Source organism: Schistocerca nitens, chromosome 10, assembly GCF_023898315.1.
Source record: "Schistocerca nitens isolate TAMUIC-IGC-003100 chromosome 10, iqSchNite1.1, whole genome shotgun sequence".
Classification (NCBI taxonomy): Eukaryota; Metazoa; Arthropoda; class Insecta; order Orthoptera; family Acrididae; genus Schistocerca; species Schistocerca nitens.
In genome coordinates this window covers 108963900-109035988 of record NC_064623.1, presented here as the reverse complement: position 1 = coordinate 109035988, position 72089 = coordinate 108963900, and the positions used below count along the sequence as shown (strand labels likewise).

Genomic DNA, 72089 nt, shown 5'->3' with positions numbered 1-72089 from the left:
GCAGTCCTTCAACCATTTCCATAGGTGCTCACAACAGTAGCACGAAAATAGCTTTGCCGTCTCTGAGATGCGCCAACGGCCTTGCCAGAATGGTAAAACTGGTACCCGTCAGATCAGCGAAGCTGAATCTGTGGGGCTGGAGTAGAACTTGGGTGCGCGAGCGTCCGGTCTGCCGAACGCTCTGCACTCAGCCCTTGTGAGGCAAACTGAGGGACTACTTGACTGAGAAGTAGCGGCTCCGGTCTCGGAAGCTGACATACGGCTGGGAGAGCGGTATGCTGTCCACATGCCCCTCCATATCGGCGTCCAGTGACGCCTGGAGTCTGAGGATGATGGCACGGCGGTCGGTCGGTACCGTTCGGCCTTCCGAGGCCTGTTCGGGTGGACTTACGCTTTCTTTTTCTCTCAGGCTGTGGGACCTAACAATCTGCTCTTTGGCAAAGTCTCTCATGTCAGTGGACCTCCCCATTTGGGGCTCGTATCATCGCCAGGATTATTGCCTACACGTCTCTGCTCTGGTTGTAGACTTTCCTTATCGCGTCACGTGACGGAACGCCGGCACGCTGCGTTTACTTTGTCGGTGGGCAGTGGTTATGTGAGGGATCTGAAGATGGCTGCTCACGTCCCTAAGCGGTAATTTCGTTCTGAAATTCTTCTGACTGATCCAGAAATAAACTCTTTACGAAACAAGCACACTCCCACGTCTCCAGTACGACTAAAATGTTCTTCTTTCCGAGATGTGTGTTGCATAACATTGCAGCGTTAATGCCGCTCCAACTTTCAGACCGTGACAGATTTCACAGCAGACTATCTATGTTTACATCTACACACATTGGAGACAACATGATGTAGGCTATATACTTCTGATAAAAGCTAGCCCACGTGCGCTAATAACAAGGGTCCCACAATAAATGCGCCAAGGAAATCAAATACTCGCTTGGCAGCAGCGCGACCTGAGAATAGCGCCGGCCAGAGTGTCCGAGCGGTTCTAGGCGCTACAGTCTGGAGCCTGGAGCCGAGCGGCCGCTACGGTCGCAGGTTCGAATCCTGCCTCGGGTATGGATGTGTGTGATGTCCTTAGGTTAGTTATGTTTCATTAGTTCTAAGTTCTAGGCGACTGATGACCTAAGAAGTTAAGTCGCATAGTGCTCAGAGCCATTTTTTGAGAATAGCGATAATGTGCCGCCGAAATTTATCGTGTGATAGAATAAAGACATTCTCAAGATACAGCTGTGGTGATAGTTTTTCTCATATCTACATATTACACAATGCACCGCACAGTGCATGGCGGACGGTACCTTGCATCGCTGCTAGCCATTCCGTTTCCTGTTCCACTCGTAAATGGAGCGACGGGAAATCGACTGTCTGTATTCCTCCATTCATGCCATCTCTGATCTTCTCAGCCCTTCCTCGAGATGTACGTTGGCGGCAGGGGGACAGTTTTGCAGTCTATCACAAATGCCGCTTCTCTACAAATTCTCAACAGATAACATTGGAAGCTGAATAAGTGAATTAAAATTTGTGCTGCAGCCCAGACTCGAACTCGGGGTCTTCTTGCATACTAGGCAGATTTGCTAACCATTACACCACCACAGCGTTATGCTCAACAGAGCTACAGGAACTACCGAAGTCAAATACCCTCCCCAACACAAACTCTAATTCACATGTCCCCTTATATTGTCACTATTTCCAGGGCTCTGCGACATTGGAACAGCACCCCAGCATTGGACGACATGGGTAAGTGCTGTACTACATGTGATCGTATGGATGTTAAATTAAATTTTCCCTGAGACATTTAAGTCTAGTAAGCAAGAAGACCCGGATTCGAGTCCCGGCCGCAGCACAAATTTCAATTCACTTCTTCAGCTTTCAACGTTATCGTAGAAAAATTAGAGACTTAAATGTCTCAGGGAAAATTTAATTCAAGATCTATTCTTAACAGAATTTTACTAAAAGAACGTCTCCCTCCCTCGAGGTATTTCCATTTGGATTCACGAAGCATTTCCCTGATACGGGTAACAGATCTAATAGCACGGCTCTGTGTTGCTTCGATTTCTTCCTCTGTCTCAACCTGGCGGGTATCCCAAACACTCGAGCAGTACTCGAGAATGGGCCGCACTAGTCTTCTATACGCAGCCTTATAGATGAGGTTCATTTTCGTGTTCTCCCAGGAAACCGAGATCGGCTTCCCTACTACCAACCTTACATTTTCATCCCATTTCATATCGACGTGACTGTACCTAACAGCACATAACTGATGCTGTATTCGCACACTAAGGAATTGTTTCTCCTACTCTTCTGCACCAACATACACTCCTGGAAATTGAAATAAGAACACCGTGAATTCATTGTCCCAGGAAGGGGAAACTTTATTGCCACATTCCTGGGGTCAGATACATCACATGATCACACTGACAGAACCACAGGCACATAGACACAGGCAACAGAGCATGGACAATGTTGGCACTAGTACAGTGTATATCCACCTTTCGCAGCAATGCAGGTTGCTATTCTCCCATGGAGACGATCGTAGAGATGCTGGATGTAGTCCTGTGGAACGGCTTGCCATGCCATTTCCACCTGGCGCCTCAGTTGGACCAGCGTTCGTGCCGGACGTGCAGACCGCGTGAGACGACGCTTCATCCAGTCCCAAACATGCTCAATGGGGGACAGATCCGGAGATCTTGCTGGCCAGGGTAGTTGACTTACACCTTCTAGAGCACGTTGGGTGGCACGGGATACATGCGGACGTGCATTGTCCTGTTGGAACAGCAAGTTCCCTTGCCGGTCTAGGAATGGTAGAACGATGGGTTCGATGACGGTTTGGATGTACCGTGCACTATTCAGTGTCCCCTCGACGATCACCAGTGCTGTACGGCCAGTGTAGGAGATCGCTCCCCACACCATGATGCCGGGTGTTGGCCCTGTGTGCCTCGGTCGTATGCAGTCCTGATTGTGGCGCTCACCTGCACGGCGCCAAACACGCATACGACCATCATTGGCACCAAGGCAGAAGCGACTCTCATCGCTGAAGACGACACGTCTCCATTCGTCCCTCCATTCACGCCTGTCGCGACACCACTGGAGGCGGGCTGCACGATGTTGGGGCGTGAGCGGAAGACGGCCTAACGGTGTGCGGGACCGTAGCCCAGCTTCACGGAGACGGTTGCGAATGGTCGTCGCCGATACCCCAGGAGCAACAGTGTCCCTAGTTTGCTGGGAAGTGGCGGTGCGGTCCCCTACGGCACTGCGTAGGATCCTACGGTCTTGGCGTGCATCCGTGCGTCGCTGCGGTCCGGTCCCAGGTCGACGGGCACGTGCACCTTCCGCCGACCACTGGCGACAACATCGATGTACTGTGGAGACCTCACGCCCCACGTGTTGAGCAATGCGGCGGTACGTCCACCCGGCCTCCCGCATGCCCACTATACGCCCTCGCTCAAAGTCCGTCAACTGCACATACGGTTCACGTCCACGCTGTCGCGGCATGCTACCAGTGTTAAAGACTGCGATGGAGCTCCGTATGCCACGGCAAACTGGCTGACACTGACGGCGGCGGTGCACAAATGCTGCGCAGCTAGCGCCATTCGACGGCCAACACCGCGGTTCCTGGTGTGTCCGCTGTGCCGTGCGTGTGATCATTGCTTGTACAGCCCTCTCGCAGTGTCCGGAGCAAGTATGGTGGGTCTGACACACCGGTGTCAATGTGTTCTTTTTTCCATTTCCAGGAGTGTATTTTTTCACATTTAGAGCAAGCCGCCATATCCACACCAAGTAGAGTGTCCGTCTCAGTTATTGTGTATCCTCCTAAAGTCACTGTTAGAAGTTGTATGTGAAACGGGGGCCTAGAAACGACGGAGGCTCCGTCCCCGCCGCAGCCGCAGTGGTCCACAGCCTCACGACTACCGCAGTCCACTTCACTCCTCCGGCACCCCACACCGAACCCAGGGTTATTGTGCGGTTCCGCTCCCGGTGAACCCCCCCCCCCCCCCCCCCTCCTAGGGAACACGTCTCACACCAGCACACGAAACAGTAACCCCTATGTTTGGGTGTAGAGTTAAGGTTGTGTAGGCGTACGTGGAGAACTTGATTGCGCAGCAATCACCGACATAGTGTAGCTGAGGCGGAGTAAGGGGAGCCAGCCCGCCATCGCCGAGGCAGATGGAAAACCTGCTAAAAACCATCCACAGTCTGGCCGTGCCTTTCTCCTACACCACGACGTCACCAGCCAACAGTCGTAGGTGGCTGCTCAGCCTGTCCGTCAGATTGTTATGTATACACAAAATGTTCAAGAATTGCTATTAAAAGCTTGTAGAGTTGTAGAGGGCATTTAGTAGATAAAGTCTGGTAACGTTTAGAGCTACCTCTACACAGATACTCCGAAAGTCACCGTACGGTGCGCGGCGGAGGGTACCCTACACCTCTGCCTGTCATTTCCTTTCCTGTTCTACTCGCAAACACAGCGAGGGAAAAACGACTGGCCGACCGCTGTGGCCGAGGCGTTCTAGGCGCTTCAGTCGGGAAACGCGCTGCTGGTACGGTCGCAGGTTCGAATCCTGCCTCGGGCATGGATGTGTGTGCTGTCCTTAGGTTAGGTTAGGTTTAAGTAGTTCTTAGTCTAGGGGACCGATAAACTCAGATGTTAAGTCCCATAGTGCTTAGAGCCATTTGAACCATTTGAAAAACGACTGTCTACAGACCTCTGTATGAGACCTAATTTCTCGAATCGCATCGTCGTGTCCTTACGGGCAGGGTTTCTTTGAGGAAGCAGAATCGTTCGGCAGTCAGCTTGAAATGCTGGTTCTCTAAATTTTCTGAACAGTGTTTCTCGAAAAGAACGTCGCCTTCCCTCCAGGGCTTCCCATTTTTCCGGTAGCATCTCCATAACAGTTATTTGTTCTTGTAACCTACCGCTAACAAATCTGCCAGCACACCTCTGAATTGCTTCGATGCCTCCCTTCAATCCGATCTGGTATGGATCCCAAACACTCGAACAGTACTCAAGAATAGGTCGCACTAGCGTCCTATATGCGGTCTCCCAATAAACCGAAGTTGACCATTCGCCTTCCCTATGACAGTTCTTACATGCTCGTTCCACCTCATATACCTTTGCAGCGTCACGTCCAGATAATTAAATGTCAACCAGGACACTAGCAATACTGTATCCGAACATTACAGGTCTGATCTTCCTACTCATCCGCATTAACTTGCATCGTTCCACATTTAGGGCTAGCTGTCATTCATCAAAGCAATTGGAAATTTTGCCCAAGTCGTCTTGTATCCTCCTACAGTTACTCAACTTCCACACCGTACCGTACACCACGGCACTGTCAGGAAACAACCGCAGGTTGTGCCAACCCTGTCCGCCAAATTATTTATGTGTATAGAGAACAGCGGTGGTCCTATTACTCATCCCAGTGGCACTCTTGACGATAGCGTAGTCTCCGATGAAATGGACCGATCTGCAAAGATGTACCGCTTGGATATAAAATTAGTTTGAAACCTCCCCCTTCACGGACCTCACACACACTGCTAAGAAGGTGACGTCGTCTGTACCTGTCGTGATTATGACGTCACACACCATTTCGTGCGAGAAGAACAACGGCTTCAGGAAGGTGGTACGTTCGCGAGCAGGACGAATGACTTGACACTCCACCGACGCACTGCAGTCTTGACGAAGTAAGGGGACGTGGTTCGTCACGCAGAAGAGAACCCTTCCGAGCGCTCGATGCATGGTCCATGCCATGGGCTCCTGTAGAGCACCCAGGTCAGGGCTCATCGTCTTCCCTTTGTGACTACCGTGCAATGGGAGATTCGAAAGCGGCCTGATCTTCAAACTTGTGTTATACGTATACGATACGTATCCGGACACGAATATTTGTCAAAACTTTACCCACTAAGTCCCCTCTACAACCTATAGAAGATTGTAGCAGAAATGTTTTCACAGTCTGTAGGGAACAAGATCGGTCCTCTCCCACTTCCCGTTGGCACACCTGACGGTAACCTTGTCTCTGACGAACATTTGCCGTCCGCGACAACGTACTTAAAAAGTCTTCATACAACTCACGTATCTGAAAAACTATGCTCCGACCTCCGCAAAGAGTCTGCAGTGCGACGCTATGTCATACGCTTTCCGGAAATCTAAGAATATGGAGTGTGCGTGTTGCCCTTCATACCTGTTCCCAGGATATCGTGCGAGTTTCGCACGGGCGGTGCTTTCTACATCCGTGCTGATTTCTGGACAGATGCTATTCTATCTTCAGCTGTATGGTCATGTTGTCAGTAGTTGCTCTTCAACCACTGAAGGTACTTAAATTCTGTCTCTGCAGCTACAGGAAAATGCGCGTTTTTTTCGACAACTACATTCGTTTTAGTGAAATACACTACTGGCCATTAAAATTGCTACACCAAGAAGAAATGCAGATGATAAACGGGTATTCATTGGACAAATATATTATACTACAGCTGCCATGTGATTACATTTTTACCCAATTTGGGTGCATAGATCCTGAGAAATCAGTACCCAAAACAACCGCCTCTGGCCGTAGTAACGGCCTTGATACGCCTGGGCATTGAGTCAAACAGAGCTTCGATGGCGTGTACAGGTACAGCTGCCCATGCAGCTTCAACACGATACCACAGTTTATCAAGAGTAGTGACTGCCGTATTGTGACGAGCCAGTTGCTCGGCCACCATTGAACAGACGTTTTCAATTGGTGAGAGATCTGGAGAATGTGCTGGCCAGTCGAACATTTTCTGTATCTAGAAAGGCCCGTACAGTACCTACAACATGCGGTCGTGCATTATCCTGCTGAAATGTAGGGTTTCGCAGGGATCGAATGAGCGGTAGAGCTGTGAAATGTGTTCATCTGTTCAAAGTGCCGTCAATGCGAACAAGAGGTGACCGAGATGTGTAACCAATGCCACCCTATACCATAACGCCCGGTGATACGCCAGTATGGCGATGACGAATACAGGCTTCCAATGTGCGTTCATCACGATGTCGCCAAACACGGGTGGGATCATCGTGATGCTGTAAACAGAACCTGGATTCATCCGAAAAGAAATGACGTTTCGCCGTTTGTGCACTCAGGTTCGTCGTCGAGTACACTATCGCAGGCGCTCCTGTCTGTGATGCAGCGTCAAGGGTAACCGCAGCCATGGTCTCCGAACTGATAGTCCATGCTGCTGCAAACGTCGTCGAACTGTTCGTGCAGATGGTTGTCGTCTTGCAAACGTCCCCATCTGTTGACTAAGGGATCGAGACGTGGCTGCACGATCCGTTACAGCCATGCGGATAAGATGCCTGTCATCTTGACTGTTAGTGATACGAGGTCGTTGGGATCCGTATTACCCTCCTGAACCCACCGATTCCATATTCTGCTAACAATCATTGGATCTCGACCGACGCGAGCAGCAATGTCGTGATACGATAAACCGCAATCGCGATGGGCTACAATCCGACCTTTATCAAAGTCGGAAACGTGATGGTACGCATTTCTCCTCCTTGCACGAGGCATCACAATAACGTTTCACCAGGCAACGCCGGTCAACTGCTGTTTGTGTATGAGAAATAGGTTGGAAACTTTCCTCATGTGAGGACGTTTTATGTGTCGCCACCCTTGTCTGAATGCTCTGAAAAGCTAATCATTTGCATATCACAGCATCTTCTTCCTGTCGGTTAAATTTCGCATCTGTAGCACGTCATCTTCGTGGTGTAGCAATTTTAATGGCCAGTTGTGTATTTTCAGTGGAGTGTAGGGAGAGATATTTATATATGGCATACTTTCTACGTCGAAAAATATTTGCTTACAAGAAACGTTGATTTTACTTACGGTATTTATTGTCTGTTTTTCTCCGTCCGAACAGGCCTTGTAAGGCCCAACGGTTCCAACCGGCCGCCGTGTCATCCTCAGACTACAGGCGTCACTGGATGTGCACGTGGAGGGGCATGTGGCCAGCATACCGCGCTCCCGGCTGTACGTCAGTTTACGAGACCGGAGCCGCTACTTCTGAATCAAGCAGCTCCCCAGTTTGCCTCTCAAGGGCTGAGTGCACCACGCTTGCCAACAGCGCTCGGCAGACCGGATGATCACCCATCCAAGTGCTGGACCAGCCCGACTGCGCTTCACTTCGGTGATCTGACGGGAACCGGTGTTACTACTGCGGCAAGGCCGTTGGCTACGGTATTTATTGCTTGGTTTCCGCTCACATCAGGAGTGCCGTCTGGATACACGTTGTCGAAGTATTAATTCCTTTGGCGACAGTGTTAGCAGTTTTAGAACTAATTTTCCTTTGAACTAAAAAGGTTCTTTCCCTGTCCGTCTTATATGTTTTATGGCGTTACATTACATTACTCCATATTTGCTTAATGTGTAAGAGAGACACATGAAGGTGCAGTGTTTGAGTTGAAGAAGCAAATCGTGAGTATATGGGATGGTGGTAGGGGGATAGGGATGAGTCATTGCGGGATAATGAATGCAAAAGTAGTCGAATGGAGAAACAAGAGGTGAAATGAAATGGGGAGAGGTAAAGTGTGAGAAAGTAAGGGATGGGAAAGGAAAAGCTTTCTTTCGTTACTTGATTTTCTCAATTATTTTACACTGAGTGATCAAGTGGGAATGGTTAATATTCAAGTATATGACAAGAATATCGATCATTCGAATCGAAAAAGTCCAATAAACAAGGGCTGTAAAATGCATTCTTTAAGACATCTTCTACTGCAAGCTCTTTGCTTTCCATATTTTTGGCAATACCGACAAAACATGATAAAAATGTTCAGTTAGCATTTACTCTGAAGTGCATGCCTTCAGAGCCATGAGTACTTGTTCATCTTCACTACTTTAAAACAAATCTCCTGTACTGAGCAAGTGTTCATAGCTGTTAACGAATGCATTTTAGAGCCCACATTTACTAGAATTTTATGCTTCAAGTAGTCACTTTTGTCATATATCTTAATATCGACCATTTCTCCTGGAACACGCTGTATAGTATTTGGTTAGCAATATTTGTGTGATCACCGTTTATTGTAGGTTAATGCTTTGTGTACATGGTAATTTTCTTGAAAAGGGAGCAGACGTCTGTTCTTATGTTCTTACTGATTTTTATGATGTTCACATATTTTTCTGTTGTAGTGGGTCCACCTATTTGGATGTACAGAATTATTATTTTGTTTTAATACCCAAACATTTCTGATCACAGTTATAGTATCCTCAGTGATTCTTGCTGAAATACATAAAACAAAGATTTTATTTAGGGTAAGAAATATATTACATCGGATTTTGTTGTTATTTAAATAGCTTATGCGCATTATCATTTACTTATATAGCGTGTGTTCTGTGGCCGCAAATCGAAATCCACCCCAAGTGTAAATTAATACGGCATGTGAGACCTGAGTTTCTCGTGGCGTATAAAACACTTTCAGTGGCCGCCGATATTTCGGTGGGAGAACCTCACCTCCCCCCCCCCCCCCCCCATTTTCAAGGCAAAGTGCAACGGACAAGCGACGTACATGCAAATTTAAAACCTCGGTTCTCGGAAAGATAACACACGGTTCAGGAAATACAACAGACACACTGAACACTAGTGCTACCAAAGATTACCAAAGTGATAGCTATCTATAGTGAGACTACGAACTCACAGGTGAGGTAGCATTGACACTGCCCCTCTGTTTTTTGACAAGGGAGAGAGTCGGATTTTAAACAGAGTTTAAACAGAAACCTCCATCCCTGTTAACGAGGTTTCTCGCTAATTTAATCTCAACTGCCTCCCTAATAATACCGTCCCAATAGCTGGACCTGCATGCCAATGTCTTGGTGTTATTATATAACATGGAGTGACCAGTATTCAAGCAATGTTCGGCAATAGCAGATCTACTTGGCTGCTGTGATCGTGTGTGCCGTTTATGCTCAGCACATCGGTCCTCCACGGTCCTGATAGTTTGACCAATATATGTCATGCCCCAGCTACGAGGAATGCGATATACACCCGCCTTACGCAGGCCAACATCATCCTTAACAGAACTCAAAAGCACTCTAATTTTACATGGAGGTCGGAAAACACATTTCACATCGTATTTCAAAATACGACCGATGTTGTTGGAAGTATTTCCTACATATGACAAAAAGATAGTAGACTCAGGTGTTGACTCAGACTTATCAATCACCCGATGTAAGGCGGGTGTATATCGCATTCCTTGTAGCTGCGGCATGGCATATATTGGTCAAACTATCAGGACGGATGTACTAAGCATAAACGGCACACACGATTACAGCAGCCAAATAGATCTGCTATTGTCGAACATTGTTTGGATACTGGTCACTCCATGTTATATAATAACACCAAGATACTGCCATGCACGTCCGGCTTTTGGGACAGTGTTATTAAGGAGGCAGTTGAGATTAAATTAGTGAGAAACCTCGTTAACACGGATGGAGGTTTTTGTTTAAACTCTGTTTGGAATCCGGCTCTCTCTCTTGTCAAAAAACAGAGGGACAGAGTCAATGCTACCTCACCTGCGAGTTCGTAATCTCACTACCGACATCTCTGACTTTGGTCATCTTTGGTGGCACTAGCGTTCATTGTGTGTGTTTATCTTTTCTGCTTCAGTCCGAGAACCGAGGTTTTGAATTTGCATGTACGTCACCTGTCCGCTGCAGTTTGCCTTGAAAATGGCGGGGTGTTCTTCCGCCGAAATATCGGCGATCGCAAAAAGTCTCAGCTGGCTGAATTCCCGGAAGTTATTTGAAAATATGGCATGTAAGCTGCAAACATAAGGGAGGTCAGGGAAACGACTGCACACACCCTTTAAAATACATATTCCGGTAAAATCGCGACATATGCCCCTTCTTAGCCTTACCATTGCTGTATTTGGCTTTCCTGCGTTGTCGCCGGTTTTAATTTGCATGCCAGAAGTGTTTTCGTTGTTGCTTGCATGTGCAGAATAATCTGTGGACATATGTAAAAATTTTATGTGAGGTTTAGGTACAGAGAACTATTTGGTGTGGTTTGTTACTCATGGATTATGTCTGGAATTTTAACAGCGTTTCCTCGTTTTCTCGTCAGTGGAATCTGCATCTGATGCTGTGACTTGGACAGACGTTTCACTGCACAATTTACGTTTCTGATGTCCTTTTAGCTGTCGTTTGTTTCACTGTTTGGTTTTTGATTTCAGGAAAAAGAAAAAGCCCACTGAGAATGCCACGACTATGATGAAACATGTTTCGTTATTAAAGCAAAACAATAATTGTGTATCTGCAAAAAGACGGACAAATGGTTAATTCGTTATTATTATTGTGCACGCACGGGAACAGAGCTTAAAATTGCAATACGGTATGTTTTCCATTGTGTTTGGCGTATGACATTCTTGTCAAGCTCGAGTGGAAATGTTGAGTGGTTCGTACTGTATTTAGATGATCTGATGTGCTCCTTATGTTTTGTATCAAATGTTCAGCCAGAGATTTTATCTCTCGAGGACGTTTATTGCGAGGGTCGTACAATGAGTAATGCCTCAATTTTTTTTAAAAACCATTTATATAGACAGGCCGGCCGAAGTGGCCGTGCGGTTAAAGGCGCTGCAGTCTGGAACCGCACGACCGCTACGGTCGCAGGTTCGAATCCTGCCTCGGGCATGGATGTTTGTGATGTCCTTAGGTTAGTTAGGTTTAACTAGTTCTAAGTTCTAGGGGACTAATGACCTCAGCAGTTGAGTCCCATAGTGCTCAGAGCCATTTATATAGACAGAGGAACGTCCTTGTTGGTGCTTCACATTTGATGTTTGTTCTGTGCGCCGATGAGGTTTCGAACCGTTGTGGCAGATGGCAGAGCCGTAGCACAGCGTCAAAATGGCGTCTACATACGACTCACGTTACAAGCAGCGTGCTATTATTGAATTCTCGTGTGCAGAAAAAGAAACCGTGGTGAACATCCATAAACGTTTATGTGCAGTGTATGACGATGCTGCAGTTGATAAGAGTACAGTTGAGCGATGGGTAAACTAAAGTTGCACCCTCAAGGAATGCAGAAGAGCTCCATAACCGGCCACTCTCGGGACGTCGTCACAGCCACTACTCCAGACATGTTGAATCGTGCGGATGCCATTATTCGCGCCGACCGGCGCATCACCACTCGACAAATAGCTCTACAGTTGTCGGTCAGCATTGAAAGGCCAGCCGCTGTGGCCGAGCGGTTCTAGTCACTTCAGTCCGGAACAGCGCTGCTGCTACGGTCGCAGGTTCGAATCCTGCTTCGGGCATGGATGTGTGTGACGTCCTTAGGCTTAAGTAGTTCTAAGTCTAGGGGACTGATGACCTCAGATGTTAAGTCTCATATTGCTTAGAGACATTTAAACCATTTTTGAGCATTGGAAGTGCGTCTGCAGTAAGCGAGACTGTCGGATATTCAAAGAGATGCTGACGCTGGGTTCTACGAATGCTCACAGCGGACCACAAGATCTGAGTTGTTGGAACGTTTTGAGACGGAGAGGCTTTTCTGTCGTAGATCCTTACGGGGAATGAAAGCTGGGTGCACCACTTCGCGCCGGAAACAAAAAGGCAGTCCTCATTTACGATAAACGAAGAAATTCAAGACAACCCCTTCTGCCGCAAAAGGCCTTGGTGAGAATCTCCTGGGATTGTGATTGCGTCATTCTCGTGGATGTGATGCCAAAAGGGTCAATCATCAATTCAGAGGCATGCGTGAAGACTCTGAATAAACTCAAGAACCGTTTCCGACGTGTTCGATCGGACAAGGATCCAGCAGAAATTTTGCTCCAACACGATAATGCACGCCCACACACAATTCTGAGAACGCGGGAATACATCGCTAAATTGGGTTGAACATCATTGCCTCATCCACCCTACAGTTCAGACCTGGCACAAATATCTTTGGGCCGCTTAAACATCGTCTACGGGACACACACATTGAAGATGACGAGAGTGTAAGTCATGCAGTGAAAACATGGCCACGCCTAGAGGACAAGAGCTTTTACCAGCAGGGAATACACGCTCTTCCACGACATTGACGTACGGCCTAGAAAAATAGGAGATGGACAAGACATGTTGATGTACACTACTGGCCATTAAAATTGCAACACCACGAAGATGACGTCCTACAAACGCGAAATTTAACCGACAAGGGGAAGATGCTGCGATATGCAAATGATTAGCTTTTCAGAGCATTCACACTAGGTTGGCGCCGGTGGCGACACCTACAGCGTGCTGACAGGAGGGAAGTTTCCAACCGATTTCTCATACACAAACAGCAGTTGACCGGCGTTGCCTGGTGAAACGTTGTTGTGATGCCTCGTGTAAGGAGGAGAAATGCGTACCATCATGTTTCCGAATTTGATAAAGGTCGGATTATAGCCTGTCGCGATTGCGGTTTATCGTATCGCGACAGTGCTGCTCGCGTTGGTCGAGATCCAATGACTGTTAGCAGAATATGGAATTGGTGGGTTCAGGAGGGTAATACGGAAAGCCGTGCTGGATCCCGACGACCTCGTATCACTAGCAGTCGAGATGAGAGGCATCTTATCCGCATGACTGTAACGGACAGTGCAGCCACGTCTCGATCCCTGAGTCAACAGATGGGGACGTTTGCAAGGCGACAACCATCTGCTCGAACAGTTCGACGACGTTTGCAGCAGCGTGGACTGTCAGCTCGGAGACCATGGCTGCGGTTACCCTTGACGCTGCATCACAGACAGGAGCGCCTGCGATGGTTTACTCAACGACGAACCTGGGTGCACGAAAAGCAAAACGTCATTTTTTCGTATGAATCCAGGTTCTGTTTACAGCGTCGTAATGGTCGCATCCGAATTGGCGACATCGCGGTGAACGCACATTGGAAGCGTGTATTCGTCATCGCCATAGCGGCGTATCACCCTGCGTGATGGTATGGGGTGCCATTGGTTACACGTCTCGGTCACCTCTTGTTCGCATTGACGGCACTTTGAACATTGGACGTTACATTTCAGATGTGTTACGACCCGTGGCTCTACCCTTCATTCGATCCCTGAGAAACCCTACATTTCAGCAGGATAATGCACGACCGCATGTTGCAGCTCCTTTCCGGATACAGAAAATGTTCGACTGCTGCCCTGGCCAGCACATTCTCCAGATGTCTCACCAATTGAAAACGTCTGGTCAATGGTGGCCGAGCAACTGGCTCGTCACAATACGCCAGTCACTACTCTTGATGAACTGTGGTACCGTGTTGAAGCTGCATGGGCAGTTATACCTGTACACGCCATCCAAGCTCTGTTTGACTCAATGCCCAGGCGTATCAAGGCCGTTATTACGGCCAGAGGTACTGATTTCTCAGGATCTATGCACCCAAATTGCGTGTAAATGTAATCACATGTCAGTTCTAGTATAATATATTTGTCCAATGAATACCCGTTTATCATCTGCATTTCTTCTTGGTGTAGCAATTTTAATGGCCAGTAGTATATATTGTTACCAAAGTACGACTCCTGAGAATAAATATGTTCTGAGGAAACAAAATGGAGGCATTACTTATTGAACGACCCTCGTATGTTGGACCAGACCGCGCCGCTGCGCTCGTGAGCCACCGCGGTCCCAGGCAACCCCGATGGGCGGCGGCTCTCCGCAGCTGACCGACCGGTCCGCGGACGATGCAGCGGCCGCCGCCTGCCATCCGGAGCGAAAGTGCTCAGCCCTGCTCAGCCGTGCTCTGGCCCGCTACGCCCTGCTGTGGCCGCGGCTTCTTGCCGCCGCCTGCAGAACTGCATCTCCTCCTGCCCTTCCCCTCCCCCTCCCCCTCCCCCCACGTTTCTCCGCTCTTTTGCCGTCGCGTGACGGGCCTCCTCTCTCTTTCTCTCTCTCCCTGGCCTGCCACTCCCCCGCACCTGCAGTAGCCGCCGTGTATATAAGGGGGGCGAGGCGAATCGGGCGCCCAGACGTGATCCAGGTCGGTCGCGGAGAGGGTCAACAGGAGGAGCAGGAGCTGCCACCAGCGGACACAGCCAGACTAGAGGCGCCCTTCCAGACAAGGTGAGTCCGCACACTGCCTGCGCTGGACAGCCAGGTACCCCCTATGGTGGCGATGCGGGACCTAGAGTCTCCAGAAGCACGGTCATGACCGCCCTTACTGGATATCACATACCCTGAAACTTCGAGAGACCGTCCAGAAACATCTTGTGAGGGGTCAAATTTAATAAAGGTATGGTGCGAAAATTGGCATTTGACCTTAAATAAAGTGTGAGGTCACCCACATGAGTGCTAAAAGCAATCCGTTAAACTTCGGTTACACTATAAATCAGTCAAATCCAAATGCCATAAATTCAACTAAGTACCTAGGAATTACAATTACGAACTACTTAAACTGGAAGGAACACGCAGAAAATGTTGTGCGGAAGGCGAACCATAGACTGCGTTTTATCGTCAGGACACTTGTAACAGAGCTACTAAGGAGACTACGCTTGTCGACCCTCTTTTAGAATACTGCTGCGCGGTGTGGGATCCTTACCAGATAGGATTGACAGAGTACAAAGAAAAAGTTCGAAGAAGGGCTGGACGTTTTGTATTATCGCGAAATACGGGAGAGAGTGTCACTGAAATGATACAGGATTTGGGATGGATATCATTAAAAAAAAAAGGTGTTTTTCGTTGCGGAGGAATCTTCTCACGAAATTTCTATCACCGTGTTTCTCCTCCGAATGTGAAAATATTTTGTTGACGCCGACCTATATAGGACGAAACGACCAAGATGATAAAGCACTCCGTCTTCAGGCCACAAGTGGCCCATCGGGACCATCCGACCGCCGTATCATCCTCAGCTGAGGATGCGGATAGGAGGGGCGTGTGGTCAGCACACCGCTCTCCCGGTCGCGACGATGGTTTTCTTTGACCGGAGCCGCTACTATTCGGTCGAGTAGCTCCTCAATTGGCATCACGAGGCTGAGTGCACTCCGAAAAATGGCGACAGCGAATGGCGGCTGGATGGTCATCCATCCAAGTGCTGGCCTCGCCCGACAGCGCTTAACTTCGGTGATCTCACGGGAACCGGTGTATCCACTGTGGCAAGGCCGTTGCCACACCAAGCTGATAGAATAAGGTTAATTTTAATTTCAAAAACCAACAGCCTTAGTACAAAGTTTACCTAGATTTACCTAGGTTTCAGTCGGGATAACGTTCCAGTACAGCACTCGTGGATGCCTCATCACAATCGTGAAGTGGGACCGAAGCACTTTCAGATGAGTTTTACAGTATGATGATAATTTATGGATTTGTAGTTTTAGCTTCACGATGTCCACTATTGACAATCGGTAGTTACTTTTATTCTGAAGAAGGTTGGGTTATCCCGACTGAAACCTAGGTAAATCAGTGTGAACTTTGCAACTGAGGCTGTTGATTTTATAAATTAAAATTAATATTTATACAGTTGCTGACAGGGCCGTGAAATGTTGAAGATCAAATAAAGGACGTCAGAGTTCGTACGGAAGGGTATAGGTGTTCGTTCTTTCAGCGCACTATACGAGATTGGAATAATACTGAGTTATGAAGGAGGTTCCATGAACCCTCTGCCGGGCACTTAAATGTGATTTGCAGAGTAGGATGCTGGAGTTGTTGTCCGATGACGTCCCATATGTGCTCGATTGGAGACAGATACGGTGGTCGAGCAGGCCAGGGCAACACGTCGACAATTGTACACCATGTTGGGTTGCAACAGTGGTATGTGTGTGTGAGTGTTATCCTGTTGGAAATCACTCCCTGGAATGCTGTTCATGAATAGCAGCACTCCATGTCAATCATCAGCCTGACGTACATACTTGCAGTCGGGATGAGTGAGATAACCACGGGAGTTCTCCTGGTGTCATACGAAATCGAACCGCAGACTTTAACTCCCGGTATAGGTCCAGTGTGCCTAGCACGCAGAGAGGTTGGTTGCAGGCTCTTAGCTGGCCTCCTTCTAATCAACACAGAGTAACCTGTCAGTACAGAACTACTGGTTCGCGAACCAATAGTTCTGTACCGACAGGCTACTCTGTAAATGCAATATACGATCTGAAGATGGGCAGCCAGCCTGAAACCGGTTATTCAAAATAAAAAAAATAGCGATCAAAGACTGAAATGCCATATTTTTAATCAAATTCTTGCCATACCCGTCCCAGCATGGCATCGTCGACTCTGGCAGTCGCTTCCCCTACTCTTTCCCGGAGCTCTGCTACATCACGTGGTAGAGGCGGTACATACACCAGATCTTTAATGTGCCCCTACAGAAAAAACTCACACGGGGTGAGATCTGGTGATCGGGGACATCATTTCATGAACTCCAACACACAGAAAGCTCGCTCCGCACCTGAACTCGTGATTTTTGCGACTAGCGCTGACTATCGGCAAATTACCGAACTACGCTGTGGTTGTATACATGAAAAAAAAACTTTCATGGTTTCTCTTCAAAATGACATATGTATGATATCTGCACAATGTTTGGTTCTTGCGCAATAAATAATTGAAAGTGTTCTCGGACTTTATGTACACCCTGTACTTCTCGCCAGGTACTTGATGTAGTGCGCCAGAATTTTCTACGAAAGAATTACGTCTGTACTGAATCCGGTGGCAGTCTTTTTGAATACCTTCTACTGTGTTAAACACTATTAAGTAAACAGTACATTATCTCTTCTGAACTGAAAGCTCGTGTTTATTTACTGTGCTTGTTGTTGCTCAGGACAGACTTACTTCCAAGACTATAAGCACCTCGCCTACACCAAAGTAGTTGTGTTACGACTCCTCTGTCATTTCCTTCGATTTGAACGCAACCTTTTCAACCATACTGTATCACTTCTACCTACGAACATGTCGCGAAAACACCATGCAGATGAAATTACAGAGATTGGAGCTCACAACAGCTGTTCTTCCCGCGCACCGTTCGCGACTGACAAGGGAGGAAGGGCCACTGGTGTAGAAAGTACCATAGGGTGACTTACAGGGTAAATATCATCTGCTAAAAAGCATTCGGACACTTAATAGTGGACATTAACGTGACTCGTGTCCGTTTCTGTGAGGGCTTGCTGGAGACACGTTCAATGAGGTGTCTTGATGTCTGTGGAGGAATGTAGCTCATTCTGTCGCAAGAGCCAAAACGAGAAGATAGTGATTTTGGATTCTGGGATCTGCATCGAAGACAACGTCCTAAGTCATCCCATTGGTGTTCCCTTTGGACGAGGGACTGTGGGAGGGCCAGTGCATTTCAGGAACAGTGCCGTCCACAAACCATTGACTCACAGATGCTGTTTAATGACAGTCATCGTCTCCGAACTGTTCCTCTATTGTACTCAGCACACTGCACTGTAAATGTTCACATCCCTCGCATTCAGCTGCACTGTAAGGCGACAACACGTTAATCAAGGAAGACAACCTCACGCCATAATACCAAACACTAGGCCCTCCGTCTTCACACACGACGGCAGGCAACGTTCTGCAGGCAGTTGCCGGTCCCAAACCCTTCCAGCAGATTGCTGCAGCTATGTCGCTCCGACCCACTTATTTTCTGCCAACCACTGGCGTCGTTTACACGGCTTCTAGCGTAGCTTACCATGAGTACTCAGGAGCTTGCCGCATTGGGACGGGACCACCTGTGACGTAAGCCGGCCGCAGTGGCTGTGCGGTTTAGGCGCTCCAGTCCGGAGCCGCGCTGCTGCTACGGTCGCAGGTTCGAATCCTGCTTCGGGCATGGGTGTGTGTGATGTCCTTAGGTTAGTTAGGTTTAAGTAGTTCTAAGTTCTAGGGGGCTGATGACCACAGCAGTTGTCCCATAGTGCTCAGAGCCATTTGAACCATTTGACCGTGTGACGTAATGTTGCAAGAAGCCCCCACTCGCACTAAACCTCCAGAAATGTCCTCGCTTAGCCGGTGAGTCCGTACGTGGTGGTATAAGGGTCGTACGGTATTACTGGCCAAGCTTGCCAGCCCGAGTTTTGCAGTAATTAAGCCAGTCCGTCCTTGAGATGACTTAGTGAGCCGCTGCTTAGGGATTCTTCCTGCCTGTTGTGCTGAGATGCTCTCCTACTTTTATGTCCCCTTGCAGAGCCATAGCAGTGCCGTCGGATTCTGAAAGTGCAAGTATAGTGCCCGCGAAAGGCAAAGGTCCCGAGTTCTAGTCTCGGTCGGGCACACAGTTTTAATCTGCCAGGAAGTTTCATATCAGCGCACACTCCGCTGCAGAGTGAAAATCTCATTCTGGAAACATCCCCCTGGCTGTGGCTAAGCCATGTCTCCGCTATATACTTTCTTTCAGGAGTGCTAGTTCTGCAAGGTTCGCAGGAGAGCTTCTGTAAAGTTTGGAAGGTAGGAGACGAGATACTGGCGGAAGTAAAGCTGTGAGTACCGGGCGTGATTCGTGCTTCGGTAGCTCAGATGGTAGAGCACTTGCCCGCGAAAGGCAAAGGTCCCTAGTTCGAGTCTCGGTCGGGCACACAGTTTTAATCTGCCAGGAAGTTTCATATCAGCGCACACTCCGCTGCAGAGTGAAAATCTCATTCTGGAAACATCCCCCAGGCTGTGGCTAAGCCATGTCTCCGCTATATCCTTTCTTTCAGGAGTGCTAGTTCTACATGGTTCGCAGAAGAGCTTCTGTAATGTTTGGAAGGTAGGAGACGAGATACTGGCGGAAGTAAAGCTGTGAGTACCGGGCGTGATTCGTGCTTCGGTAGCTCAGATGGTAGAGCACTTGCCCGCGAAAGGCAAAGGTCCCGAGTTCGAGTCTCGGTCGGGCACACAGTTTTAATCTGCCAGGAAGTTTCATATCAGCGCACACTCCGCTGCAGAGTGAAAATCTCATTCTGTATACTGTCTATGTTTTATGTAATGAAGCGGGATTGCAAATGATTTTACGTAAGTTGCCATTATGGCCCGTTTATATAAGAAACACTGTAAAGTGAACTCGTTCACACTGATTATAAGCTAACTGTTAACGGTACGAAAGTTCGGTCTACCGCATGACTAGATCGAAAGGCATCTTATCGCCGACTGCCGACTATGGAAAAACAGTCTGTAACTTGAGCGTACGATCCGTACAGTTCGTATAAAATCGTACATTTTCGGTTATGCCAAAGTTACTCATTTATTTATTAACATCAACGTTTCCTGGCATTGTAAAATTACTGAAAGATAGTATTTATGTCCCAAACACTCCTAATGGCTGAGTGGCAAAAGTCAAGTTTTGTTAGCAAATATTTGCTAATAACAATTACCTGACTCGCCCCAGAATGAATGTACTCTCCCTATGTACCTGTTTGCTGACGATTAGTTGATTTGCGCCAGAATAAATGTATTTTCCCTACTTATCTCTTTGCTGACGACACGAGAGATTCCTGCATCGGCTTCTCATCGCACTGGCTCTGAAAGCGCCAGATGGCCAACCACCTCTGCCAGCCAGCGTGGGAACCCTTACTCCGTACATGCTTCACGTATGAGGAATAGCAAAACTGGAAATAAAGTAAAATGAGCCCTTATCTGCAAATATGGGGCGCCTTACAACTTGATCGTAACATCGACTTCAAGATAACGGAAGACCGACGCAACGCTGACGTTCGTTCTGCTGACAGCTGGTGTGAATGTCGTCATTTCAAACATTTTGCGGGAGAAGTGTGGCGCTAGCTTTTGTGACGAGACTTGGTGTGACCCTTCACCCAGCGAGATCGCTTCAGAACCGCCAGTCAAAGCGGGGTTACAGGCGCGCGAGATTTCCGCGGACGTGCAGAACTGGCGCGGCGTAAAATCTCGCCTGAGGACGACGTACGAAACGTCGCTCCGTACCAGGCCGGAACGGCGCCGCACTTTCGCACATCCGCCGCACGGGAGCTGAAAGCAACGCTCTCTTCCTACCGGATACGGACGGCACTTCGTAATTACACCCTACCTGAGTTCGAGATAATTCACCGCACGGCACACAATGCGGGCTGCAAAGAGCAGCTACGCACAGGGGCCACATCTACATCTACACATACAGGATGGCCCACGAGGGTAGTTCAAATGGCTCTAAGCACTATGGGACTTAACATCTGAGGTCATCAGTCCCCTAGACTTAGAACTACTTAAACCTAACTAAGGACATCACACACATTCATGCCCGAGGCAGGATTCGAACCTGCGGCCGCAGTAGCAGCGCGGTTCCGGACTGAAGCGCCTAGAACCGCTCGGCCACACCGGACGGCCGTACCACGAGGAATGTGAATACTCAGGGATATGAGAGGAACAATAATTCGGTGCAAAACAGGTCTAGTAAATGTGCGCTCTAAAATGCATACCTTAATAGATATCAGTACTTATTGACCTTCGATTCTGTGAAACAAATCTCTTTTACTGCAAGCTCTTTACTTTCCATATTATGTGACATAGTAGCTCCCTACCCCCTGCCGATTACGGAAAGCAAAGAGATTGCAGTAGAAGAGATTTCTTCAAGTTTCGAATGTGAATAAGTAATCGTAGTTATTAAGGTATGCATTTTAGAGCACTCGTTTACTAGTATTTTTTGCATCGCATGAGCGTTCCTGTAATATTCATGAATACTGACCATTCCTCCAGTATAATCCCCGGGCCAGGGTGGACTGCATGGTGGAGGAAACCGTAACAGTATTATCGATTTTCTATCCTGTTCCATTCCTGCACTGAGTAAGGTGATAAATCGCAAGCCTATATTTTTTAATAACATCGTATCCGCCAGAAACTGTATTATATATTGCAATATCCATCACTAAAATTTCAACCTCGGGCCATTGTCAATTGGTTAGAGGTGCTGAAAATACAGTAGTAGTCAGCATTAATAAAAAGAATAAAAATGACGTGAGCTTCTATGGTTCGTGTCAGCCTTTGTCACTTAAACCACTGCACACGTCACAAACGAACACTATGCTATTGAGTATTCATCATCAATCTGAGAGCCTTACCAGGCAGGAGTGACAGAACGGATAGAGAAGATCCAACGAAGAGCGGCGGGTTTTGCCACGGCGCCAGAGGCAGACTCTAGAAGAGAGGCATTCTGTAGCACGGAGAGGTTTACTACGGAAATTTCGAGAGAGCACTTCCCAGGCAGAGTCGGAAAATATAATACTTCCTCTCTCTCACACACATTTCACGAAATGACCACGACGAGAAATTCCGAGAAATTAGAAGCAATACGTAGGCTTACCGACAGCCATTCCCACGCGTCATTTGCGAGTGGAACAGGAAAAGGGGCTTCAGTTAATGGTACCACGCACCGTTGGCGGCTTGCGAAGTATTGAAGTAGATGTAGAAAACAGGCAGGATTTCTAACAAGGGAACCTCCTCATCGCACCCCCCTCAGATTTAGTTATAAGTTGGCACAGTGGATAGGCCTTGAAAAACTGAACACAGATCAATCGAGAAAACAGGAAGAAGTTGTGTGGAACCGTGAAAAACATTAGTAAAATATACAAACTGAGTAGTCCATGATCAAGATAGGCAACATCAAGGAAAATGCGAGCTCAGCAGCGCCGTGGTCCCGTGGTTAGCGTGAGTAACTGCAGAATGAGAGGTCCTTGGTTCAAGTCTTCCCTCGACTGAAAATTTTACTTTCTTTATTTTCGCAACGTTATGATCTGTCCGTTCGTTCATTGACGTTTCTGTTCACTGCAATAAGTTAAGTGTCTGTGTTTTGCGAACGCACCGCAAAACAGTGCGATTAGTAGACGAAAGGACGTGCCCCTCCAATGTGAACCTAAAGCATTTGATCGCAAGGTCATAGGTCAACCGATTCCTCCACGGGAAAACACGTCTGATACATTCTATACGACATTGGTGACGGCATGTACGTCACATGACAGGAATATGTTGTCGACCCACCTAACTTGTACACTTAGCGAATGGGTAAAAAGATTCTTCTACCTTGCCCGATTTAGGTTTCCTTGTAGATGTGATAATCACCCCCAAAATAGTGATGAAAACATAAGAGTTTGTCACGTAAACTGAAAATAAAAATTTAAAATTTTACACTCGAAGGAAGATTTGAATCTAGGACCTCTCGTTCCGTAGCCGCTCTCGCTAACCACGGGACCACGGCGCACCTAGACTCCCAGTGCCCTTGATGTTGCCTATCTTCGCAGGGACTCCTCAGTTTGTATATTTTACTAAATTTTTTTCATTGTTCCACACAACTTCTTCCTGTTTTCTCGATTGATCTGTGTTCAGTTTTTCAAGGTCTATCCACTGTGCAAACTTATAACTAAATCTGAGGGGGGCGCGATGGGGAGGTTCCCTTGTAAGGAGAACCTAGCCCCTGGAAATGACGCGAATATAAGGGGCGAACAAAAAGTTTCCGTTCGAAGGCAATACTGACCCTTTGTCTACATGTCGGTGCTTATAAACCCTCATCGGAGGGAGGCAGTCACTGTCCGTAGAAGGTGGATTTTCCATGTGTTAATAAAAATTGATAGCCTGGACCAGATAGCAGTGTGCGGCCGATATCCAGGCGAGAATGGGGCAGTCCTCAAAGAGTCCACAACCTCGTCAGCACTGATTGAAATTATGTACAGTATTAAAAAGAGACTTCTGTTGCAATCTGTTCGTGAATTTGCAATGCACTTTATCGCGCCAAGCAGGGCATTGCAGTTATTCTTCAATTTGACGATTGACTTTAAAGGCTAATTAGAGATTCTAAGTGGCATTTTGCTGTATACAGGGTGGTCCAAATATCTCACGAAATAAGCGTCAAACGAAAAAAAACTACAAAGAACGAAACTCGTCTAGCTTGAAGGGGGAAACCAGATAGCGCTATGGTTGGCCCGCTAGATGGTGCTGCCATAGGTCAAACGGATATCAACAGCTCTTTTTTTTTTTAATAGGAACCCCCATTTTTTATTACGTATTCGTGTAGCACGTAAAGAAATATGAATGTTTTAGTTGGACCATCTCAAAAACGTCGGTGTTGAGAAAGCTACATCAACATCGATTGCACCCGTACCATATTTCTATGCACCAGGAATTCCACGGCGAAGACTTTGAACATCGTGTACAGTTCTGCCACTGGGCACATGAGAAATTACAGGACGATGACAGATTTTTTGCACGCGTTATATTTAGCGACGAAGCGTCATTCACCAACAGCGGTAACGTAAACCGGGTTAATATGCAGTACTGGGCAACGGAAAATCCACGATGGCTGCAACAAGTGGAACATCAGCGACCTTGGCGAGTTAATGTATGGTGTGGCAATATGGGAGGAAGGATAATTGGCCACCATTTTATCGATGGCAATCTAAATGGTGCAATGTATGCTGATTTCCTACGTAATGTTCTACCGATGTTACTACAAGATGTTTCACTTCATGACACAATGGCGATGTACTTCCAACAGGATGGATGTCCGGCACATAGCTCGCGTGCGGTTGAAGCAGTATTGAATAGCATATTTCATGAGAGGTGGATTGGTCGCCGAAGCACCATACCATGGCCCGCACGTTCACCGGGTCTGACGTCCCCAGATTTCTTTCTGTGGTGAAAGTTGAAGAATATTTGCTATCGTGATCCACCGACAACGCCTGACAGCATGCGCCAGCGCATTGTCAATGCATATGCTAACATTACGGAAGGCGAACCACTCGCTGTTGAGCGGAATGTCGTTACACGTATTGCCAAATGTATTGAGGTTGACGGACATCATTTTGAGCATTTATTGCATTAATGTGGTATTTATAGGTAATCACGCTGTAATAGCATGCGTTCTCAGAAATGATAAGTTCACAAAGGTACATGTATCACATTGAAACAACTGAAATAAAATGTGTTCAAACGTGCCTACGTTCTGTATTTTAGTTTCAAAAACCTACCTGTTACCAACTGTTCGTCTAAAATTGTGAACCATATATTTGTGACTATTATAGCGCCATCTATCACAAAGCGAGAAAAGTGGCCCAACTAAAACATTCATATTTCTTTACGTACTACACGAATATGTAATAAAAATGGGGTTCCTCTTTAAAAAGAAACTGTTGATATCCGTTTGACCTATGGCAGCGCCGTCTAGCGGGGCAACCATAGCGCCATCTGGTTTCCCCCTTCAAGGTAGACAAGTTTCGTGCTTTGTAGTTTTTTCGTTTGACGCTTATTTCATGAGATATTTGGCCCGGTCACAATCAATGGACCACCCTGTTTATTACAATGAAATGCAGTGGCCTCGACTTTAATTACTGTTAATAGGGATTTGCAGTTTTACTCTTGATGTTTTTACCCTCTGGAACTGTAGTGATGTCCTGCTACTGGAGTGGAAATTTAGGTTATTTAGAATCAGCCTGCTTAGAGTGCCGACGGCTTTTTTCCGCAAATGACAGTTCATTTATTCTGTCCAGACGAATTATTCTTAGAAAGTGGTGATTTTTACCCAAGAATTGTAATACTCACGTCCGTCCGCGCCAATTTCTGAGCTGTCAGACAATGTTATTAATCCGGGTTAGGATTACTATTGTGAGACAGTAAATACTACGGGGATAATTATAAAGGCCCCACATTGATGTATCTCCATAGGTCGATAATTCGTGCCAATTGGTCGACGAACCCCATCCTCCCAAGAATGGTAAGCGCCTCAAAGACATAAGAACCGTCACAAAATAACCTAATGACTGCTCACTGTCCGCTGCTCCATTTTTTTGTCGGTTTCATGAAACACATACAGATTTGTATTTACATATGGGCGACATTTTGTTGCAGATGAAATGTGCGGTCTCTTTGATTACCTATTGAACAAACCAGCCTATATCACGTGACAGTAACTGTTACTACCGGATTGGTTCAAATGGCTCTGAGCACTATGGGACTCAACTGCTGTGGTCATAAGTCCCCTAGAACTTAGAACTACTTAAACCTAACTAACCTAAGGACATCACACACATCTATGCCCGAGGCAGGATTCGAACCGGCGACCGTAGCGGTCGTGCGGTTCCAGACTGTAGCGCCTAGAACCGCTCGGCCACTCCGGCCGGCACTACCGGATTAGGCGTACCTGGTCGTACAGCGTAACGCGCAGCGCACTACCCAGCCAGATTCGGCGTTAAGTATCATGGCGGATTAAGGGCCGTGGTCTGGTACACCATACATCCTGAGGGTGGCTTTTAGGCGGTTTCCCACGCTCGTTTAGGCAAGTGCTGAGCTGGTTCCCAACTTCCATATTAGAGGATTCGTTACGCAAACAGCTCAAACACGATGATACACAAAGCGGAGTTTACACGATTCATGGAGAGACGACACATAACGACTTCCTCTCTAAGGTAGGCTTAACGAGAAACGCGTCAGGAAGCCCATCCTGCCCCAAAGCTAAATAATAAAAAAAATTAAATTTGTCAAATCGTGAAAATGCAGATTCCGTTCTAGGCGGCATAAGCACTAGCGAAAAGAAGAAAGAAGAACATTACGGGTTTCACCCGAATTACACCATCTTCTTCTGATTTAGCACTATAATACAGGAGTGTTGCTGTCACCGACGTTTGCTGGTGTGGGTCGTCAGCTGCGATCACGTATTTTAGTTTTAAATCTGAATATAGTGTAATACAGGAGAAGCCGATAATACAGTTAATAAAAACGCGATCTACACTTTTTTGTTCATTGAGGAAGGGTCCATATTTCTGCGAAATGTGTACACAGAAGCTGTGCCTCAGTGCGGCTCTGGACAGATTTCAGAAGTAAATCGGCGATGTCTGTATTCAGTCGGCTCTTCGACGAGAATAGATTATGACGAAATTGGTGGAGAGAAACTCCCTGAGGCCCTAAAACACTCTTTAAGAGTGTCGCCCGCGTTAGGCAAGGTTTCGGCTCACAGAGTTAATCGCACAGGCACTTTCATACAGGCTACACTACGAGTGGGAGGTTTTCACTAAAGAAATCTGTGCGTGTGCGTAGAGTCTGAAAGTAAACTTGTTGCGATGTCCGAGGAACAATAATTAGCTGTTTCCACGCTCTAAACCACGAAACAATTCCACGTCTATGAAAGGAAATAGAGGGGAGCAATTTTCTACTGCCGACATTGCCGTGGAACTGTGAAAGGAGTTTGGACGTCTCATGCACAGCAAAGCAGGGAACTGAAGAGTAGATAATAGAGAAAGTTGGAAAGAATAAAGTGTGGGCATTTGTAATCCTGCAGAAGATTGTTGACAATTACGTCCGCAGGTAAAGTGTGAAATTGAGAGAAATCAGATGTAAAATCCGAGTAGAGAAATCTGCGTAAGTCGCACAGCAGTAAAACGAACTTGTTGCTGGAGAATGTACCGTGACATTGAGAACAAGTTAATAGGGCAGCTGGGAGGGAAATTGAGGACGAAGGTGACTGGAACGTAAACCACGGATTATTACTGAGAATAATTTTGTTTTTTCGTTTTGTCCGTAGCAGAGATACTGGGATTGCTAGAAGACGTAATGGAGTAGAAATGAATGGAAGCAGAGATGGTTAGAGTTTAATGGTCCGTCAAGGTCCACGTCGCTGGAAACAGAACGCTAGTCAGTTGATCGAGGATGCGAAAACTAGCGGCCACGACCCGATTTAGAAATCATCTCAGCATTCGCATAAAGTGATCTGGGAGATAGGGATTAGAATTTGTGGCATAGATATTTAGTGAATTCATACACGAGTTGCAAGTCGGCGAAAACCCCGCCAGTAAATCTGGTTCAGATGGTTCAAATGGCTCTGAGCACTATGGGACTTAACATCTGAGGTCATCAGAACTAAGAACTACTTAAACCTAACTAACCTAAGGACATCACACACATCCATGCCCGAGACAGGATTCGAACCTGCGACCGTAGCAGTCGCGCGGTTCCGGACTGAAGCGCCTAGAACTGCTCGGCCACTGCGGCTGGCAGTAAATCTGGTCACAGTACTGCTTTGTACCGCTGTTAACGTACAGCTCTCATTGCCGGAAGAGCAAATCCGAGAGAGAATAGAGCAATACTGACTGCAAGCTGGAGGGCGAAGAGTTGTACCGTCTGTTGTGAATGACAATTTTTCACAAACACAACTTTTATTGAGGTAAGTTCACTGAACAACAAACGAAAAAGTAACAATAACGATGCCAGTAAAAGTCTCCTAATTGAGGCAAACAAAAGTTCACTTCTAATTTTCCACAAAGGTTCGTGGTACGTAAACACTAGTAAGAGTCCAATTCCGATACGAAGACGTAATCTTCAGCAGTCGAAGTACACGAGGTCGGCATCCGGAGTGAACTGAACTTTGGGGCTGGTTCTAGCCCCTAAATAGCCGTCTCCAGCCGATCAGGTTTTGGCGTAGTGATACTTCCAGCAAGCCGTGGCTCGAGCTCCCCCTGCAGGAAGTAGTGCTCGGAATGTCTATTATCTTGTATGCAAATAGCCGGTGTTTACCATTGTGCTTTTGGTACGCCTTGGACATAGACAACGCCGTTATCTGTGGTGTAATATGGGTTGCCGGCCCTCAGGGGCTACCTTGGCTCCGGCATAATACCGTCGGCAACTGCACTGTTGTGCAGACATCACAGCACAGGGACAAAGTAAAATGATTAGAAATGAAATGAGATACAATTACGCTGCAGCTAGCCATCAGTCCACGGCTTCCTTATTCCAAAACACTCTCCCAAAATATCTCAGAACAACCTCCAAAATTTTGTGGGTGGACTTCGTGTTCACCCATCGCAATCAAGATACAGCAATAATGCTGATTTTGATATAAACAATCACATCTGGACGCACAACATGCAATTAATGTGGTTCTTAATGCCTGAGGATGATCTGATAGTCCATAGGAACAGGTAGTGCGCTTCTCACGAAACATATGACGTACAGCGATTGCGCCATATCATGATTTTTTTTAAAGTTTGAAATAGTTACAAGTACTGTCAGTACTAAGATTCGCTGATGACGTTGCTGTGCTTAGTGAAAGTGATGATGAACTACAGGACTTGTTGAATGAATGAACAGTCTAATCAGCACGCACTATGGATTGACAGTAAACCGAAGAAACTCTAAAGTAATGTGGAGCAGAGAAAAAGAGATTAGCGATAAACTTAACATAAAAGCTGGGGACCTCGAAACAGCCGAAGTGAAGCATGGCTGTTACCTTGGAAACAAAATGGCGAGGCAAAGGGGATACGCACTGTAGCGCCAAAGTAACTTGTATAGATATGCGTATTCAAATGCAGAGATATGTAGACAGGCGGTCTGCAAAGCCTATATAAGACTGCCGCAGTTGTTAGATCGATTACTGCTGATACAATGGCAGGTTATCAATATTTAACAGTTTGAACGTGATGTTATAGTCGGCGCACGAGCGATGGGACACAGCATCTCCGAGGCAGCGATGAAGTGGTGATTTTCCCGTACGACCATTTCACGAGTGTACCGTGAATATCAGGGATCCGGTAAAACATCAAATCTTCGACATCGCTGCGGCCGGAAAAAGATCCTGCAAGAATGGGACCAGTGACGACTGAAGAGAATCATTCAACATAACAGAAGTGCAACCCTTCCGCGAATTGTTGCAGATTTCAATGCTGGGCCATCAACAAGTGTCAGTGTGTGAAACATTCAACGAAACATCATCGATATCGGCTTTCGGAGCCGAGGAGGAGGAGGAGGAGGAGGAGGAGATTAGTGTTTAACGTCCCGTCGACAACGAGGTCATTAGAGACGGAGCGCAAGCTCGGGTGAGGGAAGGATGGAGAAGGAAATCGGCCGTGCCCTTTCAAAGGAACCATCCCGGCATTTGCCTGAAGCGATTTAGGGAAATCACGGAAAACCTAAATCAGGATGGCCAGAGACGGGATTGAACCGTCGTCCTCCCGAATGCGAGTCCAGTGTGCTAACCACTGCGCCACCTCGCTTTCGGAGCCGAAGGCCCACTCGTGTACCCTTGATGACTGCATGACACAAAGCTTTACGCGTCACTGGGGCTCATCAACAACGAAATTGGACTGTTGGAGACAGGAAACATATTGCCTGGTTTGACGAGTGTCCTTTCAAATTGTATTGAGCGTATGGATGTGTACAGGTATGGAAACAAACCTCATGAATCCATGAATCCTGCATGTCAGTAGGGAGACGGCCCCTGTGGCCGAGTGGTTCTAGGCGCTTCAGTCCGGAACCACGAGGCTGCTACGGCCGCAGGTTCGAATCCTCCCTCGGGCATGGATAAGTGTGATGTCCTTAGGTTAGTTCGGTTTAAGTAGTTCTAAGTCTAGTGGACTGATGACCTCAGACGTTAAGTCCCATAGTGCTTAGAGCCATATGAACCATTTTTGTCAGCAGTGGACTGTTCAAACTGATGGAGACTGTGTAATGGTGAGGGACATGTTCAGTGATATGGGTTCCCTGATAGTCTAGATACGACTGTGACAGATGACACGTAGGCAAGGATCCCGTCTGATCACCTGCATCCATTCATGTCCATTGTACATTCTGACGGGCTTGGGCAATTCCAGCAGGACGATGAGACACCGGGGACGTCCAGAATTGCTACAGACTGGCTGTAGGAACACTCTTCTGAGCCCCCAAATTCCCTAGACATGAACGTTATTGAGCATACCTGGGATGCTGTTCAGAAGACATCTCCGCCTCCTCGTACTCTTACGGATTTATGGACAGTTCTGCAGGACTCAGTGCCCTCCAGCACTACTTCAGACATTAGTCGAGTCCATGTCACGTCGCGTTGCGGCACTTCTGTTTGCTCGCGGCGGACCTACCCGATATTAGGCAGGTGTGTGAGTGTCTTTGGCACTTCAGTGTAAGTACCAGGCTAACACAAGCATATACGCCATTCCTGGTCAAAAGAAGTCCACTAGAATCAAAGGTAGCCCTAAATTTGAGGACGAAATTTCTGACAACGTGCATGTGGAGCCCATCATTGTGGGCAAACCGGAGAAAAAAGAGATCCAAAGCGTTTGAGACGTGGTGCTGTTGCAGGATGCTGACTAGAATGACGAGAAACAAATTCTCCGCAGAATCTGCGAGGAGAGAAGAATGTCTAAAACATTGACAAGAACAAGGGATAGGACATGTGTTATGTCATCTGAGAACAACTTGCATGTTACAAGGGCTGCTCAACTGAGACAGAGGTTGGTTGTTTTCACATATGTTTATTATTTCATTGAAATGTTTACATGATCTTTTTGAAAGTACTCCCCTCCTACGTGAATGGACTTTTTATAGTGCCTCTGCCAGTCCTCGAACACATGATGTAGTGCAGTCTTTATCAGGTGCTTGAGAACCGCCGCACTTTTCGTGAACACTGCGGAGACACGGTGCCAGATTGGAGCTACAATTTGGATGCGGTACAGGTAACTTGGGACTGATCCAGAAACGGTAAGACTTGATTTGCGACGCGAGGCCGCGCATTGTCATGATGACAGTCCGAAAAAGTTTTGGTCGTTCCTTGCAATGCGCTACCTCAGTTTAGCCAATACTGACGTGCAGTATGCTGCTGTAACACTTGTGTGAGGTGGGAACTGCGAGCTGGTAAATCATTCCATCGCTGCCAAAAAATGTGATCACGATTACTTTCTCTTCAGATGGACTAAAGATTGCCGTTTTTGGTGTCGGAGAATCTGACGATTTCCACACTGTGCCGGCTTATTTGTGCAGCCTTAGCTCACCACTGGCGATAATCGATACTAGAGAGGCATTTCCTCTATCAGCGGCAACAGCCCACGGCTTGTCTCCCTTCGCACGGCCTTTTTTTGGCGAGCCAATAGGCGTGGCACTCAACAGGCAGAAACACGGGTCGTATGGAGATGATCATGCATAATCGTAAAGACAACGCCATATGAAATTATTAACCACTGAGGTTACGTAATGTTATCCGCCGAGCCGGCCGGGGTGCCCGGCGGTTCTAGGCGCTACAGTCTGGAACCGCGCGACCACTACGGGCGCAAGTTCGAATCCTGCTTCCGGCATATATGTGTGTGATGTCCTTAGGTTAGTTAGGTTTAAGTAGTTCTAAGTTCTAGAGGAGTGATGAACTCAGAAGTTAAGTCCCATAGTGCTCAGAGCCATTTGAACCATTTGTTATCCTCCGACCCTCACGAACAATCACAGCAGCTGTGTTGATGTTGACTTCAGTCACAGCGGAAGCCTAAACACCAGACCCACCTTGCTTACCACAGACAACTCGCTTTGAAGTCCCTGAACCACCTAAACACTGTTGCACGATGTAGTGCTTCTTCACCGTACGCTTACTGCAGCTTTTCGTGAGTTTTAGTGGCTGTGTGGTTTAAGCAACACAGAACTTTATTCCACCACTCTGTTTCTCTCGCGTCACCTCCTTCGTTTCGTAAGCGAAATACAGAGAGCGTCTAGAAAATAGAACATTAAAACAAACCCGTCCACAGGTGAGTGCTGCCGTCTATGGACATTATACATGAAAACTCGCTCTTTTCAAATATTCGTGGTACAGGTAGGAAACTACCACGGAAGCTGGCGAAAAAAATTACTCATCGAGCGCAAGTTTATTTCTAATTGGTTGGTTGATTTGGGGAGGGGACCAAACAGCGGTGTTATTGGGGCCATTGGATTAGGGAAGGATGGGGAAGGAAGTCGGCCGTGCCCTTTCAAAGGATGCGCCTGGAGCGATTTAGGGAAATCACAGAAGACCTGAATCAGGATGGCGGGACGCGGGTTTTATTAGTGAGATGAAAAGCTTGGCACAGGAGAGAAATTCGTGGCGGGCCGTATTTAACCAGTCGGAAGGCTGGTGCCTTAAATAAAGTAAAAGGTCAGCTTTTCGAAATAGTGTTGAAATCAATAAGGACGAGTAGATGCAGGGTTTGAGTGTGAGAGGGTAGACGGATAGGGAAGACGTGGCGCAGTGGATGACATTCGAGAATTTTATGGGAGTGGCATGAGTTTCACACGTCGGCATTTAGTCTCGGGGAAGGTGGTCTGAAATGTCGCGCGGAGAAAGCATAAGAATATGGCTGTGGGAGCCACATGAAAATGGCAAGGGAAAGCCGAGACTCCTTCGTGGGCGGTCCCAAAATACTCCCAGCACCTTGGAGGAATGCGAAATGAAAGCGACATGCGGTGTGCGGGAACAGAACTGGCTGCGGGCGACACAGAGGCCTTTGCTGGTTGATGGGTGGTACAGCAACTGTTTAAGATGGCATCTGCTTCGTTATACAAGCCTGTATTTTAAAATTTTGTCAGATGATTTCTAATAATAGATGTTCTGGAATTAATTATTTTCATTTTGTTCTATCACCCCAGAAATTTACACAAATAAGACCTCATATTGTAAACACTTCAATCAATGCGTAAATATTTATAATCATCGTTTTATTTTTATAGTACTCTGCCTCTTTTAAACTTTCTCTTTTTTGATTTCCTCACAAAAGTTTCGTCTTTACTCCATCACACTTCCATTCGATCTTTCCGGTAGCTCTTCTCTACCTCCTTAATACCTCCTGCAAGCATTCTTGCTCTTCACTGGGAAACAGTCAGATGGAAGTGTAGAAAGTACATTTTTACTCTCATGCTACAAACGAACGTTATTAAATTTTCCAACATGGTTTTGGCTGAACAAACTACGGAATGAGGGTGTTGTAGATACCTTCTCATACTTAACCAGTCATAAACTGTTAATTCATTCACGGAGTCTGCCGAATTGTGGTTCCACAGAAAGCCGGACATCATTTTAATGGCGATGTGTTTACTTGGCACGGCTGAATTAGACGTCTTACTTTCTCATACTTTTAAATGATGCTTTTCTTGCAGACACTATATAGCCCACTACATGTGCACAATATCTATCCGCTCATACACAATTACTTACACTGATTCTTAGCGTACGTTCTTCATTCACTCCACCACACAGTATTACTGCATAACAACTATATATTATTAACGAAAAGCAACTTAAACCGAAAAAAAGAGTTCCGTAATATTTATGGTATTGTTACTTCTGGTGTATTTTAACTGTCTGACGATAAGGTGGTTTACCTAGATATTTTCTACGATATGTGTGTGTCATATCATATCTCATTCGTATATTCATACTGGTCGCATTTTCCTTACAGTTGCAAGGGTATTTAAAATCTATCAGTACAATTACTGAAAAATGCGTATTTATGTCAGCAGACTTTTTCATTTTATTGATATACAAGATCGCCAGTAGTCTACAATGAACGATACTTGCTATTTTTGTTTGTTTTCAAAATCTATAATCAGTTCTTGACATAAGCATAAATCGGACAGTTCCGTAAGAAAAAATCTCACCTCAGCATTTTATATCACAAACTGATTTGAGACACATAACGCAAACAAAAATTGCGAGTGCTGTTCATTGCAGACCACTGAGTATGTTGTACATAAATAAAATGAAACACGTCTGTCGACTTAAATACATATTTTTCATTAGTTGCAAAGACGGATTTTAAAGACACTTCATAAATGTCATTCCATTATATTACAAAGGTATTACGGATGCCAAACCGAAATCTTTGGGTTTTTAGCAGAGCTTTTTATATACAGTCATTAAAATTTTCAGCTTGAAATTTCAGTTCTGAACTACTAGTAATATTTTACTGTATTGTGTAGGGTTTTGTTACAATCGGTGTACGATAATAGACGGAAATGAAATCACAGATCAGTTGATGGATTGGCTTTATTCGGGTGGATCTCCTCACGGTATACAGCTACACAGCCAGTTAGTGCTGCGTCGTGATGATTATACATTCTGTAATTACTTATTGCTACGTCACATAATGCACGATTTTACGATCGTTACCTCTGGACATAACACGACCTATAATGTTTATTGCAGGATTTCATCTGAAAAGAAGGAAAAGAGCATGAGTGACGACAGGTACGACGAAAGATGAAATCATTTTATGCAACCTAGGCAGTTTAATTTATTCGGAAAAGTTAAAAAATCACGTAACCATTTATTTCTGCATTATTAGTTACTTCTGGCCCGTGCTGCTGTAATGTCGAACGTAAAGCATCTAAAACAGTTCAAAATTTAACATCCCTATAGAATATAAGTTAGAAATACAGTTATAACTACTTAAATGTACATTAGTAACGTGTGTGCCAGCGAGCTTAAATACACTCGTGTTTGGGAAAACAAGAATTTACTCCCACATACAAGCAAAGTTTTCTTGTATACGACAAAAATCAGTATGACAAAACTGATGGACTGTTCTATATCTACACGTATATACTAAGCAGTGCATGGTAGAGGGCTCTTCGTGCCGATGTTAGAAATTTTCCATCGAATTCCAGTGGTATACTAAGCCAGGAAAGAATGATTGGGCTATCTGCCTCTATACGTGTCATAATGTGTTTTGACTCATGTTCACTATCCACTCGCAAAATATAAGGCACTGTCAGTACATTTCGATAACAGGATTTTTTGAGAACTTTGCCACCTTTCTTCCAAAGATTAACATTGACATTCACCGAGTATCTCTGTTAGACTTAAATAATGGTAGGACGATGTCAGTCGTGATGCCTACTCAATAAGGAGCCTAAATGCTGGGATATCACTGTAAATTGGATTGTATTATCCTCCTGTACGAGATTTCCGTTACACAGGAATGCACTTCAGCAAAACTCAAGGTCTTCGATTCGCCTTTCTTGGTACTTTTTTTATGTGTTTTCCCACCTTATATGGCTTCCTAGTATTACTCCTATACACTTGTTCGTTATGCTGTGCTAAAGATATTCATCGGTAAGGTTGTTATCGGATAGTGAATTCCTCTATGCCTTTGTTACAGGTGTTATCTTAATTTTATCCACAGATAAAGAGAGCTGTCATTCAACTAGAAATCTTGCCTAAGTATTCTGTATTTTGCAAAAACAGACATAATGTCTGATGGGATAACAGAAATCAGTGATTTTATAATGTTACTTATAATCCGTCTTGATTGCAAATTTGTTATTCATATGACTGGTTTAGGTTCATTCAGAACCATCTTCAGATCTGATACTTCAGTTACAGGAGTAACCCGTCCAAATGCAGCAAATTTCACGCAGCATGTGAAATTTGCTGGATTTGGACGGGTTACTCCTGTAACTGAAGTATCAGATCTGAAAATGTATTCTGTATTTTTTACGACAGTGTACTGTATGCGGTAAGGGAAGGGGGGAAGAAGGTTGTTACATATGCCTCGTGATGACAGTGTGCAGGAGGTCGAGCGGTCGGGAATTGAGAGTGGGCATCCAGGGCTGCCGTTAAACGACAGAACAGGAAATTAGATACAATACAGAGAATATATTTCAGTGTATGGCATACAAGGGGTGCGCCTAGGGTCGAAAGTTACCAGGTTTAGGCCAGTCTAGGAGGGCGAACAATTAACTGAAATGGGGAACGGAAGGGGAAGCGGTTCATGTTAGCTTATGTTGGTGGCCGGTCGTGAATAGCAGAGCCAGTGACTCTGCCTACCGAAAAGACGTCTGTTCTGCTCGAGGTCTGGATTACAAGAGAGAGAGGCAACTGAGCTCCAGCGTCCACACACGTGACATGTATCCCACGCACGCTATTGGCTAAAGCCAACGGCGTGAATTCACTAACGGTTTCAGCAGAGGTCTCAGGGCGCCTCTTCTCAGTAGCTTTAACTGGACAGAACAGCCTCGGTTTTGAAAGGCAAGCGACTTGTGTCACGTAGGCACAGCATAAGTTGCTCTAGGACTAAACTTGTAAAGATTGGACTGGGCCTTTGAAATAAATGTTTTAAACCAGTTCCCCAAAATATCCCTTGACTGGCTGCCACCATGTACAACAGTACAACGACGATACTTTCTCGTACCACATCAATCTTACGGTGTAACCTTGTAGCGCTACTGACCTTATCTGGCACATTTTTTTTTGTGTACATCGAGAGCGAGCCATAGCAGACGCAGTGGTATGAGTGAAAGTGGCGACTCTGTGACTCCACAGTGTGTGACTATGGAGCCTATGTGCAACCTGTCGAGCTTATTGGGTGAAAAGAAAGCATAGGAAGAGTGCTCGTGGTACAGTACATCAAGGAACATAAATATTAGCAGTAATCCGCAGAGTGAGGTGCTGAAACGTACGTGGATCAGTTGAAATTTATGGACTAAAAAACTAATAATGCCTCATTACGTTTGTGTCCTTTTTTTGTATAGAAAAGAAACCTCGAAGAGCTCTATGAATCTTTTCAGTAGTAGGTGGCCCCAGCACAGGGCCCTTTTTAGTTTCTTGAGTTCTGTGTGTGAAATACGTCGTTGCCTGTTTAAGAAACTTGTGGTTGTACAGAGGTTCATGAACCATGAACAATTATTATTGTTTCATCGTTCACTCCTTTACGGTTTTACCTTTATTTGCCCCTTCCTCTTATGCTTCTGGAGTATCTGTAGTGCACTTTGGGTTGCCTTCTTTGCAGGGGCAGGAATACACGCGCCAATACTGACTGTAGCAGATAGACTGGAGTTGTGCTATTTTTATATTATTTGTAGATTTGTAGAGAGCTTTTGACAATGTTGACATAAAAACACTTTTTGAAATTCTGAAGGTATAAGGGATAAAATACAGATATCCAAAGAATACCTACAATTTATACAGACTCTAGGTTACAGTTAAGAGACTCGAAGAATATTAAAGACAAGGGCCAGAAGTTGAAAATACCGCTTCAGTTGTAAAGTTCTTTTACTGTCACACGGCCGGTTTCGGGCTCTTATAAGCCTCTTATACACCTGAAGATGGGTTTACAAGAACCCGAAACCGGTAGTGTGATAATAAAAGAACTTTAAAACTGAAACGGTATTTTGAACCTCTGGTATAATGCTCAGTTGCGGATGTTTCTCCAACGGGACTGTTTGTAAAGACAATGGAGTGAGACAGCATCGTAGTATGTCTTTGATGTTATGAAATCAGTACACTGAGTAAGTTGCGACCAAGAGGAAAATTTGGAGGAGAATTAAATTTCAGTGAGGGGAAATTAATACAAGAGGTTTTTTCGGAAACTAAGTTCCGATCGGCCGCGAAATGGAAACCACTGTGAAAATTAAGAACTTTTTATTATAAACAGTTAGCTATAACTTCCAGCTACTTACCCACGTAGTTGCTGCTCCGACTTAGACACTGTCGTAGCTTTGTACCAACTTACCAATTCCCTCGTCATAGAAGGCATCCACCAACTCTTTCCGGCATTTTTCTATGCTGGTCTATAGCTCGTTGTCTGTGCCAAAATTTTGTCGTCATAGCCAGCAGTTCATGTGAGCGCAGATGAAACTCAGAGGGAGCCAATTGTGACTGATCAATTCCCACCGAAAACGCTGGATCATCTTCATTGCCCCTGCAGGGCGCGGCTGAGAATTGTCTTGAAGGAGGAAACACATGGCAGTTATGTTATGTGGGCTGCATAACTTCAGGCAAAATTTCTCACCAGGCAGTCGTACTTAGCGGGAGACGCTATTTTCTAAGCATTTTTACGTACTCAGCACTGAAAAGAGTGACGTCGCGCTATCGATGGAAGTACTGGAGACACAGCCCATCACAATTGTGCAAAGCTTCATCTGATTTTTACATTGGTTTCCATTTCGCGACCGATTGGTTCTTATTTTCGGAATAGCTCTCGTAGTTTGAGGTTCAACGATGACACTGTAATTCTTTCAGAGCCTGCAAAAGAATTGGAATAGCGGCTGAATGAAGTAGATACAGTCTTGAAAAGCAGGTGTAAGATGAATATCATGAATAGTAGAGTAATGGGGTGCAATGGCATCTTAGCAGGTGATGTTGAGCGTATTACATTAGGAAGCCTTTAAAAGTAGAAGATGAATGGTTCTTTGGACAGCAAAGCAAGCGATGCTAGCCGAGGTAGGGACTATATAAAATACGTTGTTCCCTAATAGCAAAATTTTCAGATTCACTTGGAAATGGCTTGATTGCAAACGCTTAATAAATCATCTATTAGGAAGTGAAGCGAATTTCATTAACTGGATACATTTGAGTAATAACTGCACCATCTGATAGCGGAGAAAATAATAATGCTCGTCTTCGTCAACTGTGAAGTGTTGTCGTGCATATTTAGTTCTGACTACTTACATATCTTCTGATTCTTTTTCCCTGCTTCACTTACTGCTACGTATTTTCATTTGGCAGTATTTGGTGTGACACAGATACGGAGTCAGCGACGACTCTTGTGAATTGAAGTGTATGCTAACTTCTAGCGTATCACAAAGTACTCAAGGAAACTATTTGAGATGTTGTGTATGTTCTCAAGTTTAAGTAAACAACTTTTGCGGAAACAATGATAAGACTTGCATAGATGATGGCGCCTGGCTCGAGAACTCTACTTGGTCTGCTGACCCCGAGAGCTTGCCGTCCAGTTCTATAAGTGCTTGTCTAGAATGCTTTTGAGAAACACATCAACATTACCAAGTGTTGTATTACTGTACCCTTATTTTGGAGGCCTTTTGAATTCCATTAAGAAAGTACATCAGTCCGTTAAAGAACTATACATGGTTCACCATCTCGGTTGATAGAAGAGGTAGGAAGATTAAGCACGGAACATTACGTTCTTCTCTGCATACTCTTGTAAGCCCCGCACTCCCTTCCTAAATTCAGTCTGAATACGTGGCTGGTATGACATCAGTGTCAATCCCCTGAACGTATTCCCCTTCGTATACAAAGTTTTGATCGATGAATGAATTATAGCTTGATGTGGGTTCTGCTTATGAGATATTCGGAAATAGGAAAGAAAAACACGGTATAGGGGATCTTGAACATGTATTTAAATAACTCGTGGTTATAACCAGAAGTCCAAAAGCTGTTATCACAACCTGAAAGTATATTGCACCGTTCCTCATAGAGAACATGCATTCAATAAAGATGTAGACTATACGTTGTATACACCTATTCAGGAAAAGTATTAATCACAATAGTCCTTCTCAAATCAAGTAACCTGTCATCGACAAAAAAATATTTCATTGGGTTTATATTACAGTAGTACTTATAATATGCGTGGAAAAGATTAAATATATTATATGCCGATGGCTTTATCTAAATAGCGATTCCATTCAACGCAGAATGTGTTCAGGGACGTGTGCTCGCATCAGTTTCGATTTTAGACAAAGGATATGTGATAACATGTGATCTGGCCATTGGAACGTGATAAGTTACGAGTGGCTTCCGGATGAAAATGTAATAGAAGAGAATTTGAAATCACTTCTGATTATTATTCAAGAAATAAGTACAAAATTAATGTAATTAAATTATGTATGTCCTCCATGGGACCATGTGAAATATAAGACCACGTTCGTCAAAACTGGAAGTAAAAGGAACTTCATTTACTATCTAGCTTAAGTGGGATAGAAACGTGAAACATGACCTATTTCCACGACGAGTTATTGAAAGGCCCATATTGGTCATTCTACATGGAACAAAGTCTCTCACTGGAAACAATACGTTTCGCTTTGGTTACAAGGGAAGCATATGTATAAAGCTGAAAATCATGTACAATAGAATTTTACGACAGAGACCGCTAGCATGCAAACATAACTACCTGTTTTTGTATGTTCCAGTGCAGAAATGACCATCGCAGCAAACATTAGACAAATTAGTCGAATTTGAACAAATAGAACGGTGAAGATGCGGACAGCTTCCAGCTGTAGTTGTGGTTTCTGTCTCTCTGTCCAAACAGACAAGTTGACCCAACTCGCAGCCGTCCTATCACCGGATTGGTCAGAGAGGAACGTTTCGCCATAGGACTATTTTGTAGGCACAAGAGCGTTATAGAGATCCTCAACAAACTTCAGTGGCAGACGCTACAAAAGAGGCACTGTGTATCACGTGAGGTTTAGTGCTGAAATTTCGAGAGAGCATTTTCTGGGAAGAATCGCACAACATATTACTTCCTCCCAGATACATCTCGCAAAATGACCACGATGAGAGAATTCGAGAAGTTAGAACTAATATGGAGGCTTACCGGCAATCATTCTTCCAACGCACCATTCGCGAGTGGAAGGGGTCACCAGTCGGTTGTAACAGAAGTACCCTCCACCACACACCGTCAGGTAGCTTGTTGAGTACTGAGGTAACTGTAGCTCAGTAAAGCCTCCAAAGTATGGCGTACGGACATGGTTTCGCTATGTAGCCAAAGTTTGTGACTTCTCTAGAAGACGAAAACAGTGCATAGAGAGTTTTTACACCTCGCCAGAAACTTACGACTTGCATAAAGATAAACTACGGGAAAGGCATTTTGTAAGAGAGGGTTCCGCTATCGTATGGCGAAACCTCGTTCCGATATCTTGAACCGTTCACAATGTAAAACGGGTGCAAGTTTCAGCTGATTATCCGGTACGTAGCCATAGTCGTGCTACTCAGTCTGTACCAAGTACAGCACATTCATTTCCCCCCCCCCCCCCCGAGAAGAATGCGTCAGCCTCTGGTTTTTTCCTCTCCAGCGGGAGAAAGGCAGCGGCTGGAGCGACCGGTCGCTCCAGCGCGCTCCTGTCACTTCCTTTCCAGCGGATCGAGGACGAAAGTCGCCGGACCGGCTGGGCCGGGCCGGGCTGGAGTCTCGGCTGGACTTTCGCTGGACGCCCTGACCCCGGAGCACCGCGCAGACTGTCTTTTATTTAGTTTTCTTTTTTACATCGGGCCACACATTAGCTGCAGCTGGGCGAGAGGGCGCGATAGTCCGCCGTCTGCACTCGGCGTTTACAGCGGAAGCGCCATCTCTGTTGTTAATGGCTGCCGGTGAAGGCATCGCGAAAGCCATTCTGACCTTTCTCTTTGCGATGCTTCTCCTTGGTCCTTTTCATAAATAAAATAAAAAATGTTTCAAACAAAGTTTGTCTAGCTGCCACAGAAACATTAACCAGCATATTTGCCTTCCCTGTAACTTCGTTCCTTAACGAGGATATCAACAGTGGTACGTCTTTATTAAAAGCGCAACCCATAACCGACTTTGACTCTCTTGTGCTAGCACACAGTGCTACTCATCTACGGAGAATTTAAATTAGCAGAAGAAGTATTTACAATAATGTTTTCCTATCTGTGATACACGTACAGACGGGAGGTGGACGAAAATATGGAAACACCAAAACCGAGTCACATTACCCTACCTAATACGGTCAAGGAATTCAAAACATTTTTTTTAGATAACATAGTTGTGTGGAGATAACAGCGACCAATTTACTTATAATCAATTATTCAACATGACAGTCACAGTCGCATTATTTATTTTACCGCCAACCGGTTCGAACCCGCGATAGGGTCATCTTCAGGGCAATTTACACCATTTGGTTGCTCGCTGGAGTCGTCACCCTACCTGTGCACGGTTGGCATAGTTACCAACCGTGCACAGGCAGGGTGACGACTCCAGCGAGCAACCAAATGGTGTAAATTGCCCTGAAGATGACCCTATCGCGGGTTGAAACCGGTTGGCGGTAAAATAAATAATGCGATTGTGACTGTCAAGTTGAATAATTGCATTCAAAACAGCTTCCAGCCCTGCCAGTAGTCTCGGAATGGATAAATAGAGGCCCTGTACTGTTTTTAAAGCAACGTTATTACCATTCTTCCTGAAAAGTAGTAGCAAGTTCAGGCGATGTGATGAAGGTGGATAGTACGCACTCTTCTCTCCAAACTAGACCACAATGAAACTTCCTGGCAGATCAAAACTGTGTGCCGGACCGAGACTCGACCCCGGGAACTTTGACTATCGCGGGCAAGAGCTCTAGCGACAGGGCTATCCAACCAAGACTCACGCCCTGTCCTCACAGCTTTAATTCCGACAGTACCTCGTCTCCTACTCTCCACAGAATCTATCCTGCATACCGTGCAGAACTAGCACTCCTGGAAGAAAGGACATTGCGGAAACATGGCTTAGCCGGCCGTTGTGGCAGAGCGGTTCTAGGCGCTTCAGTCTGGAACCGCGCTGCTGCTACGGGCGCAAGTTCCAATCCTGCCTCGGGCATGGGTGTGTGTGATGTCCTTAGGCTTAGTCAGGTTTAATTAGTTCTAAGTCTAGGGGACTGATGACCTCAGATGTTAAGTCCCATAGTGCTCAGAGCCATTTGAACCATTTTTGAAACATGGCTTAGCTACAGCCTGGGGATGTTTCCAGAATGAAATTTTCACTCTGCAGCGGACTGTGCGCTGATATGAAACTTCCTGGCGGATTAAAACTGTGAGCCGGACCGATGGATAGATCAGTCGGTAACGCCCGCGAAAGGCAAAGGTCCCGAGTTCGAGTCTCGGTCCGGCGCACAGTTTTAATCTGGCAGGAAGTTTCATATCAGCGCACACTCCACTGCAGAGTGAAAATTTCCTTCTAGACGACAGTGCTCAATAAGAGATCTGGTGACTGTGTCGATCAGGAGAGATGCGACAATTCATCCTTGTGCTCACAAAACCAGTGCCGGCTGATGGAAGCTGTGCGAACAGAGGCCATGTCATCTTGGAAAACAGCATTACCTTGGGGAACGAACATTGTATCACGGGATGGACACATAATCGTTGACAGTAATGAGACCTCGAAGAATAACTACGAGGCTCATTGAGTAACGCCGGCCGGAGTGGCCGAGCGGTTCTAGGCACTACAGTCTGGAACCGCTCGACCGCTACGGTCGCAGGTTCGAATCCTGCCTCGGGCATGGATGTGTGTGATGTGCTTAGGTTAGTTAGGTTTAAGTGGTTCTAAGTTCTAGGGGACGGATGACCTCAGAAGTTAAGTCCCATAGTGCTCAGAGCCATTTTAGCCATTGAGTAGCGAACCCTCTCCGTGTTTCACTCTTGGGACGTAAACTCGGCCAGAAGTTGGAAACAGTGTGAAACGAGACTTATCCGCCCAAACAACTTTCCACCATTCGTCTATAGTGCAAATGGTTCAAATGGCTCTGAGCACTATGGGACAATTTCTGAAGTCATCAGTCCCCTAGAACCTAGAAGTACTTAAGCTAAACTAACCTAAGGACATCACACACATCCATGCCCGAGGTGGGATTCGAACCTGCGACCGTAGCGGTAGCGCTGTTGCAGACTGTAGCGCCTAGAACCGCTCGGCCACTCCTGCCGGCGTCTATAGCGCAGTTTGCATGGCTCCGGCACTGCTTTTTCCTGTTACCGGCATTTGTACCGCTGATGACTGGTTTTGGAATTCCAGCTCTAGACCTCATTCCGCGAGTGCGACATTCTGTTCAGCGGTGATTTTTGAAGCTGTCCTTTTTTCGTCACAATCCTCTTCAGTGAATGATGAACGTCCGTCACGATCAGTAAACACAGACTTTCGTCCGTATTGTTGCTTAGCGGATATGTATCTCTGCTTTCCCTGTATGGTGTATAATTCTTCCATATGGTGCATCTTGAAACACCAAACACTTCGGCTAATATGGTTACGGAAACAATATTCGTGCACCAACAATTTGGCCACGTTTGAATTCAGTTAGCTCCGTCATAATGCACTCGCAAGCACAAGAGCACTGTTACGGCCACGACTGACCCTTACAACGTATTGATGTCATAGTACAAGTGCCTTTCGTGATGAAATAGAACATCGCAACCTGCAGGTTCCGCTAACATCTGCATTTACGCATTTCTCATGGCTTTACATACACTACGTGATCAAAAGTATCCGGACACCCCCCAAAACATACGTTTTCCATATTGGGTGCATTGTGCTGCCACCTACAGCCAGGTACTCCATATCAGCGACCTCAGTAGCCATTAGACATCGTGAGAGAGCAGAATGGGGCGCTCCGCGAGACTCACGGACTCCGAACGTGGTCAGGTGATTGATTGTGTCGCTTGTGTCATACGTCTGTATCCGAGATTTCCACACTCCTAAACATCCCTAGGTCCACTGTTTCCGATGTGATAGTGAAGTGGAAACGTGAAGGGACACGTACAGCACAAAACCTTGCGGATCGACCTCGACTGTTGAATAAGAGACCGCCGACAGTTGAAGAGGGTCATAATGTGTAATAGGCAGCCATCTATCCAGACCATCACACAGGAATTCCAAACTGCATCAGGATTCACTGTTAGTACTACGACAGTTAGGCGGGAGGTGAGAAGGATTTCATGATCCAGCGGCTGCTCATAAGCCACACACAATGCCGGCGCCTCGGTTGGTGCAAGGAGCATAAACATGGACGAGTGAACAGTGAGAAAACGTTGTGTTGAATGACGAATCACGGGTACAGAATGTGACGATCCGATGGCAGGGTGTGGGTATGGCGAATGCCCGGTGAACGTCATCTGGCTGCGTGTGTAATGGTTCAAATGGCTCTGAGCACTATGGGACTTAACACCTGTGGTCATCAGTCCCCTAGAACTTAGAACTACTTGAACCTAACTAACGTAAGGACTTCACACACATCCATGCCCGAGGCAGGATTCGAACCTGCGACCGTAGCAGTCGCGCGGTTCCGGACTGAGCGCCTAGAACCGCTAGACCACCGCGACCGGCGTGTGTAGTGTCAACAGTAAAATTCGGAGGCGGTGGTGTTATATTGTCGTCGTGTTTTTCGTGAAGGGGGCTTGCACCCCTTGTTGTTTTGCGTGGCACTATCACAGCACAGGCCTACATTGATGTCTTAATCACCTTCTTGCTTCCCACTGTTGAAGAGCAATTCGGGGATGGCGATTGCATCCTTCAACGTGATCGAGTACCTGTTCATAATGCAGGCCCTGTAACGAACTGACCTGCATAGAGTCCTGACCTCAATCCTACAGAACAGCTTTGGGATGGTTTGGAACGCCAACTTCGTGCCAGGCCTCACTGACCGACATCGATACCTCTCCTCAGTAGAGACTCCGTGAAAAATTGGCTGCCATTCCCCAAGAAACTTTCCAGCCCCTGATTGAACGTATGGCTGCGAGAGCAGAATCTGTCATGAAGGCTAAAGGTGGGCCAACACCATATTGAATTCCAGCATTACCTGTGGATGCGACACGAACTTGTAAGTCATTTTCAGCCAGGTGTCCGGATACTTTTGATCACCTAGTGCATCTTTGTCCAACGTCTGTTTGGTGCAGTAGTACAGTACTTGTATAAACGATATGGTGTGACAGTCTTTGGTTAAATACTACGTCATCGATGGTTTTCGTTTATTGCGGCGCTCGGGGAACCAGCATCTAAGGTGGTCAAATCAAGATATTCGTCTTCGTCCAGGACCTCTTTTGTACCTGATTATCCCTTGAAGTATTTTTCGCCGCACCTGTTCATAATGAACGGTTTGTGGCGGAGTGGTTACACGACAATAACATCCGCAACTGAGCATTATAGCAGAGGTTGAAAATACCGCTTTAGTTGTAAATCATATGTTTTTGTATTTGTTGCGGCCGTTCTGTCAACAGCATTGTTTGTAGTCTTCAAAAGATGTTATGAGATGAATATCAACAAAAGTAAAAAAAGGGTTAATGGAACGTAGTCCAATTAAATCAGAAGATTACTTTTGAATGCAGTATGGGAGTGACAGTGATCAATGTGTTACAAATATTTACTATTAAAAACAATCTTGATCACAATTTATTTAGTACTGTGACTGGTTTCGACCTCTACTGTGGTCATCTTCGGACCAATGAGTAAGAACCTCCTTCTGTTAGTGATTCTCTTCAGACCAATGAGTAAGAACCTCCTTCTGCTAGTGATTCTCTAGCAGAAGGAGGTTCTTACTTATTGGTCTGAAGATGACCACAGTAGTGGTCGAAATCGGTCACTGTACTAAATAAACTGTGATCAAGACTGTTTTTAATAGTAAAAATTAGAAGATGCTTTGCAAAGTAGGTTAGGAAATGAGCCGCTAAAAGTAGTAGACAGGTTTTACTATTCTGGTAGTAAAGTAACTGATGATGGCCAAAGTAGACATGTTGTGAAATGCAGACTGGCTATAGCAAGAAAAACGTTTCTGAAAAAGAGAAATTTTTGAACATGGAATATAAATTTAAGTGTTAGGAAGTCTTTTATGAAGGTGTTTGCCTGGAGAATAGCCTTGAACGCAAGTGAAACAATAAGCTATTCAGGTAAGGTCAAAACAGAACCTCTTGAAATTTGGCGTTACAGAAGAAGAGTCCATCATGCCCACAGCCGACTCTGCATCATTTACAAGAAAAGGGAGAAAGATTGTCAGGGAAGTTGTACTGGTTAGTCAGCAGTCGTAATGGCTGGTGATCTGGTGCCAAGAAACTGAAAGGTCAGAGGATCTACTGACCACAAAATGTTTCAGTCTACCCATAACCTAGCCTTTAACTCCCAATGATGCGAAGATTCACCAGGATCGCCATGTATTTCAGGCTCAATGTTAAATTATAGGTCTCCTTTCACCAGTACCGTGAAGTCCAGATGAAAGACTTGCAGCAGATCACTGTAATTATGATAGTTAGTAGCAGAGTTCACTGACAAGGAACAGCCTAACCGACGATATGTGTATTTGTGGTTCTGCAGATGAGGACAAGCGGTGGCATGGTGTGCTGGGTGGCGGTGTGTGCCTGCCTGGTGGCGCAGCTGGCGGCAGCTGCCGAGGAACAGCAGCGGCAGATCCGGCTGGAGGACATTGAGCGCGACACGCTCAGCAGCGCCAAGGAGAGACAGCAGCTGCAGCAGCAGCCGCAGCCCCAGCAGCAGCAGCTGTACGCGCAGCAGCAGGTCAGCTCCCGCCCTCCCAGCTGTACACTCTCCCACACAGATCAATCGAGAAAACAGGAAGAAGTTGTGTGGAACTATGAAAAAAATAAGCAAAATATACAAACTGAGTAGTCCATGCACAACATATGCAACATCAAGGATTGTCTGCGCTCAGGAGCGCCGTTGTCCCTTGGTTAGTGTGAGCGGCTGCGAAACGAGAGGGCCTTGGTTCAAGTCTTCCCTCGAGTGAAAAGTTTACTTTCCTTATTTTCGCAAAGCTATGATCTGTTCGTTCGTTCATTGACGTCTCTGTTCACTGTAATAAGTTTAGTGTCTGTGTTTTTGCGACCGCACCGCAAAACCGTGCGATTGTTATTGAAGTCGGGAGCTATATTTGCTGGATTCATATTGCCCACGGAATACATCTCACGTATTTAATGCACTCTCGTCCAAAGTAGCGAGCAGTCAACTGCCAGCCAGGGAGCCTCGTTAGCAGGAATACTCTCTCTTCCGTGCGCTGTTGCCGACTGACGTCGTGTGTTTCGATGTTTGTTTAGGTGTAGCGTCCCCACACTACGGCGTAGTTACCTCGCATCGGACAGACGGACAGATAATAATTGTCTGAAAATAAAAAATTAAACTTTTCACATGAGTGAAGACTTGAACCAAAGACCTCTCGCTCCGCAGCCGCTCACGCTAACCACGGGACCACGGTGCTCCTGAGCTCACATTGTCCTTGATGTTGCCTATCTTTCGCATGGACTACTCAGTTTGTATATTTTGCTTATTTTTTTCATAGTTCCACACAACCTCTTTCTGTTTCCTCGATTGATCTGTGTTCAGTTTTTCAAGGCCTATCCCCTGTGCCAATTTATAACTAAATCTGAGGGAGGTGCGATGGGGAGGTTCGCTTGTTAGTAGTCTCACTTTTGGTAAGGAATTCATTTCCAGAAGTTCCCATTTCAACATGAAATACAGGGTGTCAAAAAAGTCTTACCCGGATTACATAAATTGATAACTCAGGCTAGAAGTAAGATACAAATATGAAATTGGTGTCTAATTGTTTACAAACTATCAAAGTTTTTTCACACACCAGTAAACTTCCACATGATCACCCTTGGTAGCACGTAGCACATCTAGGCGACATTCAATTTCCGTCCACACATTAGCCAACATCACTGGAGGGATCGATTCAACGACTGTGGTTATCCGTTGCCGCAGGGTTTCGAGATCTGGTACACGTGTTCGGTAGACCTCGTCCTTGACATAACCCCATAAAAAGGAGTCTAATGGGGTTATGTCAGGAGGGCGTGGAGGCCAAACCGTTGGCCCATCACGACCAATCCACCGCCCAGGAAAGGTCATATCGAGATAGGCACGGACGTCCAAACCCCAATGAGGCGGTGCACCGTCTTGCTGAAACAAGACATCGGGGTGATACTCAAGCAGCTGAGGAACAGCATACAGTTGCAACATGTCCAGATACACTGCAGATGTGATGGTAGCCTCAGCGAAGCAGAATGGCCCGATAATTCGATCGTGCAATAGCACGCACCAAACATTCACCTTTGAACTGCCTCTGGAGCACTCCATGACCTCGCCAGGGGGTTGTGAACCTCAAATGCGCACATTATGGCTATTCACTACACCACTGACGATAAAGGTCGCTTCGTCAGAAAAGGCAATTCGTCTGAGATGACCATCATCGGCCTCAATACGTGATAGCATTTCGACCTCAAAGTCATATCGACGTGTACTGTCATTGAGCATCAGTGGAAGTGGAAGTTTACTGATGTGTGAAAAAACTTTGATGGTTTGTAAACAATTAGACACCAGTTTCATGTTTGTATCTTACTTCTAGCCTGAGTTATCAATTCATGTAATCAGGGAAAGACTTTTCGGACACCCTGTATAGTTGAAGACTAGGTTAATTAATGACAAAGCACGTATCAAGGAGGTGTTCAAAAATGGTTCAAATGGCTCTGAGCACTATGGGACTTAACATCTGAGGTCATCAGTTCCCTAGAACTTAGAACTACTTAAACCTAACTAACCTAAGGACATCACACACATCCATGCCTGAGGCAGGATTCGAACCTGCGACCGTAGCGGTCGCGCGGTTCCACACTGTAGCGCCTAGAACCGCTCGGCCACTTCGGCCGGCTCAAGGATGTGTTTAGGATTGCCTCAGTCCCCCACATGTCATTATTATCCGACTGCAACAATGACTGTGGAAAACTGATACATTACCAACTTGGAGGGCTGACTGTGGTGCTGCATAGATGTGCACCAGCGTTTGTGGACAGTGTCATGGCAGCATGTGTCACAGATACAATCTGTGCAAATAACTGCAGAGTCAGCACGTGGAACAGCTCCTGTGGAGTACACAGATCAGGGCTCATTGCCTCTGCTGTGTGCATACCATGAAGCGGGGTGTCTGAAAGTAATTTATCTACCAAGTCCCCTCTACAACCCCTAAAAGCCTCTAACAGCAAATTGAATCACCCAGTATATGAATGTTGGACAATTACTGATATTTGCATAATGTTGGGAGTTTAAACAGTGATCTTTCAGTAACGATACTAAAGTCTCTGAAACATCGTGTCATCAGCGTTATAGAAAAAATAGTGACCATCAATGTTGCCAAAAAAATGAAAAAATATGCAAGTTATATGCGATTTCAGTCTTTTTCAGTGTATTCCACTGATGAATTCTTCTCAGGTTATCAGCCATGTGGTGGCGTCGTCTTGTCGCAACGTTTCAGTGAATTTCGTACCCATTTTCTCCAGAAGATGTTGGGTACGAAACTCATTGAAACGTTGCGAGAAGACGACGCCACCACACGGCTGATTACCCGAGAAGAATTCATCAATATGCAACAATATGCAAGTTGCTTGCTGCCGCTATCAGTAAGTTTTTCGTAATTTGCACACTATGTTTCCTTATCGCATCATATGACACCAGTGCAACACGTTTACGACTTGTCAAATGTGACGATGGGAGACAAGGGGGGGGGGGGGGGAGGGAGGGAGGGGGAGACGAGAATTATTTTTGAATGAATTTTCTTGTAGTGAAGACTTCACTGATCCCTATCCTGCAGTTCATGCTTTCGTGGTGTCACCTAGTGTGGCAACACAGGTAAACAGAGAAATCAAATTTGATTTACGAATTAAGCATTCCAAAAAAAGGTCAAGAAAAGTATAATTTGAAAACAGGAACAGATACAGATCTACCATCACAGTTCATTTAATAGCTCGAAGATGTCCTTCTATATCTTAAGCAAGATCCATTAGAAGCGTGGAATCACTCGCATGTTGTAACTATATAAAGCTACAAAAGCTGCAAGAAATTACTCTTAAATACATCAACTGTAAAGCTGCATAATCGGCTTATGAAAGATTATTCTCAAAAGCAGGTATTTGAACACTTACTATGTACCTACATGTTTAGTTTGACGTTGATATTACATCAGAATATTTTATGATCTGAAGATGGCAGTAGCCGAAACCGGTCCTAGTGAAATGTAAAAATTTATGTGATCAAGACGGACCTGTAAAATAAAGTGGCAAACAAATGATCACGGACTCATTTTTAGACTTTATGCCTTGAACTGACAGGTATTTTGTGTCATCAACGCTAAAGAGCGAAGATGAAATTTCTCTCAAGAGTATTATTTTTACAGTAGGTGGACAAAAAGGAGTGGTTTCTGTAACCTCTATTCTTGCTGTATGTCTTGATTAACAAGTATGATATGAGATATATTTGTATACTGCTATTTACGCCACTCTTTAAATTTATGATTTGTCACCATTCTTAAGAAAATCGATGTTCCTAGTTATAATTGTCAGATACTGATGTTTAGATACTGATGATAAAATAAAAATCAGCATCAGTGCTTTAGAATATCGCACAGCCCCACATGTGTACACAAGTAATGCTCCTTTTGGCAGGTCCAGCAGGTGCCACAGCAGCAGCAGATCCCCCTGGGCTACGCGCAGCTAGCGGAGCTGCAGCAGCAGCAGCAGCAGCTGTTCAGCCCTGCCGCACTGCAGCAGCTGGCGGCCGCCTACCAGCCGCAGGTGGCACAACACGTCCCTGCCGCGGCGGCCGCACAGGCGCCGCAGCTGCCGGGACAGCAGGTACTCTACGTGTCGCCCGCACAGGCACAGCAGCTTCAGCTGCAGGCACAACGGCAGCTGCTGGGTGGGGCGGCAGGTGCCGGCCTCCCCGTGTCTGCGTTCTACCAAGCACAGCAGCAGCCGGCAGCTGCAGCTGCGGCCGCTCTCCAGTACCAGCCAGCTGCTGCTATCCCAGGTGGGTCCGAGCGGACATACCAGAAATATCACGATTTGAATCTCACATCTTTTCGCTGACTTTTTTTAGTCTTAGAAAGGCATCTTGTCATTGATCTCCTCATTTTTTTAGGTCATCAGTTGAGTGGCATGATGGACTTTACAACGACTTCCTCTCTTGTGCCAACGTCTTCATCATACAGTAGGCTGTTCTGGCACTACCCCACGGGGCAGGGCATCCTCCCACATTCCCCATGGGACTCGTGGGCAGCTAGTGTAGGCTACTCGCTAGATAACCCTATTGAACATGTCCTACTCATGACTGAGCTAACTGGGAGCCCCTGCACATGGCGTTTGAGTGTATGTGCTGCGACTCAGCTACTACACTGCATGTGCATCAGCCTTTTGCCCACCTGTGGCCACTTGCTCCTGTGGCTGCCTGGCCGATCTTGGAGTATCACTTGCACCATCTTTGCTTCCATATTTGAATTGTCAGTGTGGCAGAATGCCATGCGAGGATCCCAGGTTCGATTCCCGGCTGGGTCGGAGATTTTCTCCGCTCAGGGACTGGGTGTTGTGTTGTCTTTATCATCATTTCATCCTCATCGTCACGCAAGTCGCCAATGTGGCGTCACCTAAAAAGACGTGCACCAGGTGGCTGGCCTACCCGATGGGAGGCCCTTGCCACACGACATTTCATTTTACATGCACCATTGTCCTCAATTATTTGTTGGATGTATTCCAATCTGCACCTCCCCTACAGCTTTTACCATCTTTCTGTACTGCCACGAAAATTTCAGGTTTTAGTCCATTTCCTATCCTCTTGATTCTTCTTATAGTCAGTATTTTCCACAAATTCTTTTTGTCGCCTGTTTCACCGAGACCTTTCTCGTTTTTCTTGTCAGTTTACTTTATTTTCAGCACCCTTCTGTGGCATCACATATCAACCCCTACAATTCTTTTTTGAGTTTGCCTTCTTGTTGCGCATCTTGCCTAATTTTTGTGTTACTGGCCTTTTAAGGTCCTTCATCACTTCCCAGCAGTTTTTTAGTTTTAACGTAAACATCAGTTCTTGTTAACAAGATGACTTAAACGACAGTGTTTTGGAATCTTGTACGTTCATAGTTTTATTTGATTTCCTTGATCGCCCCTTCTATGAACGAGTTGCATGTTTATTATTTTATTGTCCTCACATTATTTTCACAATCTCATATTGACACAAAGAGCTTAACAACTAACAGTGTAATACGCCACGCATGTAGCCATGGTACTTGACACATATTTGACAGACAAAAGACACGTGTTGCGTCCAATGTTTTTATATGCATATTTATTAACAAATTAACCAATAATCTCAAAGGAAACTCACTCAGTCACACACACACACACACTGACAGATTTGTTTCTATCCACTTCTAGTCATCACTTACTTGTAACGAAGTCAGATCGTGCCTTAAGCGTGTGCTCTACCTTCCTTCTGGCCTGGACCAGCTGAAAGTACCTCCCTCCCTCCTATCTTACAGGAGCTGCGCTGGCAGGCGCCGCCTACCCTCAGCAGTACCTGCAGCAGTTCGCACAGGCGCCCGTTGTCAACATCCCGGCACAAAGGGCGCAGTACAAGGTACGTAGCATTGTGTCAAGCACTGCTTGTCTACTCGCACTGAGTATTACTCGCTGCAGTTGATTTGATGTCTCAGACGGTAAAATCAGGTGGTTCTCTTGTACTATAACACTTCACTGACCAGTTCTAAACTTAGGGTCTCATTTGCTTTCTCTGCAAGATGTTGTTGTTTAATTTGCTACGATATTACTTTCATTCGTTGTAAAATAACACTTGCCGTTAAAAGCCATGTTTTTCTTTGTTCTGTAATACCTTTAAATAAGCAAATAAAGTGGATATACCGGGTGATGAAAAAGTCAGTATAAATTTGAAAACTAAATAAACCACGGAATAATGTAGATAGAGAGGTACAAATTGACACACATGCTCGGAATGACATGGGGTTTTATTAGAACCGAAAAGCTACAAAAGTTCAATAAATGTCCTACAGATGGCGCTTCATCTGATCAGAATAGCAATAATTAGCATAACAAAGTAAGGCAAAGCAAAGATGATGTTCTTTACAGCAAATGCTCAATATGTCCACCATCATTCCTCAACAATAGCTGTAGTCGAGGAATGATGTTGTGAACAGCACTGTAAAGCATGTCCTGAGTTATGGTGAGGCATTGGCGTCGGATGTTGTTCAAAAATGGCTCTGAGTACTATGGGACTTAACAGCTGAGGTCATCAGTCCCATAGAACTTAGAACTACTTAAACCTAACTAACCTAAGGACATCACACACATCCATGCCCGAAGCAGGATTCGAACCTGCGACCGTAGCGGTTGTGCGGTTCCAGACTGAAGCGCCTAGAACCGCTCGGCCACTCCGGCCGGCTCGGATGTTGTCTTTCAGCATCCCTAGAGATGTCGGTCGATCACAATACACTTGCGACTTCAGGTAACCCAAAGCCAGTAGTCGCACAGACTGAGGTCTGGGGACCTGGGAGGCCAAGCATGAGGAAAGTGGCGGCTGAGTCCACGATCATCACCGAACGACGCGCGCAAGAGATGTTTCAAGCATCTAGCAATATGTGGTGAAGCGCCATCTTGCATAAACATCGTACGTTCCAGTAGGTGTTTATCAGACAGGCTGGGGATGATGCGATTCTGTAACATATCGGTGTGCGTCTCACCTGTCATGCGCAGTCACTGACGTTTTGCTGTCCAGCGCCATCTGTATGACATTTTGTGAACTATGTTTTTTTTTGTTCTAATAAAACCCCACGTCATTCCAAGCATGTGCTTCAATTTTTACCTCTCTATCTACATTATTCCGTGGTTTATTAAGTTTTCAAATTTATACTGACTTTTTGATCACCAGGTACTTATAAACGCACTTGTATCTAATATATAATCAAATAATGATTTATATTAAATTCGATAAATACAGTCGGCACTCTACAATAGTGCACTGACTCTGTGAATAATCTGTAACATCATATCTTCGTTGACAATATGTAAAATATCGTTTTGATTGTTTGTGACTCAAATTTTCTTTTTTCACTGTGTCTGTGCACCGCAAGTCGTGTGACTGGTGCTTAATACGCGAGTGTTTCGACATAAGAGAAGAACAAGAAATCGGTGATACATATTTCCTAATTTATCATTAACCGTAGAGAGATATATATTATTAAAGTTACAGAAGTTCACGTCTTTACATAACAGTAAAGGTACGAGAACCATGCATAAACTTTCGCCCTACACATCGCAACCATCACGCAAAAATGCCATAATACTCCAAAAAGTTCCTTTAGAATGGGAATTATTTCTCTAAATGCGTCGCAGAGGATAGGAATGAAGGAAAATCCTGCCAGGCAGCAAAAAAAATGTTATTTCATAATAAAAACCTTGTTTATGCAGTCTAATGCTTTCACGAAGCACTTCTACTGAGTCAAGTAGATCTGCAATGTTACCATCGCCACAAAGAAAAGTTGTGCCCATGACGTCCATTATTCAGAAAGTGATTTATGCACATGGTGAACGATATTGATCATAATGTGCTATCCTGAAGAACTCCTATATTAATCAGTATTGATTTTCGCAAGTGTTTCACTAACAGTTTGAGGTTTACGTTAGGTCCACTCTTTGTACCCTGTATGCTACATTTGATCAAAATCAGTTATTAGCTGCACGTCTTGTTCGTAAAGATTCTATATTATTCTGTACAATCTTATGGTCAAGAGTATCAAAAATCATGTGCAGTTCTAAGAATATGCACGTGAGACAGTGACCCTCGTCAAGAGAATCAAGTAGCACTTTTGTAAATTCTAGTACGGTTGATTCTTATTTCTACCAATGTGTTATGTACTTATGGGGTTGTCTTCATTCAAGTAATTTATTAATATGCCTTCCATAATTTATTCTTGTATTTTTTAGAATGATAACTGCAACAAAATAGGTCTCCACGGTTCTATAGGTTTCCTGCATTACCTTTCTTTGGAACTATTGTTTATTTTAGTCTGCAAAGTTCCGTAGTGGGAATGAATCGTTAACTGGTTTTCCTAAGGGAACTTGGTTGGTTGGTTGTGTTGGGGAAGGAGACCAGACAGCGAGGTCATCGGTCTCATCGGATTAGTGAAGGACAGGGAAGGAAGTCGGCCGTGCCCTTTGAAAGGAACCATCCCGGCATTTGCCTGGAGCGATTTAGGGAAATCACGGAAAACCTAAATCAGGATGGCCGGACGCGGGATTGAACCGTCGTCCTCCCGAATGCGAGTCCAGTGTCTAACCACTGCGCCACCTCGCTCGGTAAGGGAACTTGTATGCTGTGTATATACAGTTATTGATACTTCGTGCTCTATGGTTGGTAATCCCATCATTATTCAGTGAATACTCCTTCACAGGTGCTATATCTGTTCCTGGGAATTTCTTTTGTAATTTCTCTGCAATAATTGAAAAATTCTCATTCACAACTTTGGTTACCTGGTGTCATCAGTTAATACTTTATCTCCATCTCTCATCAGTACACCAATACGCTTTCATTCAAGAAAGATTCGTTCTAGATTGAAGTTCGACTGTAAAAGAATTTTTCCCCACAAGTATTTGGATTTAGGGTAGGACAGGACGTGGGATAAAGCTTCTGATAATCAGTCTGATATTCAGTATGCCAGTGTCCTGGGACTAAACTGTCTGTGGCCCAAGTGCTACTTTGGAAGACCAGCCTATTTATCCAGGCTGCGTTCAGCTTAGTCATTTACATCTACACCAGTAGTCTGTAAATCAATGTGAAAGGCATGTCAGAGTGAGCTTCTCATTTTACCATTTTTTCGGGTTTCTTCCGCCTCCAATCATTTATGAAGAGCGATACGATTGATTGCTTAAGCACTTCTATGCACGCTGTAATTAATTTTGTATGCTGCGAGCTGGAGTATATTCCTAGATTCCTTAGTTAAAGCTGTTTCTTGAAAGTTTGTAAGAAGGCTTTCTCAGACAAGTTTCCGTCTTTCTTCAAGAGTCTGCTAGTTACGCTTCTTCACCCTGGCGCTCTCCCATAGGTGAAACCAGCCTGTAACCGTGAGTGCGCCCCTTCTCTGTATACGTTCATTTTCCCCTGTTACTCTTATTTGGTATGGGTCCCAAACACTTTAACCTTATCCTAGAATGGGTCGCACGAGTTCTTTGTGAGCAAACTTCAGCAGTGATACCGCAACGAGCAGTATTTGTTTCGACCGATTGCATCTATACATTGCAAATGTGAAATCGCAGATATCCCCCGAAACGCCAGAGAAAAACGCCTGACAACTCTTAGGACAGACAGCCTGTACATTCACTAGTGAAGTTCATCTTACGTAATCAATCACAATTTGAGAAGAACATTGATGCCCATATCTATAACAACATAAGAAAAAGAGAGCTTCGTTATGCACTCTTAAAGTTGTTAGTGGCTCAATACATATAAAAAGAAAACAAATTTTTCTTTGTCCAATAACATAAAATGTCTGACAAGTAGCAAAGCAACTTTTAAATCTAATCCAATATCATTTCTTCTCGACAACTCCTTCTTTCCCATAGACAAATTATTATTTAAATGTTAGTACATTGTAAAAAAAATAAGGAAAGACATTAGTTTTATGTGTAGTTGTGTAATACGATCATTAACGTTACAATGGCCAGCATGTATCTATTAACTGAAAATAATCTAATAATGACTTGTTTCACATTATTTCGTAAAAAGTCGCTCAAATGGTCTGTGAAATATTTAACTGACTGACTAACTAAACGCGATGGCTATTTGGAAAGTAACGTCCGAATGGTCGCAAAATGGAAACCATTTTGAAAATCAAAGTTATTTTATATGCAGTAGTTAGCTACAACTTCCAGTTACTTCTCTACATAGTTGTCCATCCAACTTAGACATTTGTTGTAGCGTTGTACGAACTTCCAATACCCTCCTAAAAGAAGATAGCCGCCTGTGCTTTACCCCAATACTGTAAGCTGTTCTGTAACTCCTTGTCTGTGCCAAAATGTTGCCTGCATAACCAGGTTCTTGTGAGCAGAGATAAAACTCAGGGGTAGCCAGCTCTGGGATGTATGGTGGGTGATCAAACATTTCCCACCAAAAACGCTTTAGGACCGTCTTCATTGTTCCTGAAGACTGTGGCTGAGAACTGTCATGAAGAAGGAAATGCATATTATTTGGGCTATATGACAGCAGGCGAATTTTTTTGTCAGTACCTCGTACTTGGCGGGAGACACTATTTTCTACGCATCTTTACGTGCTCACTGTGTGCTCAGAACTTAAAAGAGCAAATTGACGCAATCGACAGGCATACTAGTACACTGCCAAACACATCTGTCCAAAGCTTCATCCGATTTTCACTGTGGTTTCCATTTCGCGCCTGATCTGACTTTACTTTCAGAACAGCCCTCGTAATTAAGTCACAGCTCGGGCACAGGACAGACAACATATGTGCTCTGTGTGCAGGTTCCAGCAGCCGCCCCTGCAGCTGCGGCTCAGCAGCAGTACTACATCTCCCCGGAGCAGCTGCAGCAGTACCAGCAGCCCCAGCAGCAGCAGGTGCAGTACGACTACAGCGCCCTCCTGCAACAGCAGCAGCTGCAGCAGCAACAGTTACAACAGCAGCAGCTGCAACAGCAGCAGCTGCAACAGCAGCTGCAGCAGCAGGCCAAGCCCGACTACAACGCGCTCGCCCAGCAGCAGGTGCAGCAGCACCTGAAGAGCGCGCACGTCAAGTCTACGGCCGCCCCTCCAGCCAAGCAGCAGCAGCAGAGCCAGAGCGGTTTCGTGCCCATCCAGGCCCCCACCCTGAGGCACCCGGGCAGGGGGGTCAGCTTCAGCCACTACCGCCAGGGTGCTTAAGGTCACAGTGGTCCCCCACTGGGGTTTCCCAACAAGGGCCCAGCTCAGTTCCAAAATGCATCACTTCACGCAACACTACTGTGCATTACAAGCCTATGTGGGCACAAAATCCCGAGAGTCCATTGGTATACGCAACAGCATTGTTAATGGATACCAGTGCTGTGTTGACAAAACGAATAACTGGCCCATCACTATAACTGGGTACACCAAGCAAGGTGCTTCAGGAAAATATGTTATTTGTGTCGTGTCCTAATCTATTTGTCACTGGCTTCACTTCACTTATCATATGTCACTTTTAACTCCACAATCATATGTCTCATCATAGCATTTGCTCCACTCACACACATTATCAAATCACAATCGATTGTTAGGGCCGACGGTGTTTTTGGAAGACACAAGTGCTATGGTGACCATGTGAAAACTGAACAGCTATCTCAAATGGGTTCACCAATCAAGAGACTCAGGAAAACATGTTACTTGTGTTGTGTCCTACACCACTGGTGGAAGATTATGTATCGAAATCCCGAGTTCACATCACCTGTCGTATACCATTTCTAATTCTACAATAATATACTTCGCAATAACATTTGCTCTAGCCATGCCACATCACCACGTCCAAACTGCACCCCTGACAATAACTGTGTATTCAGGACCTAAACAATTAGAAGTCTCAACAATTAACATATTTTAGTGTCTTACTATAGTAAGTGTGAGAACAGGGGGCCAATCATCATACCTACATTTCCCATCTACAAACCTTGAAAGGAAACATCTCATATGTAGAGTAGTCCCTTTGCTCATAATCCACAATCAACTCACACATCACGCAGCTGTTATCTCGTATCGCCACAAACTAACTAATCATACAAACTAACTAATGATACAATGCTTGTTGCTTGCAAATAGGGAGTTGGGCTTCATAATCCATCATTCATTGCAGCATCATGCTTACATACAACGCTAGCCAAAAACCATGAGATTCTTTGATAGTGCACAAAATTGGGATGTGTGAAATTTATTGTCAATTACAGTGGCGCTAATAAATAATCCAAGCTTTACGGAGGATATTCGTAACAAAGGTGAATCTTCTCTGTAAAATACTGTTTACATTTTACTACACAGTGTGTCAAAACGGCGGAAGACACAGACTTACAAGAATCTGTTTTCTTGTGTTAACTACCGGGCGAACAGTCTCGGCTATATCAACTGTGCATCCGTCACCCAACACATATTCTGTAGTTGCCACTGTATCATGTACATATCCAAGTCAAATAGCATCGCAGTATCCATTCATCAGCACAATTAACCTCACAAACCATGCACTCACCTGCACCTAACTGTCACATTGTCCATCATCGCTAGATTTTGTGAGGAACTATGAACCTCATTCAATCACAAAAGTGAGTGGACTATCTTAACGGTTTAAACTAAGACTGAATTTTATTGTCACATATCGCTTACACCATTCATTGCCACTTATCATTCATGCGCGTCATTAAAGGTACCTGGTTATGTGTCCTAAAATAATCTTTTTCTGCTTTTTATTAAGTCTATGTTTTATTCCCATTCAGATAAAAAAATAATAATCCGGGAAAGTATATTTAACTATGGATAAGACTTCATATTCGGAAGTATGTGTAACCTTTTCATTCCCAGGAGAGTTATGGTAGTGATTATTAACTGGCATTTGTGTTCCTCATGTCGTTTCACGATCATAGAATTTTATAACTAACCATCGTTGTACAGCAGATCATCAGAGTAGACATAGATTAGATGTTCATGTATTCCGTTTGCATACAAGGCTTAGGCTTAATAATCTGTATAAAGAAGATTGCCATCCCTGTAATCAGTATTCATGTACACAATTCATCGGTTTCTTCATCACGTCACTTCATCGATCACGCTTTGCTACTGGTCCACATATCACGAACTATCAGCACCATTCATTGCCATTCGCGACGTCTAGAGTATCTTGAATCGTAAAGAACACAGCTTCTAAATATTCACTAGGATAGTGCTCTAACTGCACACACGCAAACATCGCCTCATACACCACCGCATAGATCACCATCACATTTCAGAAACGATCCTATAGCTACTAGTGACGTTACTACATGAAACATCCTGGAGATTAATATTTCACGAGTGAACTATAAAGCTTGCTTACTAAAAGAGTTTTTTCATTATCACAGATTTCATTCCATTAACTCATTTCACTTAGAGAGCCAGAAGGAGTTCCAACTGTAAGCGCTCTCGACTTCATTTTTCATTAATTGGACCATTCTGAGAATGGAACTGAACTCGAGAATGAAAAGTAAGGGCATAATGCACAGTTGGGAGTTGTTGAATAGTCTGAATGAGAGGAATGCTGCTTCGTTCTCTCATAAACAATTCTCACATCACTTTGGGAGCTGGACTCTGTCGGTGCTTGTCTCTGACGCATGTAAATGCTTGTCTTTCATTATTGTTTAGGAGCTCATAAGATGTAGCTCCACGTGCTTTCCTGTTATGTTTACATTCGTATGAAATATGTATGATTGCACTGTATTTTACCTATTTGTACTTTTTTGTAATAAAATATTTCCTTCTCGGATGTTCAGTGTTTACCCATGCATGTCCCGGATAAATAGAATTTCGCTTCATAAATTGAGCATGCGGAACAAGTATCAGTCAGCCGCAGAATAAATCACGGAAATGCTGTGTAACACCGCCTCTGTACTTTATAACGGCCTCAGTACGGCGAGGAGCTAGAAGAAGCTAGGTGTTCTATGATGTTTCCATACTTTAAACCACGTACGATGAGCATGGGCGGCCGAAGACTTGCGGCATAAGAAGTCAGCCTCATTCTGCCAACGGCCTTGTCAAAGAGGGCGGAGGAGCGGATAGAGGTTCAGGGCAGTCTCTTGTCCTAGGGGTGGGAAATTGCCCCTAAAGGCGGAAGAATCAGCAATGATCAACGATATGAGGATGCAGAAGGCAATGGAAACCACTGCATTAAAGACACGTAACGTGTATCCACAGGACATGTGGCCTGTAATTGAAGAAGTGTCATGATGATCTCTCCATTGGCAAAAGATTCCGGAATAGTCCCCCATTCGGATCTCCGGGAGGGGACTGCCAAGGGGGAGGTTACCACGAGAAAAAGATTGAATAATCGACGAAAGGATAACGTTCTACGAGTCGGGGCGTGGAATGTAAGAAGCTTGAACGTGGTAGGGAAACTAGAAAATCTGAAAAGGAAAATGCAAAGGCTCAATCTAGATATAGTAGGGGTCAGTGAAGTGAAGTGGAAGGAAGACAAGGATTTCTGGTCAGATGAGTATCGGGTAATATCAACAGCAGCAGAAAATGGTATAACAGGTGTAGGATTCGTTATGAATAGGAAGGTAGGGCAGAGGCTGTGTTACTGTGAACAGTTCAGTGACCGGGTTGTTCTAATCAGAATCGACAGCAGACCAACACCGACAACGATCGTTCAGGTATACATGCCGACGTCGCAAGCTGAAGATGAACAGATAGAGAAAGTGCATGAGGATATTGAAAGGGTAATGCAGTATGTAAAGGGGGACGAAAATCTAATAGTCATGGGCGACTGGAATGCAGTTGTAGGGGAAGGAGTAGAAGAAAAGGTTACAGGAGAATATGGGCTTGGGACAAGGAATGAAAGAGGAGAAAGAGTAATTGAGTTCTGTAACAAATTTCAGCTAGTAATAGCGAACACCCTGTTCAAGAATCACAAGAGGAGGAGGTATACTTGGAAAAGGCCGGGAGATACGGGAAGATTTCAGTTAGATTACATCATGGTCAGACAGAGATTCCGAAATCAGATACTGGATTGTAAGGCGTACTCAGGAGCAGATATAGACTCAGATCACAATATAGTAGTGATGAAGAGTAGGCTGAAGTTCAAGACATTAGTCAGGAAGAATCAATACTCAAAGAAGTGGGATACGGAAGTACTAAGGAATGACGAGATACGTTTGAAGTTATCTAACGCTATAGATACAGCAATAAGGAATAGCGCAGTAGGCAGTACAGTTGAAGAGGAATGGACATCTCTAAAAAGGGCCATCACAGAAGCTGGGAAGGAAAACATAGGTACAAAGAAGGTAGCTGCGAAGAAACCATGGGTAACAGAAGAAATACTTCAGTTGATTGATGAAAGGAGGAAGTACAAACATGTTCCTGGAAAATCAGGAATACAGAAATACAAGTCGCTGAGGAATGAAATAAATAGGAAGTGCAGGGAAGCTAAGACGAAATGGCTGCAGGAAACATGTGAAGACATCGAAAAAGATATGATTGCCGGAAGGACAGACTCGGCATACAGGAAAGTCAAAACAACCTTTGGTGACATTAAAAGCAACGGTGGTAACATTAAGAGTGCAACGGGAATTCCACTGTTAAATGCAGAGGAGAGAGCAGATAGGTGGAAAGAACACATTGAAAGCCTCTATGAGGGTGAAGATTTGTCTGATGTGATAGAAGAAGAAACAGGAGTCGATTTAGAAGAGATAGGGGATCCAGTATTAGAATCGGAATTTAAAAAAGCTTTGGAGAACTTACGGTCAAATAAGGCAGAAGGGATAGATAACATTCCATCAGAATTTCTAAAATCATTGGGGAAAGTGGCAACAAAACGACTATTCACGTTGGTGTGTAGAATATATGAGTCTGGCGATATACCATCTGACTTTCGGAAAAGCATCATCCACACAATTCCGAAGGCGGCAAGAGCTGACAAGTGCGAGAATTATCGCACAATCAGCTTAACAGCTCATGCATCGAAGCTGCTTACAAGAATAATATACAGAAGACTGGAAAAGAAAATTGAGAATGCGCTAGGTGACGATCAGTTTGGCTTTAGGAAAAGTAAAGGGACGAGAGAGGCAGTTCTGACGTTACGGCTAATAAGCAAGGCTAAAGAAAAATCAAGACACTTTCATAGGATTTGTCGACCTGGAAAAAGCGTTCGACAATATAAAATGGTGCAAGCTGTTCGAGATTCTGAAAAAAGTAGGGGTAAGCTATAAGGAGAGACGGGTCATATACAATATGTACAACAATCAAGAGGGAATAATAAGAGTGGACGCTCAAGAACGAAGTGCTCGTATTAAGAAGGGTGTAAGACAAGGCTGTAGCCTTTCGCCCCTACTCTTCAATCTGTACACCGAGGAAGCAATGATGGAAATAAAAGAAAGGTTCAGGAGTGGAATTAAAATACAAGGTGAAAGGATATCAGTGATACGATTCGCTGATGACATTGCTATCCTGAGTGAAAGTAAAGAAGAATTAAATGATCTGCTGAACGGAATGAACAGTCTAACGAGTACACAGTATGGTTTGAGAGTAAATCGGAGAAAGACGAAGGTAATGAGAAGTAGTAGAAATGAGAACAGCGAGAAACTTAACATCAGGATTGATGGTCACGAAGTCAACGAAGTTAAGGAATTCTGCTACCTAGGCAGTAAAATAACCAATGACGGACGGAGTAAGGAGGACATCAAAAGCAGACTCGCTATGGCAAAAAAGGCATTTCTGGCCAAGAGAAGTCTACTAATATCAAATACCGGCCTTAATTTGAGGAAGAAATTTCTGAGGATGTACGTCTGGAGTACAGCATTGTACGGTAGTGAAACATGGACTGTGGGAAAACCGGAACAGAAGAGAATCGAAGCATTTGAGATGTGGTGCTATAGACGAATATTGAAAATTAGGTGGACTGATAAGGTAAGGAATGAGGAGGTTCTACGCAGAATCGGAGAGGAAAGGAATATGTGGAAAACACTGATAAGGAGAAGGGACAGGATGATAGGACATCTGCTAAGACATGAGGGAATGACTTCCATGGTACTAGAGGGAGCTGTAGAGGGCAAAAACTGTAGAGGAAGACAGAGATTGGAATACGTCAAGCAAATAATTGAGGACGTAGGTTGCAAGTGCTACTCTGAGATGAAGAGGTTAGCACAGGAAAGGAATTCGTGGCGGGCCACATCAAACCAGTCAGTAGACTGATGAAAAAAAAAAAAAAACAAAAAAAAAAAACGATGAGAATTTAACATTAATTATTTTCATTGCGTAGGTAAGAACATTATAAGATAAATATTTTGCAGGAGGCCAAATAAATGTTTGATTTTATTTTAGATGAGCGCCAGGCTCCCTACAAGTTTACAATTTCACGAAATAAAAGTCCAGGCCAGAATTCACCTATCTGCCCCCAATGGATTCGCTGAAAATATCTGACCTCTCGCAAATTTGAATTACTGAAATACTCAAACTCAAATTAAATAAGGATCTGAAATGATTTTGTAGGCTCTGCTATGAATAAAAATTGCAAAATAACATAATATTTAAATCTGACGCGTAATGGCGACCAATTGTTGCCAGTCAGCGATAACGGCTTTTGGGCGTCGTAGCAGCTGAAAAATACTAATTATTCTCTCTCTTCAAGTGAAACATTTAGATGAGGTGCTTGCATTATCTTGAAATAATAACATGAGCTATTTTTATACATGTATTTTAAGCCATAATTTACATACACACCTTAACATCGTCTAGAAGAGGAAACAATAGTAACATCTGCAAGCGTTAGGCGCTACACACAATCTCCATACAACAAAGGAAACAGAAGAAGATCGATTTGTTTTGTTCATCTTATATATAGTTACACAAAGGTACAAATATTTTGTTTCAATATATTTTTGCTACTATATTGATTAGCAGCAATAAGGTTTTTTTCTCATCAGAGTGTTTACCTTACGTTTTTTTGTAAATATTAATTGTACAGTTCTTCACAGATGCCTTTTAAGTCTCGTTTGTTGTATTTTATTCACGGTTTTTATAAGCATCGCGTAAGGGAGACTACAGTTCGTTTTTTCCACGCGCAATACGAGACTGGAATAGTATAGAATTGTCAAGGTGGTTCGATGGACCCTTTGCCAGGCACTTAAATGTGGTTTTCAGAGTATCTGTGTAGATGTAGATGTAGGAACAGAATCCTCAAGTTTCTCCAGGTATCCTATACCAGAGGAAAAATGTTTCTTCCGTAGCACAAAAAAGGCAGATATGCTATTTTTTCAAAGACTGACAGAGAACCGGGTAAGGGACACTACACTACCCTTCCACCCGCCACCCTCCCAAGCCTACTTATGCTCTCCACTCATCTGTGTTTTTCATTTTCGCTGTTACCTCTCTCTTTTTTGCCATTGCTTCTATTTCCATCAATCTGTCTTTGTCTTTTACTGCTATGTCTTACTTACCTCTCTTACTTCTCTCTCTTTGTCTTCACCCATCTCTCTTTCTCCTTCACTGCCACTTTCTCTCTATTCATTTCGCACTCGCACTGTCTCCTGTATCTTCCACGGTCATTTCTCTGCTACTCTCTTTCGGCTCCAAAAAGCGCGAATATGTTTTCATACCAAAATTTTTGGTGAGGAAGGACGAATGAAGATTAGGCAGCTGGTCCCCCAATTTTCTGTCGGGATATTTTAAAGAGGAACACATTCGTCTTTATCGTGTTCCGAGAGGAGAATATTTTCGCTGGTTCCCTTCTTTTCCCTACTACTGCTTATATAAAACGAATTCCATAGGTCAGTAAAGTTTTGACGGTTCATTTCTGTACTTCGACATGTACTTCGACACATATAAACTGAAGTGTTGGCAGAAGAGCCAACACCGTGTTGCTAGAGGAGGCCGAAATGCACGCGTTTAATTACACGCAGACTGGCGTGAGGTCTGGAACAGGACAATGTCTTGAGAATTGCAAATAAAGTACGTAGATGATGTAATACTTAACTTTAATCCATAATTGATTTACATCGCTCTTGACGGTACAGGTTTTATAATGAGCTCAATATAACTGGTAATGGCGCCTTGCTAGGTCGTAGCAAATGACGTAGCTGAAGGCTATGCTAACTATCGTCTCGGCAAATGAGAGCGTATTTGTCAGTGTAGCATCACTAGCAAGGTCGGCTGTACAACTGGGGCGAGTGCTAGTAAGTCTCTCTAGACCTGCCGTGTGGCGGCGCTCGGTCTGCGATCACTGACAGTGGCGACACGCGGGTCCGACGTATACTAATGGACCGCGGCCGATTTAAAGGCTACCACCTAGCAAGTGTGGTGTCTGGCAGTGACACCACATAAACAACAACCCAGAACACATAATACATCAATATAAAATCGTTTGCTTTAAATTTTTGTGGATACTTTCATCATACACTCCTGGAAATGGAAAAAAGAACACATTGACACCGGTGTGTCAGACCCACCATACTTGCTCCGGACACTGCGAGAGGGCTGTACAAGCAATGATCACACGCACGGCACAGCGGACACACCAGGAACCGCGGTGTTGGCCGTCGAATGGCGCTAGCTGCGCAGCATTTGTGCACCGCCGTCGTCAGTGTCAGCCAGTTTGCCGTGGCATACGGAGCTCCATCGCAGTCTTTAACACTGGTAGCATGCCGCGACAGCATGGACGTGAACCGTATGTGCAGTTGACAGACTTTGAGCGAGGGCGCATAGTGGGCATGCGGGAGGCCGGGTGGACGTACCGCCGAATTGCTCAACACGTGGGGCGTGAGGTCTCCACAGTACATCGATGTTGTCGCCAGTGGTCGGCGGAAGGTACACGTGCCCGTCGACCTGGGACCGGACCGCAGCGACGCACGGATGCACGCCAAGACCGTAGGATCCTACGCAGTGCCGTAGGGGACCGCACCGCCACTTCCCAGCAAATTAGGGACACTGTTGCTCCTGGGGTATCGGCGAGGACCATTCGCAACCGTCTCCATGAAGCTGGGCTACAGTCCCGCACACCGTTAGGCCGTCTTCCGCTCACGCCCCAACATCGTGCAGCCCGCCTCCAGTGGTGTCGCGACAGGCGTGAATGGAGGGACGAATGGAGACGTGTCGTCTTCAGCGATGAGAGTCGCTTCTGCCTTGGTGCCAATGATGGTCGTATGCGTGTTTGGCGCCGTGCAGGTGAGCGCCACAATGACTGCATACGACCGAGGCACACAGGGCCAACACCCGGCATCATGGTGTGGGGAGCGATCTCCTACACTGGCCGTACACCACAGGTGATCGTCGAGGGGACACTGAATAGTGCACGGTACATCCAAACCGTCATCGAACCCATCGTTCTACCATTCCTAGACCGGCAAGGGAACTTGCTGTTCCAACAGGACAATGCACGTCCGCATGTATCCCGTGCCACCCAACGTGCTCTAGAAGGTGTAAGTCAACTACCCTGGCCAGCAAGATCTCCGGATCTGTCCCCCATTGAGCATGTTTGGGACTGGATGAAGCGTCGTCTCACGCGGTCTGCACGTCCAGCACGAACGCTGGTCCAACTGAGGCGCCAGGTGGAAATGGCATGGCAAGCCGTTCCACAGGACTACATCCAGCATCTCTACGATCGTCTCCATGGGAGAATAGCAGCCTGCATTGCTGCGAAAGGTGGATATACACTGTACTAGTGCCGACATTGTGCATGCTCTGTTGCCTGTGTCTATGTGCCTGTGGTTCTGTCAGTGTGATCATGTGATGTATCTGACCCCAGGAATGTGTCAATAAAGTTTCCCCTTCCTGGGACAATGAATTCACGGTGTTCTTATTTCAATTTCCAGGAGTGTAGATCCTATTTCAACGAAAACACCCGGTTTGTGTTTTGTTTCTTAAAAAAGAGTTAACATCTCAGTAGAAATATTTTACTCAATTTACAGTATTTGCAGTTTTTTATGATTGCTTGCAGTCATTTTTTTCTTTTCAGGCATTTTAAGACCCCTTTAGCCAGTTTTTTGTCACTGCAGTAGCAGTTTTAGCATATTTTTATAGCTGTAAAGTGTCCATTATACAAACACACCGTATCGTAAAATTTCATAGATGAAAACATAATGACTAAAAGCATGGTTTTTTGGCCTCAGAATACTTTCTATGTGTGTAAGCTCTTGCCAGGTGTTCACTATGTCAGTTAAACTACATTTTCGCCTCAGACGTTTACTAGGCGCATAAGTATGATAATTTTGGACCTCTGGATCTCGGTGAAGAACAATGATATCGAAAAAAGTTTCGAAGTTCCTCGAGAATACCATCTTAAAAACGTATGGTAAAATTTCGACAACCCGCCACGAATAGAAATTACACTGTGGTCATCCTCAGAACTGGTACTTTCGTGCCCAATGGGTCTTTCCAGGACCTTCCCATGAACAAATGGTGTTTTATAGGCCTCCTTAGGTCCACAGTAGATCACACCTAAGGCAAAACAACCAGCTGATTTGGTCCACTTGCTTGTGCTGCAGGAAGAGTATAATGTTTAAATTTTTACCCTGTACTGTGAGGTAGTATGGTATGCCCGTTGTTCCGATAGGTACAATAAAGGTTGCTAGGCCAAGGGTTACACAAAGCATTTGACCCATTATCTCTGTGGTCAACAGAAGACGAGTTGTGACCACCCGAAAAATCACATTTTTCTGCGAGACTTTTTGGAGCATGCATGTACCGTGCACTACAACAGAATTCACTCTTGCTGGTTGGCTGCCTCAGAGCTACTGAAACGGCGGAGATGTTGGCTGCTACGTTTTACCCACCATGGCACACATTTTCTGTGGTATTACGATCGGGTGATTTAGAGCGCCATTCGAAGTGCGACAGCCTGCCTGAGCATTCGCCTAACCAGGAACGTGCGCATGTGTAGCCCTGTAAGCACAAGAGTTGTCATGCTGGAAGACGGCAGTGTACACGACATAGTCATCAAAAGTAAGTAGAAGGGCTACATTTCATAACTGAGAACTTCGAAATCAACATCCCAGTTCATAGGAACGAACCTCCAGCAAGCTGGAATATCTGTATGCGCTGTAACTGTTCCTTTGAACGAACCTCCAGCAAGCTGGAATATCTGTAAGCGCTGTAACTGTTCCTTTGCACATTACTGACATGGTTTCTGAATTTTCGAAAATGTTGTTTTTGACTATGTTACGATGATCTGAAAATGGGCCCTGGTCCGAAACTAGACACCGTGTGAATAAAAAAAGTGAAATGTCCAACTTTGGATTTGTTTTTTGTTGTGCTGATCCTGGTTCATGTTCGTGTTAATCTACATTTCATAACCGAGAACGTCGAAATCAACATCCCAGTTCATAGGAACGAACCTCCAGCAAGCTGGAATATCTGTATGCGCTGTAACTGTTCCTTTGCACATTACTGACATGGTTTCTGAATTTTCGAAAATGTTGTTTTTGACTATGTTACGATGATCTGAAAATGGGCCCCGGTCCGAAACTAGACACCGTGTTAATAAAAAAAGTGAAATGTCCAACTTTGGATTTGTTTTTTGTTGTGCTGATCCTGGTTCATGTTCGTGTTAATCTACATTTCATAACCGAGAACGTCGAAATCAACATCCCAGTTCATAGGAACGAACCTCCAGCAAGCTGGAATATCTGTAAGCGCTGTAACTGTTCCTTTGCACATTACTGACGTGGTTTCTGAATTTTCGAAAATGTTGTTTTTGACTATGTTACGATGATCTGAAAATGGGCCCTGGTCCTAAACTAGACACCGTGTGAATAAAAAAAGTGAAATGTCCAACTTTGGATTTGTTTTTTGTTGTGTTGATCCTGGTTCATGTTCGTGTTAATCTACATTTCATAACCGAGAACGTCGAAATCAACATCCCAGTTCATAGGAACGAACCTCCAGCAAGCTGGAATATCTGTATGCGCTGTAACTGTTCCTTTGCACATTACTGACATGGTTTCTGAATTTTCGAAAATGTTGTTTTTGACTATGTTACGATGATCTGAAAATGGGCCCCGGTCCGAAACTAGACACCGTGTTAATAAAAAAAGTGAAATGTCCAACTTTGGATTTGTTTTTTGTTGTGCTGATCCTGGTTCATGTTCGTGTTAATCTACATTTCATAACCGAGAACGTCGAAATAAACATCCCAGTTCATAGGAACGAACCTCCAGCAAGCTGGAATATCTGTATGCGCTGTAACTGTTCCTTTGCACATTACTGACATGGTTTCTGAATTTTCGAAAATGTTGTTTTTGACTATGTTACGATGATCTCAAAATGGGCCCCGGTCCGAAACTAGACACCGTGTGAATAAAAAAAGTGAAATGTCCAACTTTGGATTTGTTTTTTGTTGTGTTGATCCTGGTTCATGTTCGTGTTAATCTACATTTCATAACCGAGAACGTCGAAATCAACATCCCAGTTCATAGGAACGAACCTCCAGCAAGCTGGAATATCTGTATGCGCTGTAACTGTTCCTTTGCACATTACTGACATGGTTTCTGAATTTTCGAAAATGTTGTTTTTGACTATGTTACGATGATCTGAAAATGGGCCCCGGTCCGAAACTAGACACCGTGTTAATAAAAAAAGTGAAATGTCCAACTTTGGATTTGTTTTTTGTTGTGCTGATCCTGGTTCATGTTCGTGTTAATCTACATTTCATAACCGAGAACGTCGAAATAAACATCCCAGTTCATAGGAACGAACCTCCAGCAAGCTGGAATATCTGTATGCGCTGTAACTGTTCCTTTGCACATTACTGACATGGTTTCTGAATTTTCGAAAATGTTGTTTTTGACTATGTTACGATGATCTCAAAATGGGCCCCGGTCCGAAACTAGACACCGTGTGAATAAAAAAAGTGAAATTTGCAACTTTGGATTTGTTTTTTGTTGTGTTGATCCTGGTTCATGTTCGTGTTAATCTGAATGAGTAGCCCCAAGTCGTACAGAGAACTTCCCCTAAAAAGTTGTGTTAAAATCATTAAAAGTGTTTCGTATTAGTATGTAATTTAATTCTCAGTCTCTTCAAAATGTTCAAATGTGTGTGAAATCTTACGGGACTTAACTGCTAAGGTCATCAGCCTCTAAGCTTACACACTACTTAGCCAAAATTATCCTAAGCACAAACACACACACCCATGCTCGAGGAAGGACTCGAACCTCTGCCGGACCAGCCGCACAGTCCATGACTGCAGCGCCTAAGACCGCTCGGCTAATCCCGCGCGGCTCAGTCTCTTCAAATCAGTGGTCACACAGCATAGTGTAATGGTTACAGAATACGGTTTACGCTTGTACCAAGGCCCGCTCGTAGTTAAAGTAACACACGTACGCGTCACACGCCGGTTGCTCGTTTCCTTTGCGTCGCTGCCGTAGCTCTCGCATTCGCTCAGTGCTGGACTTACTAGGCTTTTTGGTTTCCTTTCTATGCGACCTTATCTCTGCCTTGCATTTTCTACAGTTACGAGAATATTTAAAAGCCATATGAGGACATGTTTCTTTGTTTTATTATTTTCAATTTAATGCCAATTTGTCTCACTTTGGGTACT

General features: G+C 44.9%; 1 protein-coding gene across 1 annotated transcript; it reads left to right on the top strand.

Moving 5' to 3' along the window:
• Positions 1 to 14932: 14932 nt before the first annotated feature.
• LOC126210089 (bromodomain-containing protein DDB_G0280777-like) lies at positions 14933 to 61331 on the top strand. The gene is made up of 5 exons (XM_049939215.1): positions 14933 to 15014; positions 47342 to 47542; positions 51472 to 51835; positions 53337 to 53434; positions 58343 to 61331. Exons 2-5 carry the CDS (start codon positions 47342 to 47344, stop codon positions 58736 to 58738), a joined length of 1059 nt encoding a protein of 352 aa, XP_049795172.1. The 5' UTR covers positions 14933 to 15014; the 3' UTR covers positions 58739 to 61331.
• Positions 61332 to 72089: the final 10758 nt, after the last annotated feature.

Excerpts from the sequence above, each read along its gene's own strand:
- LOC126210089 (XM_049939215.1), top strand. The coding sequence starts at position 47,342 with ATGAGGACAAGCGGTGGCATGGTGTGCTGGGTGGCGGTGTGTGCCTGC. Across the intron at positions 47,543-51,471 it reads AGCTGTACGCGCAGCAGCAG|GTCCAGCAGGTGCCACAGCA; the intron begins GTCAGCTCCCGC and ends TCCTTTTGGCAG. Across the intron at positions 51,836-53,336 it reads GCCAGCTGCTGCTATCCCAG|GAGCTGCGCTGGCAGGCGCC; the intron begins GTGGGTCCGAGC and ends CCTATCTTACAG.